At 38.3% G+C, this 64,137-nt stretch overlaps 1 protein-coding gene across 3 annotated transcripts; it reads right to left on the minus strand.

The window, feature by feature from the left end:
• Positions 1–12,855: 12,855 nt before the first annotated feature.
• SCFD1 (sec1 family domain containing 1) lies at positions 12,856–59,081 on the minus strand. Of its 3 annotated transcripts, none has more exons than XM_014941945.1 (24): positions 59,014–59,081; positions 58,059–58,147; positions 56,990–57,080; positions 56,062–56,184; positions 55,065–55,152; positions 50,814–50,903; positions 49,554–49,609; positions 48,499–48,584; positions 46,657–46,756; positions 43,179–43,318; positions 42,658–42,748; positions 42,245–42,318; positions 39,867–39,948; positions 32,865–32,961; positions 29,873–29,940; positions 28,910–28,989; positions 28,326–28,388; positions 27,192–27,267; positions 24,961–25,014; positions 20,496–20,548; positions 17,938–17,971; positions 16,600–16,665; positions 14,024–14,092; positions 12,856–13,060 (listed from the first exon to the last, which is right to left on the minus strand). In XM_014941945.1, exons 1-24 carry the CDS (start codon positions 59,068–59,070, stop codon positions 13,037–13,039), a joined length of 1,851 nt encoding a protein of 616 aa, XP_014797431.1. In that variant the 5' UTR covers positions 59,071–59,081; the 3' UTR covers positions 12,856–13,036. The 3 variants fall into 3 exon arrangements, with proteins under 3 accessions (XP_014797431.1, XP_014797430.1, XP_014797432.1); XM_014941944.1 differs by having other exon boundaries at positions 29,873–29,943; XM_014941946.1 differs by lacking the exons at positions 12,856–13,060; positions 14,024–14,092; positions 16,600–16,665; positions 17,938–17,971 and adding an exon at positions 18,003–18,541 and having other exon boundaries at positions 29,873–29,943.
• Between the last annotated feature and the right edge of the window lie 5,056 nt (positions 59,082–64,137).

Genomic DNA, 64,137 nt, shown 5'->3' on the forward strand with positions numbered 1-64,137 from the left:
GTGAAATAATCTTAGCGTGCCTCCTTAGTTTCCTAGAAGTAGGATAATAAATGCTGAAATTATAAAAGCCACAGTTAGGATTAACAAGCATATGCAGTTTGCACTTTCAAGAAAATAAAAAGACAGTAAATATTTACTTGCATTTAAATTGCATATCTCTTCTGTCTGTCATGATGGTGAACAGTAACCTTGAGGACCCACCAGCCGTGGCAACCGTCCTTTTAAATTTTTGTTTGGTCAAAGAGTTTGGTGGCATTTTTTTTGTTGTTTTTTGGATTGGCACGTGTGTGGTGTTGTGTTTAGAAGATTCATTATTTCTGTTCCTCTATTCAACTAAGAAGTGAGAGAGATGATTGGGATCTTCTTGTCTCAGTCTCCCACTGTCTTGTCTTGTGGACAGAGATGTGTTGTCTTATTCTTAGTGTTTGCAAATGTGTATTGCAGCTGGCATTGTGGTTTTATGTGTGTATATTAGGAATTTTCAAGAAGAGCTCAAAGTTGGGCTGTTACCATTAAACTTGTGATTTAAAAAAAACCAAGCAAGCTAGGACACAGATGTTGTATCTGCAGAGTGTCAATGAGATCAAAAGCTCAAATACAGTAATTGTAACGACCAGGGGTTTTTATTATGGCCTATGAAGTATTGATAGCTTGGACTAACCTGTTGCCGTCGGTCAATAGTGAGATGGAAATCTGCGTTAGAACCACGTGCTGGGCTACAGGAAGGTTTTGCCTCTGAAGCTGCTGGTACTGACCCTGCTGGAGGTGCTGGGCTGGGTGGATTGTCTGGTCTTGCTAATATGACTGTTGCCATTTCCTGTGTTTCGCTGACTTCAGTTGCAGCAGAATAAAGATAATAATGAACACTTCTCAAAATATATCTTATTTTTATATAAAGCATGCGCATGTTTTAGTAAAATCAAAGTAATTTGCAAATGTCTTATCTTTGACCTTAACTTACAAACCTTTGGAGCACAGGATACCTGATAACAATGAATACAAACATGCAACAAATCGAGTTGAAAAAAACAATTTTAAATGCCCTATGTTATTAAGATTATTAACACTTTCTTAGTGAACTATTTATAAAGATACCAATAGCTCGGTGGTTTTTTGGGCAATGGTGGTACCTGATTTTTTTCATTATTGATGGCAATAACTAAACTGACTATCAAAGGGTTTAAGTTGTATCGATTTATGTACTTATGTAGCTTCTGGCCAGCTGAACAGCAGAACAGGGTGCCTCCCTGTGTGTCAGCTTGTTGCAGGGCATGCATGGGTGCTTCCCAGAGAGGCTGATGGACGTGGAGTCTTCTCAGGAGCATGGGCATGGCAAGGGGATGTGCAGCAGGACAATATCCCGCTGGTGTCAGGGCTGCTCCCCACTTCAGATCAAAGCTGTAGAAAACTGTTTCTCTTGTGACTTGCATCGTGGTTGTAGTTTGTGGGATTTTGAATAGATTTAGCTCAGTTAATTATTCTCAAATATTTGGACTTTTTACTAGAAGCAAGATGCATTCTACGAACTCCTGGTATTAATTCAGGACTTCAGATAAACTAAGCATCTTCAGAGGCAGCTTTACAGCTTCTGGATGGGTGTCTTTTGGTAAGGGCACTGCTTGAACATGACAGTTTTGTGTGTCCAACCTCAAAATGCAAGTGCTCTTTTCCAAGTATTTATTATGGGCAGAGATAACAGTACAACAGCAAATATTGCTGGCTAAAAGCAATTTTCTTCATAAACACATACATGCATTTTAAATTATAGGGTATGTACTTGAATATTTTACTGCTGCTGGTGCTGAAGAGAGATTTGAAGTTATGTTATTTTAATTTCCTCCTGTAAAACCAGTGATGATGGAGTAGCATTAGGACGAGGCTTTTTGGACAAGGGATATTCACGCAGTGATGGGCAAGACAAGCACTAGAAATAGTTTGGTTGTATTTATATGAAAGGTGCTGGTCATGAGCAGAGGCTTGGCAGCTGTATGTTTACAGTGGGCTATGAGTAAAATAATGTGTTTTGCGGCCTACAAACCTGTGTAAGCCGTGGGCACGAGGAGGACACTGAGCACCTACAGCCTGGGCACGGCGGAGGTACCTGCAGACTGGCCATGCAGCCTCTCCCAGGCCTTTTGTCATACAGGAAGTATTAATGAGATTGGGGAAATTCTTGAGTTTCTTGCTATTTAAATAGTGGTTAACTTATACAGACTTCTGGAAACTAAGTTCACGCTGAACAACTTTGTTTAATTTTTCATGATGAATAGTGCCATTGGTTCGGCAAAGGCCTGTTTCAAAAGGAAAGCTGTTAAGAGGTCAAACGTAGTTTATAGCATCATTATTCACTTCATGTGCTGGTTCTTTGGGAAGTGCATTCAGATACCTGATTGTTGCAAAAATATTTTTGCAAAGCAAAAGCTCTTTTTCTATGTGCTGGAAATGTTAGTTTTGAATTCAAGTGAAATACATTATTTTACTAAGGCTGCAGAGCGACGTATGAAAAACAGACAAGATTAGTACTGTTTGTGCACTTTGATTTAATAAAGCCCATTTTCCTTTTGGAGATACCTTTCTTGGCCTCCTGCCCTTCTTCCTCAAACAAAAGTCCTTAGCTGCTACACATAGCTTACCAGCTTAAGTACACTTTAAAAATGGTAATTTAAAAGCCCTGTATAGCCAAAATAGCTCTGTTCCGGAACGACTCACAGCATGGTCTTTAAAACAGAACACCCAGCTACTAAGCTGTTCTGTGTCACCTCAAAACATCTGCTGGAAAACAAGGCTATAATAGATACATTGTTCTCAGATGCCCTTTTTTCTTTTTTGTTAAGTCTTGTTAAATAGCCTGTATTTCATTTCAGTAGAATAGGGGCCTTTTCTCTTGCAGTAGGAAAAACTTTGCTCCAACAAGGATATTTCTGTATGTGTGCGTGCCTGTACTTTCTTTTACTTCTTTTCTTTTAAGAGACTCCAATTAAGAGCTAATCTAACTCAAATGGTGCTGTTTACCCCTCTTAGCCATTTCTTTCCTACCGTGCATATGGCTCCCTACGTCCTTCCCGTTCCTTCAGTTCCACTGATGCTCTCGCATCACTCTGAAGAAGGATGGTGCTCACATGCAGGGCTATGGGGTGCATTTTCCCTTTGATCTTTGTGCACCGCTCTCTACGTTCTGTTCTTCACCCACAGTCCTCAAAGCAAGTACCGTGGATTTCTCCTACAAACATACCTTCTCCTGTGGTCCATGGAGCAACAACACCATCCAGCCCAATTGGGTGCTTAACGCTGTGGGATTGGCTTCCATCCACAGCTCCCCTGCCTCCTCTCCTTAAAAGCAGTGTGTGAAATAAGATGAAGTATGCCTGTTCCACAAGGGAGCTTTGTAGTTGCTTTTAGGGCTGCAGGTCTGGAAATTTAGAAGGTAAAAATAGAAACTCAACGTAGCTTTGAGATTCAGAGAGCTCATAACCTGAGAGGACCTTTTGGAAGGCATCTCCTGTGGCCTTTCTTTTTTATTCATCCTTTGATCACGAGCGTTTGCCTCTGAAATGGCAAAGTTTAAAGACTATCTACAAAAGTGCCTGCTATGAACCAGCCCCTGAGAAACGACTGTATCTGTAGGCAAATTGGAAATAACATTTCCGCTGCCAGATGAACTTTCAGACAGTTAAATTCTGATCACAGTAGGGAACGGAAAAAGGACACCAAGTTATGAAAAACACTTTTATTAAAATAAAAAAAATACCTATTTCAAGTTAATTGCATTCCATTTTAAGTATGGCTCATAATACCCCTCTACTAGTCAGGTTTAATGTAAATAGCAACTAAAATAACTTAATGTCATTTGATTAGTAATAATTTTAATTCGCATCATCATGTCAACACTTTTTCCCATTTAAAAGGAGCTCACCTACTGAATTAAATTTAGACACTTTCAGACCTTTCAAGTATCAAATACAATAAAAGTCCTTGTGTAAGAAAGGCAACACATCCATCTAATTGTAATTGTGATATGGAAAATGTTAAGATTCCTAAAACCATGTGTTGTGTTTAGTCGTGAAAACACTGGTGTTTCTGATGAGTTTTGATGAATTTGGGGATGAACAAAAGAACACATAAAACAGCAGTAAGATACTGCAGGTAAATATTCCTTGACTATTGGTCTTTCATTATTTTTCAAGAATTCAATCTGCATAGAATTGCATATCTTGCAGAAGTACTGGTCTGCCCAAACTACTTGGGAACCTGATTGTGTGCCTCGCAAGGCATAAAGTGGTGTTTCCTTGTGCTCCCCGTACGCAGGAATGCACAGTAGCTGTGGTGGTATTTGTAGCAAAAGATTATTTTAGTTTATAGCTGACTTCTGTCTGATATGTGGACCTGGTTAAGATTTTGTTTCCTTTCCAATCCAGGCTTTTGAGTAGAAGAACAGCAGGATCAACCTAATGTTTTTAATCTCTGCCTTTTTTTCATTGATTTATTGCCAAACCACGAAATTTTTTGTATACCATCAAAGTTTTATATAGTGGAACTGTAGCTGTGGCACCAAACAATGTGCAAGATCTCGGAGCCACCTGTAGTCAATTGAACTTTGTTTTCTTTGTGCTTACAGCTTCTGTTGACAACAGATCTGCAAATACTCTTTGAGTAGGCAGCAGTCATTGTTCCTGGTTTTCAGTACTGTGCCTAAATATGTGCATTTATTCACTAGTTCCTTGGCACCTGATTCTTCTAGTGAAGAATGCCAGTGTGTCCCTGGTCTCATCCCTGGCTCAGCCAGATGTGATTTTTTTTTTTTTTTGAAGCTGGAGTTTGCCTGCCAGTTCTGTTTGGTGAGGGATGCTGCCAATCATAGAGGTTCATGGCTTGGTGGCCTGCTCTTGTCCCGGCCATCCTCTGTGGAAGAGAGAGGATGGAGAGATGACCCCTATCCTTGGACCATCTCCTGGGATGGGGCCATGGGTTATTGCCAGGTCCCCTGCTCATGGCTACGGTGGAAAGACTGTGGGAACTTGAACCCAGTGGCTTTATAGGCTTGCTGACCATTAGCATTATTTTCTGTCCTTGCCTTTCATTTTAGGGGAGAATCTTCCTCTTGGACTTGTGCATCCCTCCCCCTTCCCACACCATTGCCTGAGCAATCTCTACACCTTGATGCCTTGGGAGAGGCCTGATTCTCCTTTTTCCCTCTGTAAGACAGGCTGAAACCCCTTTGGTTACCAGTCCTTGCCTGTGGTCGTGCTGAACAATGAGCCATTTAATCTTTGACTGCTCCAGAGCTTTCCATAAACCAAATAACTTAGCCCCAAGCCCTGCCAGCCCCATGAACCCTTCCTTCTGCTTGTGTCATTTCAACACCTTCTGATCTGGACCTTCAGTTGGGAGAAGGAGGGTTCCTTATCTGGACCTGGCTCTTTCATAGTTCCTCCTGGCCCTTACAGATGCCAGCCAAGTTCCCTACCCCGGCAGCAACGCTTTCTGTGCTGTCTGGCTTAGGCCACGGCACCGGGCCTTGCTGAATGCTGCTCCTCAAGCTTTGGATGTGCTGGAGTTTGAGCAGCTGTGGGTTCCTTCCCACCGGCAATCTGTGTGCTGCAGAGCTGAGAGCCAGGCTGTGCTGAGGCCTGCAGCTCTGGCAGTTGTGAGGTCGCAGCCCAAACTGGCTTCCAGAGAGCAGGAGAAGCTGAGATAGTCAGCTTCAGTCCTGCCACCCCTCTTCGGTTCCTTTCAGGAAGGAAAAAAAAAAACCCCAAAGCAAGGAATCTGTTTGAGAAGTTGGACTTGGAGACAGTGGCTGCTCACTTGCTGCATCCTAAAGATGTCTGTTGCAGAAGCATCTTTAGGAGCACTAGGTATGATCAGGAAAATTGGAATACTGTATAGAAGGGGTAGATTTGGGGGAATCGGTAAAAACACTTGAAGAAAATGAAATCCTTTTAGTGTAATAATTTGAAGTAAAAGGAGGGAGGAGACTAGTGTAAGATTGCCTTTCAGCAAATACCCTTTGAGTAAAGCTATCATTTAGCTTTTCTATTGTCATTGTGTAAAAAAAAAAAATAATTACATATATCTGAACAGCACCAAAATGTGAAGTACTAACGAAATGATAGATGTATTTGTCCTTGATTTCTTACTGCGAAAATTTCCAAAGAGTGCAGTCTGGGTTTTGTCCTTTCTGGGTATAAGGCAGCCAGAGTTGCATTTATTTTCTTAGCGCTGTTTTCATTCCCGAAATGATGTTTATTAGAAATAGGTAACAGAAAGCAAGGTCATCCTGTGCCAAAAGATTCTTCTAAATCTGAATGTGGTTTTGCTCTAGAAACTTTAGATGTACAAATATTTCTGTGGGTTTGGGAAGGGAACTAGCTGTTTCCTTTGAGATATCAATACGAGCATTTTGGGGCTGAGTCCTTGTCTCTGCTGGGACACTGGAACAGGTTTCTAAGGCCCTTATGTAATTTAGGGCTCACGTCAGTGTTGATGAATGGACTTTAAAAACTGTCAGGCTTTGTAGAAAGCCTGGCTCGGGTACTGGTGAGCTTGGCTCTTGAAGCCCAGATCCTGACCAGATAGAGACTGCACACAGGGAGGTCAGGCCAGGAGAACAGCAAATTACAAATGACACCTAAAGGAGGAAAAAGAATTTGGAAAACACATGGATTTGGTGTTCGTGGTTCAATTGCCGCAATTATCAAACTGCAACAGTTTTCGTCAGGTTTTCAATGACTGTTTGACTAAACTGGATCTTATCCTAAAGCGTAGGGGCTGTGCTTTTGATCAGTGGTATTCCAGTGAATTGAAGGGGAGAGGTAAGGAAAAAAAGACAGAAACTTAATTCTAACTAATAAGAGAGAGATTTTATCATTAAAAAAAATAATGAACTTGCTCTGCACAAGACTGACCTCTTTTTGGTTCATCTGTTTTCATATCCAGCTCTGAGCCTGCGGAAATTCAGCTTTTCCAGAGGGGAGTGAGTGTGGCTGAAGATGTGAGCAAATACTCTTTTCCCTAAGAGCGCTGGGCTGATAATAACTGCTTTTTCTTGCCTTGTGCAAGGCAAAGTTAATGGGCCAGATTCCTACCTTAGGGAGAAACGTGGTACGTGGTTTGCAGAAGCATCACAAAGCTGGTGATGTGGCTAGTAGAAGACTTGTACGATTTCCCAGTAAGAGCTGCAGAGCAATCTCACAGCATACAGTGAGGGTCTACAAAACTCATGTCCTTATCTCTTTTGAGGCCCACTCCCAGAGGATTTCTAGTTTGGTTTTCCTCCCTCTTCTCCTTCAAAGTACTACATATCCCTCATATGGTAAAGGTGACTTCCAGACTGATGGAGATAGAAAAACTGCGAAAGGTTACCTCCCCCGTGTAGTCGTGCCTGTGTTCGTGTTGTTGGCTTTCAAAGAACTCGCCAGAGCACGGTTGGAGAGAGGGAAGGCTGGGCAGCCAAGGCTTTTCACTGGGAGGAAAGAAAATATCCTGAGTAGTGCTGCTGGAGAGACTGCTCCACGCAGGAGAAGGTACCTGTCCCTATCAGTTACCAATTCAAAACGTGTCTGAATGAACCGGGCCCGTGGCTGGTTAATGATCTCTGGGAAAGGGATTGATGTTCTACTTCAAGGGTGAGTTCACGTCCCAGCTGGAGGTTGGTAGTTCAGCTGTCAACAATCCCGGGAAAATGAAGTTAAAGAGATCCTCGTAGAGGACTGGAACATACCAGCAGGGGAATCTGAAGAAAATACCCCCCCAGCAGCGTGTCACTGCATTCGTGTATGGAAAGAGAGGGTTCAGTTCAGTGCCAGCAGAACTGGCAATGCAACAATTAGCTTTGCTACTATACCAGCTCCGCTCAAAAAACCAGGTACTTGCCAGGAAAACTTTTTGTGTCATAATCCATTGCCTTTGGCTGATGTCTCTCCCTTGGATGGTTTTGTGACCTCATCTGATGGTCTTTGTTACAGACACAACAGAAAGCACCAATGCATAAAAGAAGGAGCAAAGCAAGTAGGAATACCCCACTGGTATGGAATTTATAAATGACAGAAAATGTTGCCCTTATTCAAGCTATTTCACATGGTGCATATTTGTGGTCTAGAAAAAGTGTAGAAACATAATTATTTGCATTTGAAACAGATAAAAACTGTATGTGTTGATTTATGGTTTAAAAAGTCTTTTGAGAGGCATGTAACAGTGAATGCTTGGATTCTATTTGGATTCTATTTTTAAAGCAGTTTAATGCTTGCATTGCAGTAAACATTTCAGAGCAGAGCTCCTGATGTCAGTCATGTATAAGGTACCAAATTTGGCACCTTATACAAGATGTTGCCATTACCTTCCTGTCAGAGGCGCAGTAAGAACCAAGAAAGGTTTTCCATTGTAGCTGACTGTCCAGTTGGTGCTGGTTCATTTCAGGGAGTAATTTAAACAGCTCAGGTAATTTTTTTTTTTTTTTTTTTTTTTTTTTTTTTTTTTTTTTTTAAAAAAAAAAAAATTTTTTTTTTTTTTTTTTTTTTTTTTTTTTTTTTTTTTGTGGTGAACTTACTTGAGCTGACCTGGGTAATTTTACTCCCCAAAATGAAGTAGGAGTAATTTGTTAAAAGGAGTATTTGTTAAAACTAAATCTTCAGTAATCTTCAGTCCTCAGGAATATGGTGTAGTGGTATGTTTTTGTGTTTTTGTTTTGTGTTGTAGTATTTTTTTTGGGTCAGAGTTAGGTTGATGGTTGGACTAGATGATCTTTAAGGTCCCTCCAACCTAGACGACTCTATGATTCTATGGTTCGATACTGTCAAAACCTTTAAAGGTCTCTATGTAGAGTGAAGATACTATAAATTTATTTGGGGAAGGGACAAAAAGCTGTGGGGGGATGGTTTAGCTATAGGAAATGCTATGGAGAATTGTATTCATATCAGGTCATTACTACTAAATCCAAAACAAAACCTCCAGCAAATATGGAAAGATTCAACACTAATTCTTATTAGAAGAAGCTACACACCTCTCTGGCACGTCATTTTCATCCAGGGTAATTGTCATCCATTTACTTTCATGAGACATACATAATACAAGTAAAAATCTGCTGCAGTAAATTATAGTTACATTGCATGTCCATGCTGAGGTGCTAAAAAGTAATTTTCTTTAAAAGCATGTAAAAGTATGTATATGATATACCCCTTGGATTGCCAAAAATAGAAATGCACATGCATGAGATGGGAAGACTGAAGTAGGACTCGGGACGGATAGTCCTGAGGCATTTGGGGTTATGTCTGGTTTCACAGGATAAAGATCACTCCTCCATCACCAAGAAAGCCAACCTATGCAATTCACAGAAGGAGCAACATTTTAAAAATGTAAAATTTGGTCCTGCTTGGTTTTCAGAAGGGGAAAGGCTCTGGCAGACAAAGGGAAGCTACGAAGTTTATAATGAGAATTTCAAGTTCTTATGGCAAGTGACCTAACTAACGGTTTATAATTCTAGATAAAAATTTATGATGCATTGGTAGATTGAACATGGGGATTTTGGGTGCCTTTGAAGGAGGACATGCATGTCTGCGTGACACGTGACCACATTAAGGAGCAGAGTGCATTTGAGTGTTGCTGGAGAAGACTGAGATTTCCACAGGGAGCAGGGTCACTAAACCATTCCCAAACAAAACAGGAGTCAGTCACATCTGCTTATTCACTGTGAGAAAATGACTAAGGTTCTCTCTGATCTCTGAAGTTACACAGAAATTGTTGCCACTGTGGCTATTTTTTCCATAAGGCTGAAACTTGGCTTCCTATGGGCCAGAGCCATCTGTCAGCAATGAGTAACCACTAACGAACCACCCAACCCAGGAGAGCGAGTGGGTCCCTCCACTGAGGGTCAGCAAACAAGGGGCAGGAGGCAGCTTTGGTCCAAAGCCTTTTATTTCAGATCTGAAGAACTTAATTGAGTTAGTTCCTATGTACCTACTAATAAAGTTTTTCTTCCTAGGGCTGCTTCGGTCAATGCACTGAACTGAACATGAAGCAATCCCATTTTGGACTCGAGCATTTAAGTGGAAAGGTAAGTGCTGCGCTTTTGTCAACTCTAGTCATGGAGCTTTGTGTGCGGTGCTGGGTCTGTGACTGGGAATGATGGCAGCATTCCTGTTATCTGAAAAACCTGCTATTTCACATTCCATCAATTGATGTCAACACCATCAGTTCTAGCAAAATTTTCTTCTAACATAGGAAGGAAATATTGATTTGTATCAGACAGTGTTATACTACTAAGGGCATTTAAATCAAGTGGTGGTCTGCAGAGGTTTCTTCATTCTGCTTGTTTAATTGTTACTTTTTAAAAGTGTCTAAGTCTAAAACAAGGCACTAAATTCATCATTACTTCACAGAATATCCATCTAACTATTCTAAAACCTTCAAATTAAAACAAGAAAGCAAGTGAGGGGTTATCATCTCAAACTGTGAATTAATTCTTAAGTGACAATTACATGCAACTGTTCATAAGATTTGTCTATACTTCCTGAAACACAGATGTGCCAATTTTCCACAGCCAACAGTTCCACAGACTGCTTATTTTCTTCCTGAAAAAAAACATGGCACTTGAAACTCAGCCTTGCTCTGCTGTCACTCACCTCAATGGGAAGGGAGATCCCAACGAAGAATTGCCCATCCTGAGACACCAAAGCTGGGGCTGCTGTGCCGTTGGCCGGTGCTGCCCCACCAGCCAGCCCTGCCTCAGCTTTATTGGCAAAGAGGCTATAGAAAAGTTCCAAAGCTCCCTAGTCCTCAATGCAGCTACTAAAATACTTGTTAGCACCGTGGATGGCGCTGGTGCTATTTCCCATCAGGCCTGCTGAGCCAGCCGTTACCTCTCCTTTAAGCCCAGGCCTTGGAGGGACCTTTGAGGATGTGAAGGGCACAGTGACTGGCTAAGTGACTGACAAGCTGACTAAGCTTGTCAAAGAGCCAGCTCATTTTAAGAGCATTTGTCTCTAGGTTAGCCATGGAGACTTCTGTACAACCTTCTATGTCCCTCGCCCCACGAGGTGTTTGGGGAAATGTCCATGGAACAAAACCCAGGACGTCGATACTCAGGCTGTGTCAGAGCGAAGTGTGATGAGTGACCACAAGCCAGCGTGGTAAGGCTGGGATTTTTAGTGGTAAGAGAGAGCAAAGAGAAGAATGTCTGAAGTGCTAAAATTGTATTTATTCATTTTTTTAAAAAAAAAACGAAACCTGAATTGACCAGTGCGTGCTCACACAACAGACCTGAAGGTGCAGCTACAAAGCTGGGCACAACTGAAACCTGTCTCTAGAGACAATGTGGAGACCACCGAGTAAGTTTTTTAACACAGCCAACACAGTAATTTCTGATATCTTTACATAGTTTACTAAACAGCAAATTCTGTAAGCTGTGATTGAGGAGTGCTCCTGGCTTACACCAGCAGGGCCCATCGTACCACAGGCTGCCACAAGATCTGCACAAAAAGCAGTCAGCAGGTTTTTCACGAGTTGGGTGTCAGCCGCAAGGTTAAAACTCTTTGCAGAGGAAGCACAGCTTTCTTTGGGGATGAATTATTTCAAGCTCCTGGAACAAACTCCCACAGGGAGCAATAAGCATTTTATATGTAATTTTCTTTTCCAAATGCACTTTGATCTTGTTGTTACTAACAAATATAACATATATAGGGAATGAGAATAACAAACTGCATTTGATACAGTGAGTCTTTGCTGATTCAACTATGGGGGAGTGCTCACATATAACAACTGTAATTAACACCACCATAAATATATTTATTGACCTGACAAAGTTAAAAGTTTATAGTAGTGGTATGGAGTAGCTTACAACACTCATCTGAGATAAATAACATCATTACTTTTTGATAACGTGGTCTAGATTGTTCATGTTTTTATTGTGATACTTCTAAGGAATATTTCAAATGCTTTTCTTGTATAGATGGTCTGAAAAAATCTAGCTGGGGAAAACAGTTTCCTTTAGGGCAAAATAAACATTCAATGTTGAAGAACGGTGCAAAAAACACTGCTGAAAAATCTACAGTAATCCAGCAATTCTTACAATCTCGGTTGTGTAAGTGTTTTCTTGTCACTTTTTGAGTATGTTAGGCCTCATGTTGAAGACATATTGGCAGCGCTTGTTTCCAGAGGGGAAATGTCTAGAAATACTATTTCTAGAGGCAGAGATGCACTTTTATAAAGAAATTTTGTTACCTTCTCTCAATTCCCATACACAGTCTCCAGAGCCGTCATTACTGGCAAAAATTAATTATATCATGACATTCTTTGAACTACTAAACCGCCCCCACCTAATGCAATTGTTTAAAAATGTGCTTATAAACCGTTAAGAGCTGTTCTGTGAGTATGACTTGGTTTCTTCCCAAATGTAACAGTCAAAGCAGTTACAATAAAAAATGCAGAATAAAATTATTAAGGATTTCACCATCTTACAGTTTGAAACTGTGTGCAGGTAAGTAATCTTCTCTTAGCCTTAAGAGAAGTTAAATTACTGTATCAGAATCTTGTACTGAAGGTAACTCCAAGTACATCTTTGGACTATGATGACTTTGGTAAAATAAAAGGGTAAGAACTAGAAGCAGTAGTTCTCTTGCACTGTGGTCCTAACAGGCAGTTTTGTCCTTTTCAGTTTTGTTAAATACAGACAGTCTGCCTTTCAGGAAGAATACATCTCCTTAAGACAGACTTGACCTTTTCTTCAAGCTATTGCTTTGTTTACTGTAACAGAAACTATACATAAGAACTTGCAAATGCTATGCTTTCCATCCAGCTCTGCCATATACCGTAGCTAACACTGCATTTAAAATGTAATAATGTGAAACTGACCCCCACCAAAAATACAGCAGGTTTTAAGGTTTATTTCCGAAATGTTGTATTAATTACAGTTTTTAAAAAGTTATTATATTAATGAAATTGGTTTCAGTTTTAATATAATGACAAAATTATAGATATGGAGACATCCGAACGTTGTAACAATTCTTTGTTGTCGTGTTCCCATCCAGGTAGTGGTGTTCCAGTCTTATTTCTGGCCGAGCTGGGACAGCTGAAAATGGAGCGACAGAAAACCATGAGGCTGCTGATCCCTCCTTCCACACCCAGCTCCCAGGTAAGCGTTGCTGGCCTATGAGCTCTGGCTGTTTCTTACAACCCAAACTGTGCTGGGAACAGAACATTTAGTGCGTTCCCTCACAGGAGAGGATCTGAGCTTCGCATCTTAAAGATCTGAATAGATTTCAGAGGTAAAGGTACAGCGTACGCAGTCAAATCAACAAAAAAGGTAATTAGGTGCACTGAATAGTTACAAGATGATAAATATGATTTGTCTCCTTCAAGTGCAACAAGAATAAATTTAGTTCTTTAAAATGTAGTGTTGCATAACTCTACATATAACATGTAACGTTGAACAATTCCACAATAATTCTCATCTTAGCAGGAAGTCGGAGGCGGTGACGGCTCCTGAAGGGCAATTATTTGTTGACCACTGCGAATAGTTTTTATTTTGCATTTGTATTGGAATGAGGCATAGAGAAGTAATGGCCTGATAATGTTTTTAACAGCATTAAAAGATTGTTTTAATATAGGTACGGGCAACCTCAAGCTCCTACTAGGCCAGTATTTATAAATGGCAAAATTTAGGACAAAGGCTTCAAGACCATAGTTAAATAGCAGTTTTTACCTTGTATAAGTCACTAGAATAGCCTCAAAAGACAGGCTATTTGTGGAAAGTACCAAGAACAGAGTAATTTTTCCTTTCACTAGGATTTATGTTAAAGCAATTATTAATAACTTGTTCACCTGCATTACCCATGATCTCACATTGACAATACAGGCCTTCAAAAGTTAATTACTGACTCCGAACCCCCATTTCAATCAAGAGAAACAGGTAACAGTAACTTGTATTAATCTTTCAATATTTTTTTAAGTACATAGAGATATGTAAAGGTAAATAAGCCATAACACAATCAGAGAAGTGATAAACGTTACAGAGGTTATCAAAGGTACCTACCTGTTTTATAAACTGAGTAGCATTAAAGATCTCACTGCAGCCGTACAGGACGTGTTTGCCTTGTTTGCCCTAAAAAACCAGAAAAGCCAGGAAGAAATCAAGTGTTTAACAGAGTAGCAGAAGTGGATTAAACGAATTGTACAGCAAAAAAACCTAAATCTTGATGATGTTTAAGTCCTATACTTTTGGCTGGAAAAAAGAATAGCTCCATCAGAGGAAAAAAAACACCCTGTAATTAAACTGAAGTGGAAAATGAGACCAGAGGCAGAAAGAAAGGGGAAACCATGGGGCTTTTTACACATTTGAATTCACTATAACACTCAGGTCTTTGCTATATTGAAGAATGGCTTGGGGAAGTTAACAACCCTACTTGAGCAAACCCTACCCCCTAAAATAACTGGGCACTGCTCTAACACAATAGAAAATATGTTGGTATTATTCTTAGAGTCTGAAAACTTTTGTGTGTTTTTTTTTGTGTGGTTGGACTCAATGATCTCAAAGGTCCCTTCCAACCATGAAGATTCTGTGATTCCCATATAACAATGATGAAACCAGCATCTTTTTGTAAAGGGATTCTGAAACAAAATATTATGTTGATTTCAATCAGATGCATAATAAAGCTAATTAGCAGTGAATGGTTTAATTGTAGCAGCTTGATAGTAAAAAGGCTGCTGAAGTACTGTGTTAGCATTTTGGAAGTGAAAATTAGTTTATTTCTAGTGTTGGGCTAATAATCCCAGGGTTCTTCAAAATTCAAGCCTATGCTTGAACTTTGGTTTCACTGTTATTTTGCATTTTCCCATATTAGCTAGGTAAAAATTACTTAGGAAAGAGCAAAATAGGAACATAAGCCTTGAAAAAAATATTTTCTTTCAAATATATTATGAATTGTGCCGTTTCAGCAGAAAGTAACAGAAGCAGATTCTAACAGTCCTTAGCTGGTGGTCACACACTAATTGGGGAGATGGTAATCCTGGTTCAGGCTCTCATCTCTATTAATTCTGAGTGGTTTGTGGTAATAAACTGTCCTCGTTGCTGAGCAGAATCTTGAGCTTGCATCTTCCCACATTTCAGGCCAGTTTTTTTAATCTGGATGCCCAAAGGGGTCTGGTTTTGATCTGAACTTGAACAGATGCTTCTTTGAGTAGCATGGCTGAGTAGCATGTGGTTCTATCTAGTACCAACAGAAAATCTAAAATGATACAAATAATTGTGAAATGGGACTGCTGTCTTTCAGGCAGCTCTGAAATATGCCTCTATGTAATGCTTCCAGCCTCTCATAGATATTCTTATAAAAGTACAATTTTAAATAAAAGCATACACATTTTACAAGTTAATTATTTAGCCCATTCAAACCAAGAGATCTATCTCCAATTAATGGAGCCAAGCAGAAACTGCTTAACATAAAAAAAAAAAAAAAAAATTAGAACTCAATACTCTTCAAGTACTGTTCAGTACTCTTCAAAATCTAAAAATTTTTTTGTGATAAACGATAACATCTGTCCCAGGTAGATTGGAACAGATTATCAAGCAATACCTTTCTAACCATATGCAAAAAGAAATTAAGGGACATGCTAAATTATTTTATAAATTCTTTCAAAACAGTGTGCTGGTCTCCTCTTAGAGGCTCCCTCTGGCATGCAGTTTTGATGACACATTTTCAGCATCTTGAACCGAACTTGGCCAATATATCTATTTTAAGGCATAATCTGCCTTACTAACATTATAAATATTTGCTTTTTGAAAATATGAGATAGTTCATTCTAGCACAGAACTACAAATAATTGGATTTGAGGGTTTCTCTTAAGTCTCCTACAAGAAAACCCCGAATGTCAAAGCTGAATGAACATTGCTTCCTGTTTTACAAAGTTTTAAAATACTTTCTCTGTCCTTTCAGAGGCAAACTGGCAAAACAGATAGTGCTTAGAAAAATAAAGCAGTGAATAAAATCTTTGTGGTATCTGCTTGCAAGAACAGAGCTGTTGATTTTTCTCTGTTTTTTATTCTGGAGGAAGACTGATTGAATATTAGAATAATTAATAAGCTACATCTGTTGAAACAACAGATAATGGAAATGTACCACATGGAAAACAAATTTTATTGGCTAAGCCTGTAAGAGTCACCTGGGAGTGACTTTTGCCAGATATCTTTTGCCAGATTTACGAAAACTAGAGAATTCTGAGCAGTTTCTTACTTTCAAGGCTATGATATGTTTTATTTACATACATATATATATATAGATACAGCTGCTTTAGTTAACAACAGCAAATGTACACTAGGAACAGGACTGTTAATTCAGTTTGCTACATCTGCTGACAGTTTTCAATCATGACAGGGTATATGAAGACAAAATAAAGTAGAATGCAGTTTATTTACTCTATTCAAAATTGCAACATGAGCAAAAATACCAGAAACAGTAACTCTTTGTTGGTCTGAATTAATCATCCACATTTTCTACTGATTTCTTATATACTTTTCCCCAGACTCTGTATCTAATAAGGATGTTGAGGCTAATGTCATAGCCTTAACCTTCTAAATACGAAGTTAGAGCCTACAAGCGCCAGGAGTGCACATACCTTTATGTAGTCAATGAGATTTTGATATTCAATATAGTTGCCTCCTCCCACTACAAACACTATTGCCTGAAAAGCAACACACACATAATCAGAGCATGCATTTAAATTCCTCACATTTCAGTAGTAAAATATACACCAAATCATTAAGCCTACAGCGAAAACTCATCCTAATCACACTGCAGTCTAATAAGAACTGGATACAGAACCACTAGCTTCCTACGTGAAAGAAGGCAACGGAGGAGTTTTAGTAGGACACAGAACAGCAAGCTGAGAGCTTTTAACCTGTCACTGGCTTCTACTAAGAACCATTTGAAACACACACGGTTTCAATGTGTTATTTTTTGTGCAGGGATGTCTCCAGTGTCCATAGGAACAGATAAAATATTTCCATGGTTGCTTAAGAATTAATTCAGGACACCAAATACTTCGGGTATAATGTAATATACTTTTTAGCTATTTCCCTCCCTCTCACTTATTACTGTTAATAATCTATAAGATTCAGGTAAAGGCCATCAGTATTTTCTGGGCTACGCTTAAAAGAGAACAAATAATGAATAGAAAAAGGAGAGTTAATAGTTGCATCATTTTTGTTAACATTCACTATCCAAAGCTGTTTGACTACACTACACAAGTTTTATACAGACGTTATGTTAGTACTGACATTTTAGCTATGAGTGCCTGCTCGCCATAGACAGATATCTGTGTGACACCATGTGGGATTTCTTTGGTTCAGGAGGGTAACTAACACAGGTCAAGAGAAAACCAAGACACTTGTACATTGCCAAGGCAAAGATTTTGCCTATGAAACTTGGGAGTAAGATCAGGTAAGACTCTTACTATTTACAAAGATTTATGTTGAAAAAATACTGAAAGTTACTGGCATTTGTATAAAATGACAACATTTGTTGTTTTGCTTTTTGCCTTGAATTGCAGAGACTGTTTAAAATACTGTCACTTAAATGGGTGGGCAACACCGCTGTTTAAGGCCGGACAAAGGATTAAATCTGAGAGCACTCAAATGATCTGCTATAAAAATGAGGAGTTTAAATTGTTGAGTACCCAATTATAATATTAATTAATCCCTGTAATTTCCTCCAGAAGAATTTTCTAGATTTTTCTCTTCTCCAGTATTAGTTAATGCTTACAGTCCTTTGAGGATGAAAAGACTTCTTCAGAATCACAGCTAATTATAATTAATACTATGTATAATTAGTTTGAGTGGTTTTTGCAAACAAGACCTCTCATTTTCTTAATCATGATCATCAAAAATGACTGGTACTTCAGGATTTATTTATATTTAACGCATGAACACTGAAAAATAATTTCTACTTGACTTACCTCCTGGAATGGATTTTTACTTCTTGGAATGGAACTGTAAAAAGAACACAAACAAACTACAACTTAGATTTTATTAGGCATTAATATTAATATGCAAAATAAGCATCATTTACATGTTTATAGAATACTATGTAATATTAGAAAAATATATAACATAGAAAATTAATTGCTTTTCTGCATTCACTCTCCAAGTATTTTGTTTAAAGGATTTGTTCTGACCAACCATTCATTCTACCTGAAGCTGTAACGGGAGCAGCGCTGGCCGGGAGCAAATACAATGAGAAGAACATTTCATCACCATTAGCCCAGTTTGTGACACTTACCAATCCTGCTGACTGGAATCCTGACTGGGTAAGCCAGTCCCCTTCCAGTGCCTGCCTACATACTTACTGATGCCTCCATCTCAAAAACTACCAGGGGCAGCAGGCATGTGTTCTGCTGTCGGGTGTCACTGCAATCTCAGCATTAACATGCTTTAACGAGGAAGAGGTAAGTTACAGTTTGGGTGGTGCAGACTCTTCCTCTCCAGGTCAATATGCAATCCTGGCCACAGGGAGGGAGCTGGGAGAAGGGGAGAAACCTCTTTTCCTGTATCACCATGTGCCTTCAGGAGGAAAGGAAAAAGGGCAAGAGAAAGCTGTGCAGGGTCAGTCTGCTCTCCTGCCTCCTGCTCACACGCTCCCTCCTTCCTGCCCTGCGCCCTCAGACACAGCCTGTGCTAACACTGATGAGACGCATCGCAGCTTCTCTTCTCCCTGACTTCAGCAAGTTTCTCCAAGTGGCCAACAACAATTGACTCAACACTGATTTCAGCGTATCAGAAAAACAGGTTTTAAGAGGGAATGGCACCGTCTATTATGTTGGTTTAGTCTGCTGTGAGTAGCACAGACTCCTGAAAAGCAGAACTGTTAGCCCAGTTCTCTCCTCATTTGACTATGAGATGACAAATGCACACACATTTTGTGTCATCCCTTCAGAGGGTGAGGCCTCTTTATACTTGATGCAGGCTTTATACAGGATACAGAGATACTGGTTTGCTAAGATTAACTTACAGTAATGCAGTTCCTGCTCTACTGAAAAAATAGTAAGTCAAAACACCAATATTTCTTAAAACACGAGTAGTTTAGGAAAAAAAATTAGTCACTTTTAAATATAATCCCATTAATTATATCATTTTATATTGTTATTTTAAGTTAATAATATTTTGTCAAGCCAGCTAACCTATTTTTTTTTATCATCTACATAAATATTTAAAGGAAGAATAAGACAAGCCCCTATGTGGCTATACTAGAGTTTTGTTGTCATGCTCAAATAAGATTTAAGAAACATAACTTGAGTTTATGGAAAAAAAACCACAAACAACCCCCAAACCAGAAATTCTGTTTTTTCCTACAACGATGATTATAGCTACACAGAATGGCACATTTATGAACTGCGGTAAGTGCATGTCTTCACATTGTTTAAAGCAACATAAAAAATATGTGGAGTGGGTAAAAATGCACATTTACATGAGGAAAAATCCTTTGGTATTAATAAAACTAATCTTTGCACTTTTGCACAAAGTCCTCCAAAAATGCTATAAAAGCATAATAAAACAATGAAAGTTGCAATTAAAACAAAACATGAAATACTGGTAATTTTTTTCTTTGATGTTTTAAAAATCTGCGTATCTTTGAAATTAAGTAGTCTGTAATAATACTTTCCAATAAAACATATGTATTATCTGAAACATCTTTCCTATTGCTACTCATACTGTCAGAAATATACTCTCCATGATTCAAGAACAGAGGCAGTAGGCACAGATTCTAGGATAAATAACTAAAACTAAGTCTGGACATACTTTATCCATATTCAGCCTGTAATAAACCCCTGCGATTAAATGAGCTGATTGTTTTCCCACAGCTCAGATGAAAATTATTTTTAGCAGGTATGTTAAAAGTAAGTATCTTTGCTGTTCCTAGCATATTGAGGGTGAGATTATCAGCCATAGTTATTGGTCAAAGATATAAAGACAAAGATATAAAATTATAAACTTGTAGTGTAATTCCTCTTCCCCTCTTTTATTGGCAAAATAAACTATATCCAACTGTCCCTTCCAATGCTCATGAATATAAAATGTGCACCTGCCAATACAAAAGCAAATGCAGTCAAGTTTTAACAATTATTTTTTTTTGCAAAGCTATTAACAAATTTCTGAAGAAGGGTTGCATTCAGATTTAAATTTTAACTTTTAAAAAAGTGATAAATTTTGTTACGCTATCCGATGACTTTTTAATGTAACAGTAAAACCCGCAAAAGTACACGTTGCTGTGGCTGAAGGGAGGTACATGTTAGCAACATGTTCCCTCACTGGAATGGAGATAGATTTTGTAGTGTCATAGACATTTATCTGGTTGATCCAAGTTCCTCTTGTGAATTCCTTCAACACCAACTGTCTTGACTTAGAATTAATGATTAAAATTAATTACTTGTAGTCAGCAAGTAAAATAAAACCGGATTTCTTAAGTTAGCCTTTTTGCAGGGTACAAGGAAAGAAGCAAAACTCATAATGACCTCACCTGTCACTGCCTCGTAGCATCTTGGGGTCAAAATACCGGTAGTCATCCGTCTCCTATTAAAAAGTACATTTTTATCTCAAAAGATTGGAATTTTGGCTTATGAGCTTCTGCTTGGATCTATTACATTAAACATCATTCAAACCAATGTCATTTCCCATTCACCAGTCCCATCATTCACAATTAACTGTGGTGTCCACTAACATTGACAGTATTTGTACGTAACTGAACCGGTACAGAATAAACACGGGTGAGAGAGCTATGAAGGGTACTATTGAGCTTTTTGTTTCTGGTTCACCTAAAATTGACTGTTACACACTTTCCAAAAAACACACTGGTTGCACAATAAATCCCAACAGAATGGCAGATGCAGAAAGAAAAATTAAGGTGTTACCAGCTTAAGAGGAACATCACGTGGTTAGTTATAAATGCTAAAATTTTCCAGGTTACAGAGATCTGCTATTGATTTAATATAAAACAAAACATTTCTACGGCAATGAAGGCTAAATATAAGAGATCAAAATCTGCTACTGTTATGTAACTTACCCTTTTCATTTCATGATTTATGACTACTATTAAACCAAAATTAAGCTCTTGAAGAAGAAATGAGTTCCACAAGAATTTGAAAAGTCTGACTGTCTAAACTATACAAAAAAATTTTTTTCTTCACACGAAACACTCAAGCACTTCCAATATTTTTATTGGCAACAAGCAGGATCTTTGCCAATTATTACAGATGAAAAACAAAACTTCTTAGTAACTCCTTCTGACAACTACTTGGCTTTCTTCTGTTTCTATACTACTTTTTCACCCAGGTACTGTGAAGTTTCGTTTGAGTATAAACTGCATGCAGGGCTACAGCTGCTTTCATCTGGCTGCTTACACGCAAGATCTCTGTGTTTTGATGACTCTGTAGAGCAGAAATAATTCTCCTTGAGTAGCAGACAGATTATCTGGGGAATTTATTAGAGCTCACAAAGCATAACTATCTCTAATACTACGAAATATTTAGTATACATGTGGTGGTTACACACACAGAAGATAAATCTATTTGATACTAAGGACTTTTATCTAATTACATAAAATAAGTCTTTTATCCTCAAGTTTGCCTTTTAAAAAATTTAATTTAGATCTAATTTCACACTGAACCTCTGTAAAATGCTTTTCTATGCTCCAGTGGGAATTTCAACTGAATTTGCAAAGTCTGCCAGCATTGATGGTTTTGGCAGCCTCACATCTGAAGGTGGTATAGCAACTTCAAGTCATGAGAGAGCTGGGAATGGACAGATATTGCTAACCTAAAACCTCCAATACCTAAGAGGTATTGGAGAAATATTTAACTCGGATAAAGAGCTGCAGCTTCGCTTGTTAGAATGAATTACAGATTAATGCCAGAACTAAAATCAGAGTGAAAAACACAATATTACAAACATTTCCTCCTGAACGTATGACTGTTGTGCTTTTTCGCTGTGGGCTTGTGCAATTAGACATACAAAAAGTGGCAAAGTAATAGAAATGTGATAAGCTAGCTTAGTTTTTGTTGTTGTTTAAATACACCATTCTTGCTGAAATCAGTTCTGAAGATGCAGGGAAAGTAACCCTACTAGATTTTATTGGCTCGAAGAAATAGCTAGTCTGCCAGTAGAAACAACTGTATAGTGGTTTCGTTACACAGAACTGAATTTGTGACTTCCCTAAGAAATTCAAGAATAAAATTCATGCTTTTGAAATTATAAATAGAATTTTCAGAATTCCAAATTAAAATGGACCCATGGAAATATCCTCGACTTTCAGTCTATTTGCTTTTCTGCAAACATGACTAGTTTGGATTAAGGAAATCCCCATTTTTCGAATTTTCATTGTAATGCATGAAAGATTAAGATATCATACTGTATCGTATCATATCCTAAGCCTGAAAGGTTTCATATCCACTGAAAAGAATGAAATGAACCAAAATACAGTTCCATTCATATGTAACACAAATAAGATTTATCTACCTCTTAAGTCAATACAAATGTATATACTGTACTAACAGACTTTGGGACTTCTTCATAAAAAAACATTAAAGGTTTACTTATCAAAGACAGTCCTTCCCCAAGAATTTTGTGGAAGATACTTAAAAGAACCTCCATAATTCTGAAGTATGTGGTGGTCAGTTTGATATCTATGGGTTAAAATTTGTGTATACTTGACAACATGATTTTTTTTGTGTGTTAGGAAGATTAAAGTTTTATTCGGTCTCTATGGAGTGATACCAAAATGAAGCAGCTACGTTATTAGATTTACAAACAGAACATTCCTTTAGGAAAACAGAATCTCAAAAGCAATTGCTTAAAAACCTGCTTTGAGCACAAACTGGTACTATTCAAAAAACCCAAGTAACGGATTACTTTAAGGTCATCAGTGAATGTTTCTGAATAAATACTTCAAGCAAAAGTTAACTGCAGTTAAACACTCTACACAAATTTAAAAAAATTACAGGATGGTATTATTGCCTATAAGAATCTGTTCCTGCTTACGATAAATTTGGAAGGCACGAGTCCAGACTCATCTGTCCTTCCTGGCAGCTGCTCCTGGGACAAGTACCACACAAAATGATTTACAGCCAACCCTCCAGAGTTTTGCACAGCTCATCGCTCTGAATAGGTTTAAAACTTCACCTGACAATAATATTTTGAATGGTGGTGGCACAAGTTGTACGCTTCGTATATTTACTATATTGTTGCATTTTATATTTAGAAAATAATTTTAATTATTTACATGCATTGTAATAATTGTTCAACTTTTCAATAGTCTGTTCTAATTTGGCTTTACAACTTTTATCTGTATATTTCATTCACTGACCACTCTGGTTAGTAAGCCTCAATAAACTATAAAGGAGGTTTTTTTACTGTGTTGCAAAAAAATTAAAATCTTAAGCTTTTTTCCCCCTCCCTTTTTATTTTGCCTGCAGTGCAATAGTTTTCTGTTAAGGTGAATAGAAAAGTACCTCAAGCATCAGAAGATGAACAGAGGCCAGGGTGGTGTATTTCTAGAGCCTACACATTCCCCAGTGACCCTCCGGCTCCCTTTTCCCAGCTGGAACTGACCCCAAAAGCTGCTCTCAGTTCCCTGCAGGTTGGAACTGGCTCTGGGCCCTGCTGTGGCCCAGCAGCAGCACTCACTCCCTGGTCTGGGGCACGAATGCCCGGCTCTGACACGGCCCTGAAACATGGAGCCTCTGTCTGACAGACCCGCTCCATCTCTGCTTTCTCAGGGGAGAAGATCAGTATTTTCTCCAAATTATCCAAGTGATCCTGGCTGTTTTCTGCTAAGTGAAACGTGACAATATCAAGTCAGCAAAAAACGCCTGTATAACTTGTAAACTTTTCCAAATCAATTCCTAAACTTGTAGGCTGAGGAAGCTAGTGTTTATTTAAAAAAAAAATAAATTTCATTTTTCACCTAGTTATAAGTAGTAGTAGTAGTTTTTAATTTCAGCCTTCTGTATTAAGTGCTGTGAGTGACCTCTACTGGTTGACTTTGCTACAACTGGCCCTGGACAGCTTTTCCAAGTCCTGCAAACAGGGACAACAATCCACTGCCACCAAAACCAGGGTCAAGTTCTTTGTTCCTTAAGAGGAAGCAAATTTTCTGCTAACAGTGCTGACATCAGATATTATCTATGAGTACAGTTTAAGAAAAGACAGGATTACTTGCATGTCGATCATTTATATTTTACCATTACTTATCTCCCTTTAACTCTAGTTCATACCTGAAGATGAAAGTGGACTAAGAAAAATGCTGTAAATCTAATCAGTAGTAAGAAAAAAACGACTACCTTGACTATATGCTACACATAAAAAGACTTAGGGCTACTTTTAGCTGTAAATTCTAGCAAATGTCTTGACTAGCTAACATTTAAGTGTTTCAAAAGTCTGTAACCTTAGTCTGAGTAAACTTTCACAGAAACAAGGGGAAAAGAGGACTCTTCCGGCACAAACCCAGCTCTGCTTGCAAACTGAAAGACTGCATGAGTACTAAAATATTTTCCTCTAAACGGCAAAGCATTAAACATGTGGGAAACAAAATTTTCACTAACATACCTCTCTGTAACTATTTTACCTCTGAAATGGCTCTCTTAAAAGAAAATCACCCTGATGCAACGAAAATTTCAGCCCACAGTTTAACTTTCAGAAATCTAGGAGCAACAGAAACTCAGTAGAGCACAACAGTAACAAGCTCAAAACAGAAAAAGGACTCAGAACCACTAGTTCCAAGCAGATGCAATAAATTGTTATTGTTTAGAAAGTATTTTTATACAAAAAAATCTTACGAAATCATTATGAAAATGGTTTTATTCTTGAGCTACTGCATGATTAGCTTTAACTGCACTAGTTTGAAAAAAAATAGCCATGGCATATCACATATCACAGCCTCAAGATTTCACTTGTTCCACCTCTTCCCACGTGAAGGCCGTTATACTCACAGGGTTTGACTTCATCTCCATGAGGTTGTCCAATATCCGTGTCACTGGCAGATTCTGTAAGATGTAACGGGAAATTATTGGAATGGTGAAGTGCTTACTAAGAATTATTCACAGCCATACTATTATTTACGGAATAGTTTACACAGCATTTGAAATACTACTTTAAACAGTTTTCCTCTTGTATTTTGTAAAGGTTGAGCATTTTTGTCATCACCTAAATTACCTTTCTGTACAGAAAACACAAACATCTGAGGAGCATCTAACTAGGGGATGAACAGAAAGTGCAAAAAACGTGTGAAGAGGGGAACAGAGCTGTATTTAGGTATTACCAACACATGCAGACGTGATGACGTATGAATTCTTATAAAAAAATACTTTGCAAATTAAGGAAATAATTTTAAAGCTGAAGATGAGACTTAAAGGTGTGATTCTAAAATAGAACTAATGTCATCAAAGACATGGATAAAACAAAGCAATCCTGGCAACAAGTGTTTGGATGAACTGGAAAGGAATGAACTGAGGTGAGATTCACGATGACTCTTCCTTATTTACGATGGGAAATGTTAGCTTGGACAAAGCATCCAAAGTTTAAACAGTCAAACAACTTTAGTTATAATAAAGTGAGGGAGAATTTACAAAGCAATTGAATTGGAAATGTGTCTTGTTAACAGAATAGATCAAAAAAGGACATTCCAAAGGACAAATAACACTGAAAAACACTTAGTAAAAAACCAATGTAAATCCCCAAATGGCAAATAAAAAGCTAACTTTAATAGAAATACAACAGACCTACATCAAACTTAAACATGAGGAAGAGCAGCATTTTATTTGGCTACCCCAAAACACCTAAAGGAGTTAAAAGCCAGAAAACAAATATCCTGAAAACATTGGCGCTGTGGCTTCTTACTCACACGGAACCCAAACAAAACAAGCTGTTTTGTCAAGAACAACACTAACTTTTTAAAGCCACACATGTTAAAAGAAATGACAAAATGTTTAATATGAGAAGAATAGGAAGTCTCATTTAGAATATAGTTATTATCTGTTGTTACAAGTAGCAGTTTATCTGAAGATCTCTCTATGACATATACCACACAGGCAAGCCGCGGATTTAAAACAGTGTCCTCAACTGTATTTCATGACACTGACCACTGATTGTAACTGTGCAATGGAACTTATCATGTCTAGTCAATTTCACTGACTACCCTATAAAAGCCACAGAAACAATTTCTTTAAACTTTTATGTGATAGTTGATACTTTTCATGCACAAATTATGTCTGTAACAGGATGACTAAACAAACAACAGCAATGATAAGATTAACTATGTCAAAAAGCTGCACATTTGAGTGACATTTCATTTTTTTAGTTCTGATAGGCTGTATTTCTAAATTAAATTTTGGTTCTTCCACTAAGAATATAATGTAATATGACAAACGATCTTTTTCTTTGAAATCTTGAGGTCAAAATATTACAGAATTAAGATTTTTTAACTGTAAATATTTATTTATTGCCATCTGACAAAACTGCATATTGGAGAATACAATGTGTCCTCTACAGGGAAGCAGATTTCTGGGAACCACAATTCAAAATTTCAGCTACGAGTTATACAACCGGTGTCTTTTTTGTTGTCATTTATTTTCTTTTGGGGGGTTTACATTGAAATTTGCAGGCAAGTAATGCTTAGAAATGTTTTCTAAAGTTAAGCGAGTATTTGAAGGTGCCCATGTCATTACAAACACACTCTGATTTTCAAGCACAACACACGACTGTGGTTGCTGTACAATCCCCATGGGGGAAAACTAGAAAGGCCTGCACCGTAACTGAACGGAGAATGAACACTTTCAGCTTTTCAGTCACTCTGGAATAGATGCATTTAATACATCCTCTTCTAAACAAAGATAGGGAAGGGGGATTTTTTGTTTATGAAGGTCTAGTCTATTTTGATTATTCCACAGTTGCTCTTTTTATAGTGCTGAAATCAGTCATAATCACACATACAGGAATCTAATTCCTTGTAAGTGGAGGTATTCAAACAAAATTTGAACATTATTCCTTACTTGTCTAAAAACTGGAAGCTACAAAGTGATAGATCTACCCACCAGCAGAGGCTGATGCTTTTTTTTTATTGTACTGCTAATTTTATTAATATGACAGAGGTACTGAAAGTTGCTTTTCTAGATGTTCACAATGCTCACGTGATAGACTTTTTTACATTGTTTTTTAAACTTACTTGTTGCTTCAGTACCATGTTCTTCACTCCTTCCATTACAAACTGTGATCCTGTATTCATAACACGTGAAAAAAGACTGAAAAAAAAAATGTTGATGTGTATTTTTTATTAATAAAGTTGATGTGTTATTCTTTTATTAATTTGCATGCTTAAGCTTTATGCTGACATCCAATTCCCATTAAAGTTGATGGGACTTAACCACCAAGTCATTCAATTTGTCATGAAATATATTTTTCCAACCACAGGGCAACCAAGTGCATGGGAATACACCTGTTATCTAGCAGCTAGATCCTCAGCTACCAACAGGAGTCTTGAGTTCTACTCTTTAATCCATTGGACAGTTTATTTTACAACTTCAGCGATGCAGGGATTTAAGTGCTCCTTTTAAGCGTGTCACCAGAGTTAACAGAGATGATCAGTGTCTCCAAGCAACCAAACAGTAATTTTTCCAAGTGAGACAGCACTAGAATTCAGAACCCTCTCTAACCACACTGCGCACAGTTTCCTTATGACAGTGACAGGGTCGTGTCATTCCTCAAAGTGAAGTTGGTAACGAGGGTTCAAATCCTCTCAAGCGTGGAAAGACTCAAGTCCCATATCCTTGTACGGGATATAAATACCCTTAACACAATCATTATCTTTTCACATCTTGAAATAAACAACTACACTTTGCAACAAGCAGACAGACACCCAGCCCAGGACACCCTAACAAAAAAGCGGTGTGTTCTTGCACCCCTGGCAGCCTCCAAGCCCTGGAGAGAACCAGCTCTGAATACACAGGGCTGTTCTTACCTTCTGCCATTGACTAAATAAGGCTCAAAACGATGGCTGTCACAGACCCACCTCCTGGGGCTGAATTATTTTCCTGTGAGAGCCTGTACCTTTAATGTGCAGGTGGAGACATCACTGTATGAAGTTACTTTGTGGATTTAGTCACACATCCTTTTATTTTCCTGTGTGTAAGTCCTGTACACTCTTAGGGGAAGATGAGGGCTTGTCATTGTAACTTAAAACTTCTAGCAAACAGGGAAGATGTTTTATTCTGGGCCTTGTACAGCACTAATCACACTTTCAATGCTATTAAAATAAGCTACAGAACCCCGAAGGCTTACATAAAATGAATCAAAAGCGTACCCCAAAGGTTTAGGCGTAGTGTTTCCGTAGCTGGTTGGAGCTGAAGCCATCTTAGTGAAAGCCCTGTGAAAGCAGGGAGAGAAATCAAGTGCTTATCTCATGGCACACTCTGCTGCAGAATGTTCCACTCTGGTCATCCGAAAGTGAAAAAACTTCTGCTTCTCAAACTCTTTCAGGAAGTAACTATTTATTACATGCATCCCTCTTGTCTAGAAATACAATAGTTAAGGAACTGAAAGATATTAGATTCTACACTTAAAGACAAATACTTTACTTTGATACCATGTAAAACCAGACTCGCTGATGGGCAGCGTGGCCCTTTCATTGAATTCAATAAGTTGTTTCTGTCTTGGATCATTAAGCACACGACTACGTGTCTTGTTCAATACTGTTCTGGCATTACTGGAGTTCAATTTTAAAATAAGAGTTGCATTTATTACTGTTACAAGTAACAACAGCAAAAAAACGATGCCAGAATGATTATTTAAGGATCACTTACAACATGTAATTCTTTGATAACAATGCTGAGTTCTGTAAAGTTACCCAGTTATAACCTCAGGTAGGAGAAAAAAGAAATTACTTACTTCCATTGCTTTATGTAGTTCAAAGGAGCAAGATTACAACCTGCATCCATCAAGGCTTTTTTATACTGCTCCAAATCAATCTGAAATTATGGAGAATTGCAAAAGGTTGAAACTACTCTCTTTACATAGAAAGACAAGATATTCTTATCTAATATTAAATAAGCAGTGTAAAGTTAGAGCATTAACCAAAGTTAAAAAGTAATTATGAGTCCTATTAAGTATGAAAATACAACTTAAAATGCAGTTTACTATGAGCAACTCTCATTAAATTTAACAGCATTTGTGGAATTAAATCCTGTGCATGTTCAGATATGGGAACACTCTTTTATATTAGCATCTTTAAAAACCTGACAGAGTACTGGTTCCTGTAAAATCTCACAACAGCAAAGAACAAAAACGAAGAGGAGTTAACAGACATTTATAAGAATACTTTCTCTTTGCCTAACCCAATGTATTTTTTCTACCACGTAATCTACAGTATAATAAAAATCTTCCTTGAAATTAATCATCATAAGTTCAAGAGAAATATTAAAAAATTGTTTCCTGAATTCAGATACTGGCACAAAAAGCATTTCTCCTTTATTCATCTCCTAGTCAACTCACCCAATTACAAGGACGGAGTAAAAAGAGCCATATTAACATTTTGTTTTATCTCCTTCTGTTGAGCAGTGGGGCAGAGTAACAGAAAGCACACCAAGATGTCTCTCACAGTAGCTCCAAACTAAGTATTTCAAAAGATAATCTTTCTTCTTACTAGTCATTCATATCCTTTGAAACGGTGGCTAAAGCTTTATGAGCAGATTCCCTGATAATGCTACAAAATTTATTTAAAGTTTTAATTTTTCCTGGGCATTTCATGCTTCACTTCAAGGAGAAGCAGAAATACGTATTTAGTGCTGAAATGATACAGAGAAGTCCTGTGTGGTAGAATTTGGTGTTGGAAGCTATAAAGACCATACATACCTCTGAAGGTGCCTGAGCTGAACTTATGTAATAGATAAGAAATAATCTCATTTTGTCTTCTGGAGTTCCTGCTGCAGTGAAAAAAAATATTAAAAACTAGAATTGTAACTGTGCTGCTATGTTAATTGCTCTTCAGTAATAATATATACAGATATTCATACCTTTAGTTATGACAGTAATTGTTATCTATAACTGTGGCCTTATTCAGTGTATAAAATGGTAGAAAGACATTTAGCAATTTTATTAAAAGTTGGGTTAAACTGGCTCACTGTTTCTGAAAGTTTACTTACCCTTCCCCATTTTTGCCTGTAGAGAATGTTATTCTTCAACTAAGATAGTAAAGTTATGTAGTGGCGTTATGTCTTATTTTATGTGGGGGTTGCAAGCATTAGCAGGGAGTAGACCCATAAAAGAGGAGACTGAAGAAAAATCATAAAAGCCACAACACATTATTTTTTAGCTCTATGGTTGACTGTACTGAAACACCTGAGGGCTGCAAAGGCACTTATGGGAACTTTTGGTCAGGAAAAAATCCTGATTCTATCTTTCCTTCAGGAAGGATTTCACCTCCTGAATCATCTTTTGTCACACCATTTTTTGGAGAAAAAAAATGCTACAAATTCTTGGGAAGTACTATCAGTGCCAACTGAAATTGATCCCTGCAAGATCAAAACGATGATGTGGCCATCCCTGTTACTCGGCTACAACCCACAGCAGATTTTGAATGCCATCTATATTTTTCTAGAACACAATCACTGTTAGTAGAGACCATCATTTCAAATGAAGATTTCATAAGTACAACTTCTCAAAACGGACATTTCAAATTCATAATCCAACACTTCAGTAAAAAAGCTTGATATCTTTAGATATAGTACAATATTTAAAAAAACCCTGCACTTTCTTGTACTTTTGGGTAAGAAAAATGGTAATTTTTTCTGGGTCTTTGTTTTGGGTTTTTTCCCTGCCACTACGGAATGTGGATCATGGCAGCAGGGGATCATCTAATCTCATCTGCAACTTCTGTTTGTATGTCAGCATATATTTAGTTTGGCAGAAGTTAAGAGTAAGTGCTGTCATAATGAACATTTATGACTTGGTACAATTTTTTCTGGGAAATAAGTTTGATTAACCTTTACCAAATACCAGTAAGCCGGAAGATTAAGAAGAAACTTTGTATTATCTAAACCAAAAGCCAGTATTCATGGTAGACAACCACTTGGAGTTCACTCGGGTAAAAAAAAAAAGCGTTATTTCTAAAATTCTAATAAAATTCTAAACATACAGTGGAACTGACTGGTTTCTGTAACTGACGTGGAAACTTGGTTTCCAGCTTCCAGTTCACAGCTTGTTCCAGCACTTCGCTGATGGCTGCCTTTCGGTTTCAGCAGTGCTTCCCAGGCTGGGCCTATTGACCACGTCTGCAAAACTGTAAGGTTTGTGCTCACAGGGGTGTACATGCTCTCACTTATATATGACTGTAACTGATATTTTGTCTTGGTAAAAGAAAATAAATTTTTAAAAAAGATCTGTGATAGTACTGTGTACGCTTTATTAAATCTTAGGAAAACCACTTTGTTTGGCAAAAGTACTTTACTCTTGACTGATGCAAATCACAGCTGTGATAAACAGCTATAAGACTCAGGTCAGTTGCCTGTAAAACGTCCCCTATTTTTTTTCTAGGCCATGGTCTGTGACAGCACAGGGAGGCGGAATGATAAATGCTCTGAAGAAAACCTAACTTGGTAAACCTAGAACAGAATGATTTTATTTTCCAGTCAAAAACCAGCAGGCAGCCTTCAGTGCTACTGATTAACTACCATAGAATCACAGAATGGTTAGAGCTGGAAGGGACCTTAAAGATCATCTAGTTCCAACCCCCCTGCCATGGGCAGGGACACCTCCCACTAGAGCACGTTGCTCAAAGCCCCATCCAGCCTGGCCTTGAATACCTCCAGGGATGGGGCCTCCACAACTTCCCTGGGCAACCTGTTCCAGTGACTCACCACCCTCACAGGAAAGAATTCCTTCCTAGTATCTAAGCTAAATCTCCCCTCTTTCAATTTAAAACCACTACCCCTTGTCCTGTCACTACATTCCCTGATAAAGAGTCCCTCCCCACCAGAGCAAAGCAAAACCAGTAACTCCCAGTTTATCACTGCTCCAGGATACAATAATAACCATGGCACTGGGAGGCACGAACAGTCCTGAGTGGTAGATTGGTACAACATAGCAAGAAATGGGAGGCTGAAGCCTGAAGCTGTGGTCAGGTCTAACTGCTTTTGCAAAGATTCCTGCGGATACCACTGTCCACAAGGCAAGTCACTCCATGGCTAACGCAAACAAGAAGCTCACCACTGGAAGCACTGGAAGACTTGATGCATTATTGCTTCAGAAGGTTTTCTGCTGGGATCTCTCAGTGAATCCCACAATAGGAAGCTGGCCAGTTTCACCAGAGAGCATGCCCGGAAGTAACTGCCCTGATTTAACTTAAATCCCTTTGTTACACACACTTACCTTAAACCTAGGCAATGCACAGGAAATGCTGAGGTGCTGCTGCAAGACCTTTTGCCCCACACAAGGTTGTGCGCCACGTCCACAACCCCTTGATCTAATCAAATTCTATGGAATGCCCTTTCTCCTTCTGTTTGTGAGGGATGTGCGCGTTATAAAACACACAGTAGGATTTTAAAGAATCCATATTGTTCAGACCACACAGTTCCATGCTATACTAATAAATACTGGAGAAGTTAAAATATTTTGACCTTCAGAAACGAGGAATGAGGAAAGGATTTTAGTGGAGCTGCAAAAGTTGCCAATATTTTGGATATTACTCAACCAAAATACTAAACTCTCTAGACATAAAAAGCTGTTTTCTTCACGAGGCTTGCACAGCTTGCACAAAAGCTCTTTACCAACCCTGAAGTCCCAGCAGATACAGATTTATTGTATATCTTAACAAATTTTATACCAAGTTCAGATTTAAAGTACTCACCATCTGGGTCAGAAATCACGTCCAGAAGAGATTTATCCAGAGTGGATTTGCTCATTATTTTTTCCTCATATTCAAAGTACACATCCAGCTTTCGACTCTGTTTAAAAGTAAGTACTAGGGTTAACATCTTAACACTATGAAAGGATATTTATTTCCTCTTTAAAAAGGCATATAGTTTTAGTTATCAAGACTGTTTTTAAAAATTTATTTTGAAATAAATTATTAGTAAAAAAACCCTAATGCTTCCATTATAATACGCTTTTATTAACTCTTAGAAAATTGATGCTTCTGTAATTCTCATATTAAAAGAGAAAGTGCAAGTTAGGAAGGGATGTCTGACATGCAAATATTAAACTGGAAGAGGAGCTTTGTTTTCCACTGGTGTTGCCATAGCTGAAAACTACGTGCCATCAGACATAGTGTTACACTGTAATAGGAAAAATTAACATTCAAGTGAATATTATGTCAAGTTTATGCTGAACCTCAAGTCTCCCAGTCAAAAAGGCAATTACTCAATGCAGATACATGTGGGAAATTCCTAAATATACTAAGGCAGAATCCCAGAGAAAAGCAGGAAACTCTCATCTTGGGCTGGTACTGAAATAACTGCCTCAAATCAAAGGCTTGCAACATCTCACTCACACCAAAGATGGGGGACTCCATAATTAGGTTATCTTGCTAACACTGGAAAAGAAGTCTCGTTATACAATGACACGAGTAGATCAAGTTGTGAAAATCTTTTTTTAGGGAGGATGGCACAGGAACTGCACAAAATTAAGGAGGCAGAAGCTGTACGGGAGACATCCCGTGGGCATGCAAGGAGAGCACTGCAAGGCAGCCGCACAAACAGCCCAGCCTGGCGCGTCTCCACCGTCCTGTCATCAACCTACAATCTAGAGACAGAAAAGCGCATTCCAAAACTTATTTTTAAAACTTCTGTTACATCACAGATCACTAAAAGCATTTGAACATTAAAATGTACCATCACAACAAATGTTAAAACTACTCAGCTTACAAAACCTTTATATCCAGTAACTAAATCCTGGTGTTTGGACACATTTGACTACGTAGGGGCTCAGAGAGGAGACCGGCGCAGTGGATCTCCATCTCCTCGCCTTGGAAGTGTTTCAGCTCCACATCACTCCCGCTGGGAGACTGAAATGATACTGCCAGAGTGATGCAAGAGTCACTGGGGCTTTTATTGGGTTAAGAGTCAGGAAATTTTGTCTGATAATGCCGAGGGGTGCAAAGCTGCTCTGCCACCTTCTAACCCAGAGCAGTGGTGGTTGTAACGACAGAAACACAAAACCTTTGAAAGCTGGGTTTTCATATGGTTTTGAATCCTACTAGAAATAGTCCTGAGATCAAAAATAAGGAAATGGAATTTTTAAAATTTATTTCACACACTTCCAAAGAAAGGGAAAAAAGAAAAAAAAGAAAAAAAAAAAAAAGAAAATGTACTTCAGTACTTCTCCATCCTAAGGATATTAGGATATTTTACCTTCTGAGTATTACAAGTTCATCAAAAAAGAGTTGGAGATGAGAATACAAAATAAAAGGAGAGGTAAATCAGAAGAATATTTTAATATTGAAAGCCTTTGGCAATCAGCGTATGCAGGTAGCCACTTGCTTCCCAGTATTATTTATACAACACTTCTAGTTCTCATTCACTGACTACTGAACTCATTAGCATAGCAACTTAATTTAAAGCCTTTGTGGAAGCTTATACTTACAGCTTATAAAGTAAATTACCATGCAGTGTTCTCAAAAAATGACCAGATGCTACTTCTAGGGGCAGAAAGATGTCTTCTGTTATTTCTCGCAATGACTACAGCTACACATCAGGTGCATGAAGTGACCAAAAAAAACATTAAAGAGCCAGCTTTCAAGCTCTATTTATCCTGAGCTCATGTTAAGAGAGTAGCCACAGCCAAATTTTGGTAGTGATGCTACTGTAAAATCTTGGACTAATCCCGTATTTAGTCAAAAGTGATTATCAGTGCTTAAGCTATACTAGTTTAAAGTCTGAATAAAACTACCTACCGGCCTTCTTCCAAGGCCTTGCTTCAGATGGAATTTGCTTTCACTTGCTTTTTGTGTTTTAACTACGTTTGTATCTCCTTACACGGAGCTAAATTCAATGTTTTTAAGTTTAAAATATTCTTCCCAGACAAAAGGCATCCAACAAACAAGGATTGTCTTTAAATCTGGAAAATTCATCTTATGAAACTAAATATGTTATTGTTGAATTTGGCAATGCCCATATTATCTTAGCTGGTGATCTGTTTAAGACAAATTTACTTAGAAGGCATGTAAAAAAGTACAACATTAAAAAAAAATACTAATTCAAGGTATTTGTTTACAGATCAAATTTTAAATAGAAGTATATAATTCAAACATAAGATACTTTCAACTGAAAGAAGAGATTTACAGTCGTTAACTTATTTGGAGCACAAACTAGATAAAATTCTTCTCAGCTCTCTTGCAACTTTATGACTGTTTGGCTAAGACCACAAAAGAAAACAGAGTATCTGCAGTAAAGAAAACCCACTGGTTGCATATATTTGCTTTCCTTTGAGCCTAAACTGAAATATTAATGGTCCACGTACACTCATTCACTTCAAAAATTTTGGATGATTATTTTTTAAATGTGAACTTAGAGCTCTTTGGGAAAAAACAAACAAACAAACAAACTGAAAATCCTAAAACTTCAGATCCTTTATTTCTATCCGCAACAGGGAAATCAGAGGGAAGCAGCAATATAAAATTTTCAATACTCTCTTCTTGATGTGACATAAACACAAAATAAAGAAATGGATCAACGTGGTTAGTCTACTTAGCTGCTTCTTCACTAGGTAACTACCCAGGTTACTAACAAAGATGCCAAATACGGCAGTATTTTTCTTATACTGGTTTGCTAGGAATTAGACAGACACCTAATCAAATTTCAGGTGGATTACTGAATAGCCTTAAACACTACTAGTTACCTTTTGACAGATTTCCCAGATATGCCACATCAATGAGACAGTAATTTCCGAAGAGCCAACTTGTCTATGAAGTGCTGATAAGAAGCAGATGTCCCATTTAATTTAAGAAAGTGCAATTTTGTTCGCTCAGTGGCAAACTCACAGACATGCCAAGAGGAAAAGCTGGGGAATGGGAGCTAAACAATCCTGCAGGGTCAATAAAAAAAGACAGCAAGGTTCTTACGGGTGCCAAACTGGCAAGCAAATTGAAGAAAAATAATAATAAAAACCAATAGTAAGATCAAGATGCATTTACATTTGCAGTTATTCCCTTTCTGACTCCTGCTCCTGACTTCCTAATATGACATCTTACTCCACACCAACACCGTTCAGGAGACCTTTCTGGCTGCCAATTCAGGGACAGGATCTGTATTGCAGTTAAAGTGCGACACTTCAAGCTTGATTTGTCTATTTTTAAAAAGCATTTGTGAAAGCTTTCAACTTCACATTTTTAGAAACAGGCTGGCTGTAACCCAAAACTTATGTTAGGGAAAATTAGTGAAGTGCACGGGAATCTCTACCTGAGCACTGCACTCCAAAGCAAACACAAAATTTCTTTTTTAAGCAGAGAAGTAGAAGCAGGACCCACTGAAACCTCTTAGTGGGCCATTTTTGTAAGGACTTGTTGGGGACTCTCATATCGTCTTTACAGAAGTTCTTCCTTTTAGAGAGAGAGAGAACATGCAGAAGAGAAATGATATTTTTAAAGCAATTAGTGGGACAAATATCTCAAAGATACTGACCACAGCCCCCAGAATGAGTGAGGCTGGCCAGGGAATTACGATATGCTCCCACCAAGAGGAAGAGTAACTCTGGGAGAAGGCTGAAAGTGGCAGCTACAGCCAGTTTCCTTCAACTGAACTGTACAGAATGGTGCCAGAAAGGTCACTGTAACTGAACTCAGAAAAAGCTGTTGTTTACTGGAAAGTTACTCAATTATCAGTTCTGAACTACAGGAAAAGAGCCTGGACCACTGTGACATATATTCTTCACAAACACATACTGTTTCTGTTCACACGGTAAGACAAAAATGTGACCTCATTTCAAGCACAGCAGTTAAAATAGTGTAATTCCTTTACAAAATATTAATTTTATAATCTCGAAAGCTACTTGCAATCCCAAAAAATGGAGTCATTCAAAGTATCAGGCCTCAAGATCAAGCAAAATCAGAGACACATGGTAAGAAAATTATGTAGGAATTAAAAAAACAACCCTAAACCAAACAAATGTAAGTAATCAAGATAAAAAATAACCATAGAAACCTGCCACTTAAGTTCCTACATACAGAATTCCAGCAAGATGTTACCTAATTTACCCCCTCTCCAATTAATCATTTTAGAAAAGTGTATGTGTACGCCCATTTATATGATGTGATGTACCATACTCCAGTAATGCCAGTATTCCCATTAGAATGGCATGGCAAGATAAGCACTACCTGCAGCTCTAACGCAGCTGGGAAGCTCTCCCTAATTCTAGTCCTGGAGCCCTTATCTGTTGGGTTCTTCAGCCACTGGCTTCTTCCGAGGAAAAACAGTCAATGCAAAACAAGGATGTATTTGTTCTAAGCACTGACAATAAATCCTTGATTGTTCACTTCATGAAAAAAAGTGATGCATTCTTTCCATTATTTCACTAAACACTTAGATATGCCAGAAAACTGTCAGGACCCCTAAGTATGTGATTAATTTCTGGTTTCCTCTTGCTGTGTCTTAGAAAATGATCCAAAAGAATGTGGAAAGCAGCTGTAAACTGACCACTAAATTATGACCACAAGAAAAATCAAATTCACTTAGTATATCTAAACCAGGTCTAGTAGCATTCTTTGCACTGAAAAAACGCTCAAATACTTAATGCAGTAAAAAAACCCCACCATAATGGACAATGCAAACAATCTATTTTAAAGTATAAATGTGCTTCCAGAGTATTTTAGAAGCAAAAATAGAGTAACCTGGAAAAAAACACGATGTCTCACTAGCTCCTCACGACCTGGGCACTTGCCAAAATAATTCTCTTATCCTAATCCAGTTTTATTATTTAACTGCATTCACCACAGCCTCAAGGTGCTATAAGAGTTTCTTTAATAAGTACTGTCTGAGATATTGCCCTTTTTGGGAGTATTTTTGAGAATCCATTAGGTAACATAACATCCTGCACGTTAAAATCCCACAGCTTGAGATAGAAAGATACTTTTTGTAATACTGGAGAGTGAAAAGAGGGGAAAAAATGAACAGGACAAAGCAGTTTGAAGAAACTTTACATTCATTCAGGAAAAGGCTTTAGCGTAGGTAAATTACAACAGAAAAAAAAACGTGCTTCTGTGTTAGTTTGAGCTTAGGACAGTTTCCTAAGTATTTGGAGATGAAGGAGGCAATTCTTTCCAAATCAGAAGAAAATATGATAGTGATGCACCTATATATTGAAGACACTGCATGCCCATCTGTCTCTCTATCTTCTTTGACAGCTATACAATAAGAACATAAGGAGCCCGAGCCCTTTGCAATACCAGAATTAAGAATCATTTATGGAGAAATGGCTCTCAGCTCCTTGGGAACTTTCCAAGAGCAGGCTCCTTGCCAGAGGAGGGAGCGGAAGGGCTGGGAGGGTGCTGTCACACAAGGACCCTAAGGTAATTCCTGGTAATTCCTGCCACCTCCAGGTACAGAAAAGTGTGTCACTATCACCTGAGGGACAACGAACAAGTGCATCTAACTCCATTCCATCACCAAAACCTGGTGTTATTGCCATTCCACATCCTGCTCTGAAACCTGGCTTCCATCCAGCAAACAATATATAAAATACTACTGTTCTAGGCCTGCCATTACCATCTCAGTATCTTTCTTAGAAAAGTAAATTTATAGACAAGGCATCAAATAAAACATTGACGTCGTCAACTTCTATTTTTTTCCAGTGGTATTAATGTATTGCTTTTAAATTGCCAGATATGAAAACTGACATGCCTAATACTGCAAAAGCACATAAACCAGCCCCTACTGTAATGAGGCAAACATAGAGACATATTTGCATCCCTTCCCCAACTTTATAAGTATGTAAAATTAATTTATTCATTAAAATTCAAAATGAATCCTTTGTTCCTTTTTATACTTAGTTAAAAAAAAAAAATCAGTAGCAGTAATAACTGAGGACAGATCTTATGCGCTTTGCAAATGTAAAAGTTAGTGTCAAAACACATTACCTTCCATGAGTCACAAATAGCATGGGGTAAAATTTTTTAACTATTGATTTTCAGGGAGGCTTGGTGCTTGAATCACTTTCAAAACCAGAATTCCATTGTCTCTGAAAGCCCCATCTATAATTTCTGTTCTCATAATGTGAAAACAGATCCATCTGCCAAGTTATCCCAGCAGTAACCATGGTCTTTACTTGATACTGAAACTGCAAGTTCTGAGACAAGAGCAGCAGACTTGAACAGAAAGGAGGACAAGCGTCCTTCTGAAGTGCTTCAAATATGCACAAGACATCTAACACACACCCTGCTGGAAAGACCAGTTTAGCAACTTGCATCATAATTGCCACACCTCTGGGTATTTTTGTTGGTGAACAGTAAACAGTACCCTTCTGATAAACACATACAGGACAGAAAAATACTTATACCAGCGTCGTAACTTGCCATGACACATCTCTAAAGTAAATTAAACACTTCCATCATAAACTTGTTTTAGAAAGACTTCAACCCACAATAAGGCTGTGGCCATCATAAAAAAAAAAGAAAAAATAATCAGAGTATACTAGTAAATTCTGATAAGAAAAATTTAGTATGTTTACTTCAGTTTCCATGCAGAGGCATTCAATCTTCATTCCCTCTCACCCTTCAACACTAGGTAATGTTAGACAGAGATTTCTGTACAAGGTAGCACACTGAGAGGGCTCACTTTCCCACCTCACTTCACCTGCTCAAATTTATTTCTTGAGGTAAAGAACACACTGAGAGAAAACTGAAGCTAGAGAGCAATCATACCTTTATATGCTCCAAAACGGCTGTTGCAACATTTGTGTGAAGATCAATCAGCCTCTTCTTTTCCAGAAGTTCTGGAAGAGAGCTGAAGAGATTAAATACAAACTAACCTGCTGAGTTGCACAACTAGTTGAATTGTGTTGTATACAGCTGGTACAAAAATTTAGAGAATCGTAGAACAGTTTGGGCTGGAAGGGACCTTTAAAAATTATTAAAATCTAAAATTATAGAACACTGTAATTTTTTAGTTCCAATCCTACTAAGTATAGATGTAATGATTCTCATAAAAGAAGGACGTGATCCACACGTAATGTAGTAAAACAGGTTTTTACCTTGACTAGCACAGTATACACACCATGTGGGTAATTTAATATTCCTATTGAAAGCTTGTGGTCAACAACAGGTGTATGTCCTGCTTACCTAAACAAATAATCTACTAGAATTATGGCTTACATAAGCAACATTTAGTTCATGCCTGATACATATAGAAGTGTCAGTATCTGCCAATTAATAATAATCTGCCAAATAGTACCAAATAATGTCAAATAATTATCAAGTAATAATAATATCTGTCAAAGAAACACAGAACCTCTGGATGTCCCGGAATTTGTCAGAGGTGCTTCTGCACAGAGCACAATTCTCTATGCAGGATTCACAATTGATATCTTTTCTTTTGTGAAATGGGAAACTGAACGGTTAAGTCTACTTTGTAGAAAATCTGTTATTTAAGGTGTTGTGATCAACACGATTTTCACTGCAGGCACTTGGGCATCACCTGTATAAAAGACTGCTCAGGGTCTATACACTTTCACATCCAAAAACAACAGTCAACGTTTGAACAGTCAATGTCTTACTCAATTTAATAACAAGCTGATAAGAAGGCACTTAATGAAACTGACTGTGTCCCCCAAAGTACCATGAGGTTAAACAACCATACTTTCCTTCCTCCTTTAAGCACTTATAAAATACGTTATCTAAGATGATTGGCCGTTAAAGACCTTACAGCTCCAAGGTGATTAGTACTGCCTTTGGAAAAGACTGCATTTTAAAAAAAAGGAACAAACAAAAAAAAAGACAGGAGATCCTCTATGTTAAAATCTCTAGTTTTTAATTACTAATAGATGTTCCAAAGTTTTCTAGAAATTGTAAAGCCTAAGACAACTCTGAAGGTATGTTCTTCCTGCTAGCAGATGTTGGACAGCAAACCAGCAAAGCCTAGTTTAATTCTTCCAGCAGAAATTTGACTAAATGGAAGATCTTAATGATATTTGGACTTCTCAGCATAACCCTAAAGATTAAAGCTGAAACATAACTGTTATACATTTTTCTGAAGAGGGACAAGATTTTCCTTAATAATGCCAGATTACAGAAAACAGTACTATAGAGGCTAACCGAACAGAAAAACTTCCTGATGAAGCTCTAGTTGTATGATTTTAATTTGTTTTGCTATCAGTTTAAAGCTTTTGATGCTTGTCACTTTCATATCTTGTTGCCTTAATCTGAAAATCAGTATCTCAAGAAGCACAAAACTTTAAAACTTTGTAGGGGGAGCTTGGAAACATCTGCTCGCTCTTTTGTAACTGTCTGCTCCATGACACATCCTTTGTAATTCCAATCAAATTTTAACCAGGGTACAGCATACAAAGCAACTTTGGAAACTCACAGAGACAACAACCTAATGCAGACACATGCTGGATTTCACAGGAGACTGGGCACGTCACCCCATCTAGAATAATTATCGCTCCTTCCTCCTTCTGATTGGTGTCTTAGCAAAAGGCATCAAACTGAACATCTCCCTTCTCCAAAGCATCAGGGGAATGAAAAACAGATTTATAATGAGGAACAAGTTCAAATCTCAGACTTTCAGTGTCATCCATGGTGGCTTCGTCTCCAAAACCAGGAGACTAAATTTCCCATGCGGAGTTCTTAATGACTATGATCTTGCCAACAGATGTTACAGTAACTACATTAGTCAAGATGTAATTAATTACACACTGTGCAAAGCAAGCAGATGCTTCAGGAAGTGGATTTTGCTGATTTTTTTTTAAGGAAGGAATGCAGAGGTAGGTAGCTGGGTTTTTCTGGCAGAAGGCTGTAAGCAAACCGATGCTGAACTCGGGTTACTCAGCCTTCCTGAGGAAACACTCCAAAGCCACACGAACAGGGCTCACACACACATGCCCTGGAAGTTACATGTGCAAATACTTGTCTAGGACATTGCATTAAACTTTACCAGAATTATAAAGCATTTAAACTCTACTGTTGATCTAAATAGCCTACTTTTAAAGCTACTTATTTCAAAGGATATTAAAAGTGAAATGACAGAAAGAATTACAAATGGTTCCAAATTAATTAACAATAATGCATAATTGGCTACTTACCTGACAGCTGAAGTCAGCTTCGCTGTATTATCAGAAAGCATACTTATTGCTCCTTCATCCTCCCCTTCTATACCCTACGTTTTGGAAAGAGGAATAAAAATAGTCATATTAAATACAAAATTCGCACATGCAAATACAGTCAGTAAATTTAGAAACTATTTTCTCATAATGGTATTAACACCTGGATTGTGTTTTACAGTTATTATGGAAGTTACATAAATGCAACACCAATAAACACAAGAAATTGAACCTTTCCATGAAATACAGTACTTCTAGTCCTACTTTTAAGATTTTATTATGCCTAAAATTCAGCACATGCTGATAATTTTTGTGTGGGGGTTGACAGAGTGGGCTAAGCATCTCTACAAGTCTATTATGTTTTACATAAAGCACATACAGGTAATAAAACTTACCATGATACCTTTAAGTCTTTTGACTTCATCTTCTTGGGCTCTGTAGGACTCCAGCTCTTGTTGAACAGACTCAGCTACCTCTGGAAAAGGACTGATGCAATACTCTGCATTAGGCTCAGTTAAATCAACAAATTGAAACACTAGGACCAGACAGGTTGTGTGATCAAGATGATCATGAAAACATTTTCAAAAATGTCAATACACAAATGACACAGCAGTATCAACTCAGTGAAAATAATGACATCTTACTGGAGGTTTACTTAAGCTTTCTAAGATATATTCACTGCTTTCAAAATTTTTATATAATTTTGATAAGAACAATTCTGTGCTCTGTAACAAAAAGCTAATATACAATTAATTATGACAATTAATATTGACAATGATCATTCATTTAAAAAAAAAAAACACCAAAATTCAAAAATATTTTCAAAGAAGCTTAAAAATAGAACTACCACAATATGAACAATACTTAGAATTTATATTGACTAAATTAATATAAACTTTGTACCTATACAACTTACCTGCCCTTATGCTTTTGCCAGAATTTATCCGATGCGGTTAAATCATAGGACTTCTTATTTTTTTTCTTAGGTCTAGCACCTGCTGGAGAGCTTTCTGTTCCTGCTGATTCTTCCAAGTTAACTCTATTCAAATGGAAATCCTAAAAAAAAAAAAAAAAAAAAAAAAAAAAAAGGAATCTTATGAAAATATTTGGCAGTTTGTAATTATTTATTTTGTCTTTTATACTCAACCAATTCTAACACAGCTATTAGAATTTCCTAAGAGGGCAGGAAACAGTTCACTAACCAACTAGATAATAACATCAGCAATGTAAGAACTCCAACATAACTCACTCTTATTGAAAAAAACACCAAACAAAGCAACAAACGGTAAACAAAGACATCTGATTATCTCACATGCAAGCAATCTCCTGACACTGACCTCTGAACATTGCTTTCTGTATGGAAAATAAAATATTTAGCAATAACTGAGATCTAACACCTGACCCCAACTTTACAGTAACAAAAGTTTCTGTGTTGCAGACAAAAAAGGTTTCTAAGGGTGAATTTCACTTACACAACTACAGCAAATGTATCAAAGCTGCAAAGAAGCTCATGACCCCAGCAACGGGACTATCCACTGTGAGGACTATTTAGCTAAACCTTCACAGCTCTTTCCTTCTATTCTGAAACACTAGTGAAACAGTGAGTGCATGACAAAGCCACAGCTTGCAACAAAGCTGCTATTTCTCCGTACAGCTTTTCTTCTCCCACAGATGCATGAACCTAGAAACTACATCTTTTTGCTGGATGAGGCAGTTATGTCACATAATATGTTAGCACACTGCTCCCTGGACATCTTCTGCTTCTTTCCTCCCATTAATTTTGCCAAAGACAACTCTGCACCACACACATTCCCTCTGGTTTTCAACAAAGATTAACAAGTACCCCACTTGCTGACTTCATTCTAATCCTTTTCATAAACATTTAAAATTTCAAAGCTGCTCTTTGCTTGGCAAATAATGATAGAGAGTGTCAAATCTTCAATTATACAGAATCTGTCATTAATCTTTTAGAATAGATATTTTTTCCAGAAATAAAACTCCATTATGTTCATTACAGTACACAGAACTAGATCACTCTAAGTGAAATTGTCAAATAAAATTTTTAAATGTTTCTAGTTATCCCTTGGCAGAGTTCACACTTGAATGAAATACTTAATGAAATACTATCAATGATCCATGCAGAATAGCAACAAAACCAAGCAGCTACTCAGAGGAGGAAGCACACACAGTCAACGAGCACAAACCTTATCTTATAAGACATGCTTAATGTTTCAGAAAAAAAAAAAGTTTTTTTTTCAAATACATATGTTCAATAGAAACTTATAGGAAAAAAATCATTTGACAGGAAATTCAGCTATAATTTTTAATGCAGATCTATGTTTTGGCTCAATTTAACTCACAGGTGACCTGAGTTTCCAAGTTAGTTTTGGCATTTACAAGGAGCTTTACCAAAATTATTCTTATTCACCAGTGGTCCTTCTTTACCTCCCCATTTTTGGTTTATAAGGCTTTCTATGGATGCCTCCCATTTTTCTGTATCCACTCCTGAAATAGTAATCTCTTCATACAAGTCTGCTTATGTGTAGAAACACACCATTATCATCTTAACAGATGGAGCACACAACTTTGTGGCTCGGTTGAGCATTGCACAGAATTCCTGGACTACAGTAACTGAGAGCTTAAATGGAAAACAATTTAAAAGTACAGTTTATATAATCATCACCTTAGTTGCACTTTCAAGGTTACAATTTATGGCCTTTTAAATGACTACCATGGATAATTCACGAAATATTATGCTCAGTATGTGAAGAACCCGGCATGCTTGCCTTTAAGCAGAGTAGCTTGATTGGTTTTGAAATTAAACTTTTGCCTTTGACATGGAATCACGGGCCACCTGGTTACAATTTCACTAGACAAATTCATAATCCTATCAACTCAGTCAAGAATTAGATGCAACATTTAACAGGTTGTTCCAGAGAAACTACTGAAGCCTGATGCACTACAGATAAATATCCAAGGATCCTCAAATCATTCTTCTAGTGTTATTTCAATACCTCTCTACATTTGTAGCACTAGTTGTCCTCAGCTTCCACTACATCTTTGATCCCCCTGGATCCTGATGCACCAAAACCCTACCCCAGCACATGCCCGAGGCCACCGACATTGCCTTCCCTACCTGACAGCTGAGCAGGAGGCAAACACCTGGAGCTTCACAGGGGTTTACGACCTTGTAAGTGAGCATTTGCTGATTGGATGGCAGGTAACGAACTCAAGTGCCTGCAGACCTTGTGCAATATTATTTACACCTGTGAGCATTCTAATTCGAGTTTCTACACCTTGCCCTTTCACCGATTTTCAAACCTAAACCTGTAGAAATTCAGTACTTCTATTTGCAACTCTCTAGCCAGTTCAACAGGTATTGGAAAAAACCATATTTTTTTCATATACGCCTTTCCTAAAGAAACCAGGCCAAAAATTGTTTATTTGTAAAAAGAACCCTTAAGTTTAAGAGGAAGAGACTTTTCATAAAGAATGAATTACACAAAACAGAATTTAAAAGTGTCCTAAAACATCCCATTGGTGCTAAAATATTTTCATCATACCTATGCAAGTTTCTGGACAACACTATATGTACAAGTATACAGTTCACAACTAACTTTGTATACAAACACATATGTGCATATATGCATATTTTCTATATTCCTCCAACAGTCTCAATAATAAACCCAAAATATTTCTCAAAGCTAGACACTGAAATGATTTACTTGGCTAGCTCCACAGTATTAAAAAGCCTCCAGATAGTAATTATTCTTTCTCATATTATCTTCTATGATTTGCTCAGTAACTGTATGTGAAATACATAAATCTTAGGTAAATAGTATTTACTTTCATTCCAGTACATTTCTTCTACTGCTTTTATAAAAGAAACTTGAGGAAATACAAGTGGTTTAAGGCTATCTGAATTTCGAAAAACGTATTAAAAAGATCTATTTTAGATTCCTCACAGTAAGGTCAGATACCACTTGGTATCTCTATATTGAACACCTACACCACCCTGTGGAGAAAACCAGAAATATGTATTTTTAGAAATTCAAACATACTAAAATCGCTTTAAAAACTCATTAAAAGCATTTATTTTCCAAACCTTAATTGCACTTAATGGAGTTTGGAGTTTACATAACATAGAAGATCATGAACTACCAAAGAAAAAGCAAGGATTGCTGAATTACCCCTCTTTTAATATCAAGATTTCAACTTTTTAACCATTTTAGAAGTTATTGCTAAATAAGCTGTCTACAGAAAATGTTCGAAGTTGCTTTTTACAAAATAAAACAGACAAAACAGATTTTGGATTAAGAGAGAATCTGGTATTAAGTTTAATAGCAAACTGAGTGAAAAAATAGTTTTGGTAACAAAATCAGATTTATTCTTACCAGAACATCATGCACTAAAGCTTGGTATGTCCAAGAATGATGTAGAGGAGTTGCTAAATCTATGTTTCTGTCAACAAGCACTAATAGAGGCCTTTGGAAGCTGAAAAGATGACACTGTATTAGTATTGCTTTAAACATGTTTAGAACAGTCATCCTGAGTGATACAAGCCCCCCTCTACATCGTATTTCACATTAAAAACCAAACTGCCTCCTGCAGAGCACCTCCAGCCTTCCCCAAAGCATCTGGGGCCAATCACTGCAAGAAACTCCATGAATCACTGTCTTAGTAATGATAAAACATTTAGTTTATTTTGTAGTAAGTGAAATTATCAATGTATAAATATTGACCAGAAGTCAAAACACTAACTGGATTTTTAGGTATTAACTAATATCTCGTTGTGTGGATACACATTTGAGTTCCAAACAACTCTTCGAGTGGTTAGTATTTGACCTTAATCCCCATTATGAACCTCAAATATAAAATATCTCTCTCAAGGGCTTTTAATTTAGTTTTTCCCTTCTATATGATGTCTATAAAGAAAAAAAATACGGACCTCTGAGATGCACTGGGGTAATTCAATTTTTGGAAAAAGAATGCAAAGAGGCCAAAATCTATTGGTTTATGGCAATATGAAAAATTTATAGTGGAGACAGGAAGGCTGTGAATTGAAAGAACATTATTGCAACCATTTCCCTCAAGCACATTAACTCTACAGTAAATGTGATGGCTAAATTACAGCATATTTGAACAGAGTAAAAGTATGTTAATTCCATGCTCTTTATCTCCTCGCAGTATTTCCATGTAGACGTATAATCTCAGAAGCCTTAATCACCTGATTCTGAAAACCAAACTAAAGATCTGAAGCCATTTAACTGGTTAAAGGTTCCCATGTTTCCCTTTCCTTGCATTTTGATTTTCTGAGGGTAACCATACTATCAGGAAAACAAGCAACTCATCTGAAGGAAAAACAGTGATTACAATTCAGTTCCCACGAAAATGAGAGAACTGGCATTTCACAGCTATTCTCTCTCCTAATATCTTTCAATCTCATCCTATTTTGCCACCCTTGATGGTTTTTTCTGCTTTTTATTCTGGTTCTGCTCTTAATTTCAGATAAAAATATGATGACTATTTTATATCCAGTTAGGAGATCATAACTATTTCCTTCAGCTACAGACCTCCTGATACATCTCCTCACCTTTTCATGTACAGTGCAAACTCCTGTAACAGACATTCCCAAGGCAGCCTGTGGGGCTGGCTGGGGACATTCAGGGCAGACAGGCATCCACAATGTCTTTTCTCACCCCTCTTTCCCTTCAAAGGATTCAAAGGGTCATGACTTAACAGTCCTTAACTACCTAATTATCCTTAAGCAGTCCTCCTCTGGTAGATATAGGGATCAGTTGAGAAACACTTGCTTTTGATATAACTACAGCTGATAACAGTGCTCACAAGTGAGAAAATAGGTATTTCTTTCTTTTCAAGGGACTAGAGGTTGCTAACAGACACAGCCAGCCAGCCCACTCCATACTGTAGTCCTGTGTTTCTGCAGGAGCTTGGTTCTTGCTGGGTTTAGAGGGTGAACAAAATTACCTGATTCATTAAATAATTTTTGTCTCACTGTCCTAAGATTACACACTTATTAGCTGTGAAAGTTATCAAACTGGTTATGCTAAGAGATTGGAAAACTGCCTTAAAAGTAAATAATTTTTTTTAATATAGAACTCGAACCAAATTCTTGTAGACACAGTTTTCAGTACCATCATGACTTATCCTAATGAAGTATTTCATACAACTGAAACACAAAAAATAAAAATACATAGTTACTACTAACACTGTACCTGAACTGGCCAGCTCCAAGTGTATCACCTGTAAAAAGACTGTTTCTGGCATCTCTTAGATTCTCTCTGAGCTTCTTATCTAATTTCTGTGTGTGAGGAAAAACAAAACAGCTTTTAACAAACCAATGGTTTCCTAAACTTTTCATGTGGTCAACATTTTAAGATTTATTGTGCTATTTTGTAGTTTATAAATGCCTTAGCTGCAGGAAGCCTAGGTCCACTGCACATGGGGAAGAGAGAAATCTCTTCCTTGTATTTTCTCCCTCAAGCCTTTATATCTATAACCAGGACTACAAAAATGGTTTTTCCTTTAGGTTCACTAATCTTCTCCCAATTAGCACCCTCTCCCTAAACATGCAAATAGAAAATACAAGCAGGAAGCACCAAGAGGGAACCACAGCAGAGGCAGACAATGCCACGTTAGGCGTTTCCTAAAGCTGAGACTGCCCTCAGCATGACAGGATGCACGCTGAATGCCAGGGTTTAATTAGTAGTAAGGCTTCACTGGCAAAGAAAGATGTGAGGAATACGCAAGAAATGAGGCACAGTGACTCCTAATGGAGACAGTGCTGTAGAAATTTTTAATTGTGATTTAGTTTGGTAACTTCATCCCTACTTGACGATCAAGTTCAATGTCAGTTTACTTTGATATTGTAAAACTGCCTTGCACTTACGGGGTTTCCCAGTAAGATAGCTAAATATTTCTTAATAAGACACACAGAAAAACCCAGGCCAGACAGCCACCTTTTAAACTGTGTAGATATAACTTAATGATTGTAATTATAGCGCCTGTCAGATAATCTTGATAAACTCCAGATTAGGAATGATTATTCATGTTTAAAGTTTCTCATCAGCTGATTTCATAATATTACAATTTCTAGAGACAAATTCCATGAAATCATAAAGGAAAACCGGTGTATCTCCTTTCCGGTTTTATTTCCTTCATAAGGAAAAGGATACAATGACACTAAATGTCTGCCTAGCATTGAGAAAAGTAAACTAGCTGTTAAAAAAGTTTTGAAACAATGATATTTGTTCAGAAAATAGTTTCTTACCACTGCCACCATTTCAGCTGCAGTTCCTCTTGAGCATCTGATTATAGGTATAGCTCCTAATAAAAAATATATTGACTTCTACTTGCATTATAATTTTCAGATTATAAATTAATGTATTTTTCATAAAACAAATTTTTAGTAACATTCTGAAATGGAATTTTTCAAATGGACAATACAAACATATATTAAATTTCTCTCTTGCAATTTTTATCTATGAAACAAAAAATACAGTATAGAAATATTAAATAAAGTTTTACAAAATTTAAATTAATATCTCATACAGGAATTTATATGAAGTAAAGTGTAGGCAAGAAAGGCAGCTAATGTACTGTGGGGGGGACAAACTGTCTCATACAGAAGCATTAAAACGTAGTTTCAAAGGTTAGAAGTCCCTTGAAAGCCATAATATTAAGTACTGTAACACCACTGCCACCACAATGTATCAGTTATAACTCACTGCAGGGTAATGTTATTTTCAAAAACACATTTTCCATTGGCTTTCAGGTTTCAAAATCATAAGCTACTGTTTCTCACTTATCTATATAAATATGAAAATTCCAATAACATAGAGTTTAAGTGACTGAGTAAAAGAGATGTAATTTGCATCACACTAACACTTGAAAGAACTCAGTATGTCCAAGGGAATGTCTCTTGAACAGACTGCCCCTTGGTGATTCCCAGCTTTCCTTGTAGGAATGCTAACTCAGATTGACTGATTTCAGTGACAACATAAATTAAATGTCAGCACTATGAAAAAATGTATGAGCTAAGAATCAAGACAATTCACAATAAAATAAATAAATTTCATATATCTGCCTACTCCTTGAGCTATTTCAGTTAGATCTGTGCAGGGTTTGTGTGAGGGTTTTGTTTGGGTTTTTTTTTCTGTAGGTTTTGGTGGGGTTTTTTTAAGAGCTACAAATCCAAACTCAAAGCACTATTGATCTTCGTTGCAAACTAAGATCTTGTAAAAACAGTGAATCCAAACCTTTGCATCTCAGTATTCTTCTCCCATTGACACTGAAGACTAAGATTCAATTCCAATGTCGGACAGCCTTTATTGCCTTTTGCAGATGTATAGCAATAATTTCAGCAAGACCATTAACTCATCCTGCAAACTATTAAGATTTCTGTCACAGATCTAATTCTGCCTTTAATTTGCTATATGATATCATTAAACTGCTTATCTCATTGAATATGGATCTATTCTAAAAGGAAAACATATGGAAAACACTAGAACGCTAGAATTTGAAAACTTACCAAGTGTGACAAAAAAACAGAAGAGACTATCAACAATAGTGTCCATTATAGTTTCCATTTCTGTGTCCGTTATATCTGGTCGGTTAATGGCTAAAACAGGGTGGAAAAGAGTTAAGAATAGGGTTAAAGAAGTTTATGCCACTTTTGTACCAAGAAAGTGATCCTCCCCTTACCTAATGGCTGTTAATGGCCAACAGCTTTTGTTGAAGAAGAGATCAAAACGTGAAATGCCCTTCTTAGCACATCCATTAGTTTCTTCTCCCCCTCCCCCCATTTTTTTTTTTTTCCTTTTTTTTGAGCAAAAGAATGGGAGAACTTAATTATTGCTTACTGTATAAGGTCAAACATGACACCGTTTTTTCCAATTATCTCTGACAATGCATACTGTAATTTCTTGATTACATTACTAAAAATCTCCTAGAAAACCATGTTACAGAACAGAAATGCCCATCCACTTGGAAACCATTTTCGGATATAAAATCCTCAAGAATTAATTGTGTAATTTAAAGATAATTCCTGTCTGAGGTTATCTATATTTAAAGATTCTAAATCCTACCTCTTTTATAGGAGATTCTTTTTCTTTTTTCCTTTTAAAAATTAATTTGCTGTGAGTCTCTAGGTTAGGGATAATTCCCAAGTTCTAAAACATTTCACACTACAGATATAAAGATTTCCCTCACTTATTTAGGTCAGAACAAGAGACACATAGCAACATTTCTCTTAAATAATTAACACTGACAAGAATATAATAGCCAACAGGAAACATCAAACCTAATTTTATCACAGGTCTCAAGTCAAGCACTACCTCAGGATTCATGTCATAAATCCCATCCTCCTTGGTTTTATTTTACCTTTAAAAATTTCTCACATAATTACTTATACTCTTTCTTCAAAAATGAACTTCAAAGCTCAGAACATTAATAAGCCTTCCATCCCAAATTTATGCATGGCCAGCCATAATCATTCTCTAACTTTAAATATTTGGTTTTTTTTCCCAGCTTTTGTCCTCTAAGAACTTTAGAGAGATGGATTATTTTAGCAATTTCTATCAGTAGACATAGTAAGTCAAACTTTTCACTAGGCTGCTAGGATGACAGCAGCAATAGAAGTGCCCCCTTTCTCCCCCCCAGTGTTTTTTTTATTCTGAGTTCAAGTTTCTGAACTATCAGCACCAAAAAAGGCAGACTGCTCCCAATATCTATTTTTCTGTAATGACAAAGCTTTGAAATTAGCTCGGGCTATCATTCTGTATTTATCTCCAACTAATGGTCTCCCTTGCCTTTCTCAAATTTAAAATTTAATTTCCTCCCTATTATTAAGGTACTCATTTATGATGTTGCAGTAATCTGCATATTGTCAGTGCCTTCTAATTTTGTGTAACACGCACATTTTATGAGCACATTCTTTTATTTTTTGTACCATAGCAATCAACACAAATATTCAATATTACTGCTCCTTAGGTCAACCTTTGAGAAACTCCACTAATAACGTTTCAGCAAAATGTTCTGTCACGTATTCTCTATATTCCACTCTCTGTGCTGTAACAAGCTTTTTTGGGATGCATCTATTACATAAAACTTAGGTCTCCTACATTTTCTTGTTTTACAAAATTGATCCAAATTTGATGAAGAAGAACTCAAATAGCATCAAAAAGGATGCCAGGAACATCGACTCTATACCACTATTACCCATTTACTCTTCCTTCTACACAGTCGTAGAAAAACAGAACCAGAGGGGGCCCAAGGGATTATCTAGTCAGCCCCCTTGCCCAAAGAGGAGTTAAACCTATTTGTTCTTGGGACTAAACCAATTCCCAAAGCCTCTCAGTCATGAAAGTGCCATAATGTTTATAGGTAATCTGTTCTAATATTTCACTATCTTTAATGTTAGAAAGTGCTCCTAATATCTGGCTAGAAACTTTCTTGTTGCAATTTAAGCTCATCACTTCTTGTCCATTACTACATGGACAGAGAGAATGTGTTATCTCCTTTCTGACTGTGAGAGCCTTTTACATAATTGAAGAACGTTATCATGCTTCTCTGTCCCAACATTACCCCTCTGTAAATGCAGTCATACAGCCAGGAAATCAGAAAACTGAAAATTAGCCTTTTTTGTTATATTTGTTCTTATTTCACCCACGCTCTCTGTGCATGGCCACACATGGCAGTGCTGATCAAGAACAGCAGCCCCCTTTCATCACCGTCAGATTCACATTGACTTACGTAGCTTATGAAACTATACACAAACTGGCAGTTTCCTGCTAGAGTTACTCTCCAAAGGCAAAAAAGATGACTTTTTCTTTGGCTCTGCACTCCTACTGCCTGCCCGTGTCGGATCCAGAGCTCACACAGCAGGGAGGATCTGCCCAGGGCTCTGATGGAGAACTAACCACTTGCTATGGGAGATTAGATTTCTGTTCGATCAACTTTTGGAAACAGCCCACTTCTAGACTGGGTTAAACATAGTGTGAAACCATGTGTCGTGTGGCAAATTTCAGCAGCCCAAGAGAGGAAACCAGACCACACAGAAACCAAGGGGTGCAAAACAGCAAAACATTTTCAGTCATTTTAATTCAAATTCCTTGTTAGCTAGCAGGAACGTTATGAGAACTGGTCAAGTATCCTTACACACACACACAAACGCATCACAAAACAATTACTAAAACTCCTAAAAGCAGTTTTAGTAAAAAAAGTTTGCTTTTCAAACAAAAATGCCCTTCATTCTGACAACAGAATCAATCCCCAGGGTGACAGAACTCAGTATTATGGATGCAGTTTTAAAGAAAGGTAATGAATTTAGAAATTGGGCAAAAGAGGAGAAAAATCTCACTGTTAAATGTTAGACATAGGGAGACTTCTCATCTCCACTTGGTCACTAGCGAGTATTCAGTGCACCCAAATAAACCAGGAATTAACTGTGTGACACTGTGTAGACACTGTGACTACACTAAAGTAACGAGGAGCTGCTGCTAAAAAAGGGCTGTCTCGCCTCTGACATACACACTTCTGCCGCTTCCCTCGCACTGGGTTTGTAGATCACACACGTGAGCTGGTATTTTCTGTGGAATGAGTCAACTGAATAAACACTCTGCAGCTCCAAAATTACCTATTCTGATGTAAAAGGAGAAGATGAGGAAACTGCAGCAGGGGCAGCAAGATGACCCACCCTGTAATAGCTAGCCATTTGAGTAAGAGGGGCAGGAGAGGCAGAGTGATCATCCTCTATTGATTTAGCATCTTGAATGGGTCAGGGGAGTGCAAAAATCAGATCAAAGGAGGGAGGAAAACCATGTGTGCAATTATGACAACAAGTATATATATATCGACTTGAGCTGCCGCAGCACCATAGCTGTAGAGGTAACTGACTAAGGCAGCCACTCGGTTTTCCTGCTAGGTTCCAAAACAGCTCCAACAGAAGTCCCAAGAAAAGAAAAAAACATTTCCACGAGGCTGACTTCATTTCTCAGAGGCAACTCTGAGACTTCATGATGAAGCAGACGTGCTGGCTCACACGCTCACAGAAGCAATCAGCATTTCTAATTTTCTAGAATGCCCTTTCCCAGATTCTTCTCTGCGCCACTCCAGCCCCTGTCCCTAACCATCTCTCCTTGCACACCCCTCATGTCCCCACATCTTGAATAAGAAAAGCAGGAACCTGCTCACTGTCTAGAAGATACAAGAAACCGTAGCAATTAAAGTCACCTCTCTTGCTTTGCAGTCCTTACGGGAACTTTCCAACTGACTGTTCACACAGAAACAAAACACTCATAATCCCCTCTGCAGTTCTGAAGGAATGAAGTGTTTTGTGGTGCGTAAACACCGCAGTCACCCACACTATCTACATGTGCAAACAATACAAACATTTTCCTATATTAAATAAAATCACAGAATGGTTTGGGTTGGAAGGGACCTTAAAGATCATCTAGTTCCAGCCCCCCTCCCACCAGACCAGGTTACTCATTATTCCATGTATAAAAAGACCTATTATCCATGTATGTCTATACTGCAGTTTTGCTTTACTAAATTTGTTATTTAAAAATACATATTTTTCAGTATTGCAATAGCCATCTAGTAAAGATGCTAAAGTTAATATCTAAGAACTGCTTCCTTCATGACTACACATCTAACAGATTATCCTTAATTCTGAGCAGATCAAAGCAAAATAATATTATTGCTTGGTATTAGCTACAACTTCAAAAGTAAATTTCAACTTTAGACACTCCAGTATGAATTTTACACAAATTTTACTTACCACGGTAAGAAACAAGTTCTTTGTTTTGGTTACACAATACGAACATGTCATCTTCTAAAGTAATAAAATTAAGATATTGATCAAACACCTAGAAATCAAGGAATAATAGTCAGAACAGCCGAGAGTGAAGCATAAAAAAACCCCCAAACCTATCTCTGATTTGTTGCTACTTCTTTTTGAACCTTTTACAAAACCACCTACTCAATAAAACATACCTGTACGTTCAGGAAAAAAAATTAAACTTCTCTATAGCATAAACTGTTAATGGCACATCGCAACAGAAAAATAGATTTAAGAAAGTTAGTTCACAGTGCTGCACTAATTTACTCTTGCTGAAGACTTAAGGCTTAAACAATACTAGTAGTTTTCATTTAATTTCACAAGTTTCTTTCTCTCTCCAGTAGTACTCCCTAACAGGAGTGAGAAAAAAAGTGAAAATATTTAAGTACATATGAAAATAATTAGTTAATAATTTGCAGGTTTTGGTACAGGCACTCAACACAAATAAGAAGGTACATACCTGATACCTCTCTATAAATCATAAGGGTATAGGATTGTACTGAATAACAATGTGTACGTATGATACACCCACCTATGAAGTATGCTGACTATTTAAAATGACAACTGCACTCATACCGCACTTTTTGAGTATTTCCAAGCTAAAATCCCCTCCCCGTTACATATGTAACAGAGGTACTCTGTTGAGCTGACGAGATAGAGAATATTCTGAAACCACTGTATTTCCCCTTATCATTGAGCACAAGGTCTCGGGCTTTTGACTAAGCCGAAGCACAGTACTGAGCTGCATCACTGAGATGACTGTAGATTTGCTCTTTTCCCCCCAGTAAATCTAAGCCTTGCACTGAACCTAGCTAAACATCTGTTTTGCTCATGATTCAGTCAGAAAAGCTGTGTATGGTGCAGAAGTGGCCATGTAAGAATGCAATAACACCTGTAATGGCAGCATCTTTAACATCAGAGACAGAGATTTTCTTACCTTTGCCACTTGAGTTACTGCATTAGCACCTATGGCAGCATTTGCAATATCTTCCAGTTTACTTCTCGAAATGGCGGAAATAAAGTTTAAATAGTAAGATTCATAAAGCTGGTTTCGAAGGTCCTAAAAGGAAGGAAAACGACAACTTTTTCCCGAATAAGTACTAATATATTTCTGACCAATTAAAAAACATTTTTACTTTTACTATGTGATGTTCCAATTATCCAGTCAAACTATATTTTTGGAATGTTCCTACAGCCCTGTAAGCAGTGTATTGACTACATAACCAGATATAACTAACCTAACGCACAACTGCAAAAATCAGGAAATGGAATTTAAGCTATTAGATAGTTACTACTACTTCACATCTTACCACTGACCAAAAGCACCCTTTGCTCTTCTTCCTACCTTTTGAGAAGATGTCATTCCTCCCAGAGAATGTGAAAAACTGAGCTTATCCTAGTCCAACCCCCCCAGCTCAAAGCAGAGTCAAACAGAGCAAGTGGCTCAGGATTGTGTCCAGCTGAGGTTTGAACGTCACCGAGAATATCCTCCACAAACTCTCCAGCCATTTTCCAGCATTCAGACACTCTCAATAACATAGCTTGTTTCTTATCTTTAAATGGAACTACCTATATTTTGATTTGTGCCCCCTGCCTCTTGTCTTTTCAGTCCCCAAGCTCTCGCTCTCCAAAACACAGAAGACACATTTACCCTTCTATTTTCTGGGAAATCAAAGTTTGGCATGTAAAAATTTGGGGAAATATTTTTTACAACAAGTGTGTGCTAATATATAAAAAAAGCAATGGTGTTCAGACACAACCAAGAACTAGATACAGAACGGTCACACTCCGGTGAGTGCAGGATTACTTCACACACTTTTCCTCTGTTGGGTCCACTCATTTGAAACATTCAGCATGCAAGTTACCTGGCACATTCTGTCAATATTTTCTTCTGTTGGCATTACGAAGTAAACGGCTGGAACATCTGGAATAGCATCCCGATCCGAATGCAAAAGCCTGAAAGGCAGAAAAAGTACATCTCTAATGTGTTCCTCCTCTGATTCGTGTAAAATTATATAAATTAAAGAAATTATTTATTTCTACAGCCACATTTAATCTCCTAAAATGTATCCCTAGATTTAGCCAGATTTTAGCAAGAACAAAACATGAAAAAATAGCAAAATTGCATTTGTATAATTTTTGGCTGAATATATTAATAGAGGTCTCCATGGTTTATTCAAAGCTTGAGAAAAGACTCACAAATCTTTAAAAATAAATTAATCCATTCAGAGGAAGGTAAAATACTCCATCCACAAGGTACATATACCAATTATTAATTGTTGACATAACAAAGAAACTGCATCTCTCATACTATTAAACTTGCCTCTCCTCATTAAAACAAAGACAGGTGAGGTGCTTACACATTTCCGCTGATCTGTTAACTTGTTAAACTGTGTTTCCATTTTTAGCCTTCACTTAGTAAAAGTTAATAAACTTTTGAAAAAAAAATAAATGCATGTTCAAAGATCCTCCATGACCACTACTACAGCTAAGGAATGACAATGAACTAAATAAATGTGATCTGGAGAAAGAGAAATCTCTTAAAGTAATACCTAAAGATCCCATATCTTTGACAGGAGAGTTAAAATCTATGTGTAAAAACACAAGCAGAGAATATGCCAAAATAATTTAAATATATACGAATACAGAGGGAATTGTACAGAGAGACTCCCCGAAACACCTACTTGATAATTTTTATTTTTGATCAGGGGCCTCCTTACTGAGTAAGAAATCCTACTGAAAAGTGTTTGGAATTACCTTTCCACTCCCTGATTCTGAATAATACCACCTGATTTTAGAAACAAGACAGGGTATAGTCTTTATTTTAGTAGTTATTAATAAAATTATTTTCAATGTTTTGCTTGTGCTTTTGGGGAAATACTAAATTAAGTTCTTTTTAGCAAATTAAAAAAAAATCCTGATTATTTTACTTACAGATGCAAAGTGATTCCCATATCTCTCAGCTCTTTCACTGACAGCAAAGGTGAGATTATATCTTGGCCAAACCTGTCATAAATGAGAACCTGAAAAAGATATACATCTTTTTACAAAGTGGTGTAAAAAGTGGATACAGTAGAAAACAAGATACAGTGGGTACAGGAATTGAGGTTTAAGGATCTACTGCCCTAACCCTGAAAAGTGCTAAACATTTACCAATTTATAACACATCACTAATTTGTCATGGACTTCCATTTGTGCTTACTAATACAGGAAAAAAAAAATGAATTAAAAGAAACTCAATGATAAAGGGAAATAAATTCATCACTTCCATTGCCTGAAAAGTGTCAGTAAAACAGGAATCTGCTGTCAGAAATTTGTTATTCTAAGTGCAGAATTTCTCTGACTGCTTTTGGGAGGAAACAAAAAGAGAAGCAGAGAGGAAAAAATGGAACTAGCAAAAAAAAAAGAAAAGACAACAGAATGGATGAAAAGACAGAATATATGCTTTGTAGTAGCAAAAACTTTTACACAAATTACTTCTTAAAGCTGATAAAGGTAGCTGGAGCTCAGCTTGTTCTGAAGTTAAGGCTATCATTAGTTCTTCCCTTTCTATGAGTTCCTTTCTGACTCTGTGGGTTCACCTGTAAAGGATCATGTAAGTTTCTGCCAAAGGTATCAATGAGATGGAAGTATATTTCAAAAATATCCTGGGTTGCTCATTAAAATATTGCCTAAAGAATCAGTCATTGGGTTTTCAAGCAGCCAATATCTCAAATAGATATTTTTCTTAACAATTCTGCTATTCAATTCTGTGTATTCGTAACACACAGGAAAACTATTTTCTACAAGTTAAGAACACAGAGAAGATACTCGATTTAGTGACAATTTGAAAATCTGAACTTTTTTGAACACTATAAAATTATCCTATTCCTGTTCAAATAGTTCTTACCTTCCATACTGGTTCTCCTGTGCTGTTTTTAACGGGAGGAACATTGAAGTTCAGCATACGTTTCAAAGCCACTGGAAAATAAAGCAGAATAGTGCTTTACTCTCTTTAGCCTTCAACAACAGAGATTAAACACATTACCAGGATTTTGTTATACATTTCATTTGAGAGGAAAACCATCATAAAATATAAATGCAACAAGTCACATTTTTATTATTTTTGTGAAGCTTTGACTGACAAGTGGCACATGTCAGCTAGAAAGGAACTCCATGATCCTTAAGGTCCCTTCCAACCTGAACTATTCAGTGATTCTATGAATTTATGGAAGAAATCACAAAAGGAAAAGAAGTCGTCCCAAAACACGAAGAAAGAATCTCTCTCCTTAGTTACACGGGCTATATTCTGTCGCAGTTTGCCTTAAAAACAATTCCAGTATCTTCCTGAAGGTGCATTCTGTACAGTAGGAACTAGTTTGCTTTACTTCCCTGATCTGCTTTTCCTACCCCACACAACAACAGTATACACACAAGCAAAAAGCAAAAAATCCCTCTTCACCTGACTAACACTTATACATATGTCGAAACATTTTGAGAACTCACAGGAAGAAACTGCTGTTTTAAGGGGTGCAAATATACCCCTCATTCACAGCAGGAAAACTCCTAGAAACAGGAATGAGCTTTCCTTTAACTTCACATTCAACATAGAAACCCTGTAGATTCCTTCATCTACCTCTAACTTATTAAGTAAGGAGTCTTTCCTCATTTACCTGATTAAACAACACACCATGTGCTGTTAGAATCATAGAATGGTCTGGGCCAGAAGGGCCCTCCAAAGGTCATCTAGTCCGACCCCCCCGCAGTCAGCAGGGACACCCCCAACTAGACCAGGTTGCCCAGGGCCTCGATGGGCCTCACCTTGAATATCTCCAGGGAAGGGGCCTCAACCACCTCCCTGGGAAACCTGTTTCAGTTTTTCACCACCCTCACAGTAAAGAACTTGTTCATAATCTCCAATCTAAATCTGCTCTTCTCTAGCTTAAAGCCATTGCCCCTCATCCTGTCGCTACAGGCCGTTGTAAACAGGCTCTCCCCGGCCTTCCTGTAGGCCCCCCTCAGGGGCTGAAGGGCTGCTATTAGGTCTCCCCGGAGCCTCCTCTTCTCCAGGCTGAACAACCCCAGCTCCCTCAGCCTGTCCTCGTAGCAGAGGTGCTCCAATCCCCTGATCATTTTAGTGGCCCTCCTCTGGACCCGCTCCATCAGGTCCATGTCCTTCCTATACTGAGGGCTCCAGACCCGCACACAATACTCCAGGTGAGGTCTCACCAGAGCAGAGTAAAGCAGAAGAATCACCTCTCTGGACCTGCTGGCAATGTATCTTTTAATGCAGCCCAGGATGTGACTGGCCTTCTGGGCTGCAAGTGCACACTGTCTGCTCATGTCCAGCTTCTCATCCGCCAGCACCCCCAAGTCCCTTTCCTCAGGGCTGCTTTCTAATACCTCATACCCTAGTCTGTATCGATAGTGAGGATTGTTCCGGCCCAGGTGCAGAACCCTGCACTTGCTCTTGTTGAACCTCATGAGGTTCACCTGGGCCCACCTCTCCAGCCTGTCCAAGTCCCTCTGGATGACATCCTGTCCCTCCGGTGTATTGACAACACCACATAGCTTGGTGTCATCTGCAAACTTGCTGATGTTCTCCCATCTTTGACTAGGAGCAAAAGACTATTTGCCTCACTGTAAGTTAATGGCTATTCTCTTCAAATTCATAAACAAAATCACCACAAAGCTTTGCAAAGAGGCAAAACTTTCAGAAATCAGGGCAACGTACACCACTTTTCTCACAAATGGAGAGCAGTAGAAATAGTTAACTTCTAACTTTTCAGCTGAATGAGGCTCAGCACAATTTCCCTGGGGTTTACAGTATCACAGGATAGCTCAGGCTGGAAAGGACCTCAGGAGATCTCCAGTCCAACCTCCTTCTCAAGCAGTGTCAGCTATGAGGCCAGGCTGCTCAGAGATTTATCCAGCCAAGTCTTGAAAACTCCAGACAAGGAGGTGCCACAGCCACCCGGTGCAGCCGGTGGCACTGACCATCCTTGTAGTGAAAAAGTTTTTCCTTATATCCTGTTTGAACATCTCATTTCAATTCATGCCTGCTGTTCCTCACCTTCCTGCCACACACCACCCCAGAGAGCCCAGCTCCATCTTCTCAATGCCCTCCCCACAGGCATTGGGGAGCTGCTGTTAGGTCCCCACAGGAAGCCCCCTTTTCTCCTGCAGCCCCATCTCAGGGGGTGAGCGCTCCAGCCCCTGACCAGCTTGGTTGTCTCTTTTGCTAAAGTCCCTTCAACTGACGAACACCCTTCCTGTCATGGCAGCCACAAACATCTAGGTGTGGCCTCCTTGGGCTGAGAAGGGGGATGACCATGGCTCCCCTCAATCTGCTCGCCATGCTCTCATGAGTACGGCTGAGGATGCTGCTATGCCGGGGTGCACCCTGGGCTGATGTTCAGCTTGCTGGACACTGAGAGCCCAGGCAGGCCTTTTCAGCGGAGTCAAAAAGTCTCCAGCCCCCGGTCTGCCAACCCCCTGCACTGTCTCATGGACGCTACAAAGGGTTCTTCCTTTCCAGGGGCAGGAACTTACATCTGTCATTGCTGAATTTCATACAGTCCCTGTTGGCCCATTCCTCTTGCCCATGTAGGTCCCTCTGAGCAACAGCTCTGCCCTCCATTATATTAACGGATTCCCCTAGTTTCCTGTCACTTACACACTTATTAAGAGTGCACTTTGACACTTCCTCCAGGTCACTGAGAGTGATTTTAAACAGGACAGGTCACAGGACAGACCCATGTGGTGCTCCAGTTATTGCCAGCCTCCAGGTATGGTACGTCTGATCGACCACAACCCTCTAAGCCTGACCATCCAACCATTTACTTATCTAGTAAACGGCTAAAAAATCTTTACTTATCTCGTTGTCCATCCTTCCAGCCCTTAACATCCTAACTTGGATATAAGGACTCAATGTCAAACACCTGCTGAAGTCAAGGTAAATGACATAGTCTGCCCTCCCGGGGCCTACAAACCCAGACATTGTATCACTGAAGACCATCAGGCTGGCCAGGTGTGATTATCATACACAAATCTATGCTTGCTTTCTCCTTCACTTGATGAGAAACATTTTCCAAAAGGATTCACTACATGTTTGACTCCAAAGCGACGTAAAGGCCTGGGACAATTTGTTGGTGAAGACTGAGGCAAATAAGGCATTAGGTGCCTCAGCCTTATCTGTGTCCATCACCACTAAATACTGGCTCTACTTTGCAACGATCCAACATTTTTCCTTGTTCATGTTTTCACTACTAATGTAGTGGAAACAGCAGTAGCTCTTCTCACTGCTCTTGACATCCGCTTCATGTCTCAACTCCAGCTGAACCCTGGCATTCCTAACACCATCCATCCATGCCCAGGCAGTGTTTCTAAAGTCCTCCTCCGCAGTCTGTCCCTGCCTCCTCTGCCTTTTCAAACCACGTTACCAGCAGTGACACTCGGCGATGGGAAGAGGGAAGCAGGCACTGAGCACTGGCTCTCCCTGGAATCCAGCCTTCCACTTGCTTAGCACTTCTTTTCTATTTTTTTTTTTTTTTTTTTTTTTTTTAAATACCATGGAGCAATCCTGAAAGCTGATTACAGGCTGTTCCTGGAGCCTTCGCTCCCTCACCACCAGTGACACCTTCCATACAGTTCAGCCAAATGAGCAATTGTGTATAAGGCTGCATGGTTGTGTATCTTGGTTCTACTGGGCCTGAAGCAGCCGCTTTGCAGAGTTTACCATTTCAACTAAAACTTGGCACGAGCTCGCTCCCTACTAATGAAACTGGCAATCGGACTAGTGATGTGCTCTGACAATCTTGACAAACATTCAGCAAATCCCTGAGCTTCTTTTTTTTTGTATTTATATTGCCGTTTCACTTTCTTTTAGGCCGAATACTCTCTGGGGCAAGGATCAGTTTTTTACTGTGCTTGCACAATTATACACTTTGACTGGTTATGAACCAGGTTAAAGGTCACAACAGATGGTGCACATACATGGTAATACAAACACTGAACAACAATAAATCCTCGCCTTTTTCTGTGTATCTTTTAGTTTGATTCTCTTCCTTGTGAGACCCCCCCAGTGGAAGTCACAAGGGGTTGGGGGGTAAAGGCTGACTGAAATCATCAAGCCACAAGGCGAAGCACAACAGAAAATAACCACGCTGTAGGGAAGAAGGGCTCAAAGGCAGCGGGGCTCTAACAGAAAGGCAGCAAAGAGAGGAAAATTAAAGGACTGCAAAGGAACACCGAATAGCACCATTAACGGTAGATGATTAGGAATGAGATTACAGAAAGTAGACTTCTGGTACAAAATGAATACGGAGAATACAAGTAAATATTGACAGTCCACACATAAACTCAGACTGAGACTTCCAGGCAGATTATTTTAGACACTTCATGTTAAATAAATGCACCCGGAGCCCTCTATCCCACCAGAACGATACTGCGGTTGTGAAGGAGAAGGTGACAAGATTGCAGCTCAACCCGCGGACAAACACCTCCGCGGGGGCGGGCAGGACGAGGGTGCCCGGGCGGGGGGCTCCAGGCCCCACAGCGCAGCACCGAGACAGAGAAGCGCGAGTCAACGATGAACTTGCAGTAACGTGTACGGAGGGGCTGCACAACCAACCCGTAACCCGCAGAAAACCGCCCGCGTAATTAGCTGCAGCTGTTAATCGTGTATTCTCAGTGCCCTGAGGGTCAGCACGCGCTCCCAGGCCCCTGCGCTGCCTCAGCAGGAGCACCGCACACAGCTGTGTTTGTAGCCCATCCTTGCCGCGGGCCGAGAGGCAGCTGCAACGGAGGGAGAGCACAACCCGCTCCCCACGGCCACGGGAGACCCCTGCAACGGAGGGAGAGCACAACCCACTCCCCACGGCCACGGGAGACCCGCACCGCCCCCCCCGCTCTCCCCACGGCGATTTCCACAACACGGCGGCACCTGCGGCCACGTCCCCGGGGCCTGGGCCCGCCGCCGCCCGGGCAGGGGGGAACCGCGGCCCCCTCGCCGAGAGCTGCGGCCGGAGGCCCG

This window comes from Calidris pugnax, unplaced genomic scaffold (genome assembly GCF_001431845.1).
Source record: "Calidris pugnax isolate Ruff unplaced genomic scaffold, ASM143184v1 scaffold56, whole genome shotgun sequence".
In the NCBI taxonomy this organism is placed as follows: Eukaryota; Metazoa; Chordata; class Aves; order Charadriiformes; family Scolopacidae; genus Calidris; species Calidris pugnax.

What these genes read in the sequence shown, in the direction of transcription:
- SCFD1 (XM_014941944.1), bottom strand. Translation starts at nt 59,070, where the DNA reads ATGCTGAACTTCAATGTTCCTCCCGTTAAAAACAGCACAGGAGAACCA. An exon ending in AACTACATAAAGCAATGGAA is followed by an intron (nt 28,389 to 28,909) that starts GTAAGTAATTTC and finishes CTGCTTTCACAG; the next exon opens with GGCTTTCACTAAGATGGCTT. An exon ending in CTACTCAGTTTATAAAACAG is followed by an intron (nt 13,061 to 14,023) that starts GTAGGTACCTTT and finishes CTCCATTTTCAG; the next exon opens with CTGTCCCAGCTCGGCCAGAA.